This window comes from Nelumbo nucifera, chromosome 1 (genome assembly GCF_055504915.1).
Source record: "Nelumbo nucifera cultivar China Antique chromosome 1, China Antique-T2T, whole genome shotgun sequence".
In the NCBI taxonomy this organism is placed as follows: Eukaryota; Viridiplantae; Streptophyta; class Magnoliopsida; order Proteales; family Nelumbonaceae; genus Nelumbo; species Nelumbo nucifera.
In genome coordinates, this window is record NC_142649.1 from 40,468,558 (window position 1) to 40,540,646 (window position 72,089).

Here is a 72,089-nt window from a genome sequence, read left to right on the forward strand (position 1 = left end):
ACTTAAACATCGGAGTTCCCTCCCCGGGTAAAAGCTACTTGGGCACTCTCACATTCTTCTCTTTTTATAGCTCGCTTCAGTTCGGATACCCAGCTCGTAGCTTGTCCACACAACTCAGCCCAGCCAGATTGCTGCCAGTTGGAGTCTGAGTCATAGCACATGAGGGAGCATCCAAATTGTGCATCATCTATTGGTGGGCCTATTTTCGGCTTCATCAAAAACCAACAGCTCCCTCAATACGTACGATTTTAGTGAACCTGCTAAAACTTCGAACATGGAAGAGAACTCTCTAGGAAGAAGAAAGCCACATAAAATGCTATTTTTTGTTTGACGTGTATAAGAGCATTTCCGCTTTTTGGAGAACGATTTCAATAAATTCTTCTTCTATTTTGCGTTCAGGAGTATAATGGGAAAACGAACCCCTTTTTTGCTGACATGTCAAGTGGGGTGGAGTTAGATATAAATATGGATTTGTTAAATGGGGGCGACGGAGATTTCGAATGCGATACCAAACTGCTCGGCATTTCGATTTCTGAGGTGGACCTGCCCGTAAAAACCCTTTTTTTTTAATGTTCATATTCATGATGATGATAATGATGATATGTGATTCATTTTCTACAATGAAAAAAAAGGTAAACCCTTGAACTCCATATATAAATAGCCTAAACTCGTATAAATTTAAAAAGCAAACCACAAACACTATTAAGGGTCTGTTTGGTTCATAGTCAAAATCGGAATTAGAATCACAATTCTTTAGAATCGAAATTGAAATCAGAATGGTCTATTCCCATAATCTATTTGGTTCAAAGGATTTGGAATAATGAAAATTGGAATATACTGGAATAGGATTTCATACCCAAGGAAGGGGGAGAAAATGGCCATTCCCTCAAATTGGGGAATGTCATTCCACCAGGAATGAGTATGGAATTCCGATTCCACCCAACCAAACAGTTGGAACCGAAATTGCCCATTCTAATTCCAATCCTAGAACTGAATGGATCAGCACTAGCTATAACTGGAACCAACCCGACATGAAATGTTGATGACCCAAAACCAAATTGATCGGTTCTCAAGACAATCAGGTCTGACCCTACAGACCCGTTTATAATAAATAATATATACGTTTAATATATATTAAATATTATGTATAATATATATTATACATTAAGTATATATATAATATATATATATAGCTTTTGTCGGGTCTGAATCGGTTTGGGATTGGGTGGAACCAGGTCCAAACTAATAATACTTGAGACACTATATCAGGACCCAGAACTGACCTGCGGTTCCAGTTCCTGTAACCAGAACTGGCTCAATCGGTTCAGCTCCATCGGGTCAGACCCGACCCATTGACAGCACTACCGATTCCAAACCCCTATTCCCGTTAACCAAAGGGGCCGTAAGATTTCACCTCTCCCCTAACAAAGGCAAAAACCAACCACCCTCAGCCACTACCAACAAAACGTGTTCAACAGGCCCTACAATGTCTCCCCCTACGGCTATTGCCCTTACATTCTATAGCGGCTTAATGCTAAAACAAGTCGGTGATAAAAGAAACAAATCATCTGAACAAGTCATTCTATCCAGAATAATGAAGGATATCTTCTAAAGATTCGACCAGCATTATAAAAAGTGCTATGTACTAATTGATGGAGCGTACTAAACAAGTTGCAAACGTTCTGTACTGTAACAACTCATAGCAACTGAAGACTCATTTAAGTAGTAGTTCGTATATATCCAGTAATGAAAGGGAATATGGCCAGAATATCATAATATGGTACATCTCTCAGATTTCCTGCGTAGTTCCTCAGTCTCCCTCTGGGCTCTCTCCAAACTTTCCCTAAGCTGACGAATTTCATCATTTGATTTCAATTGTGCGGCTTGTGCAATCTGTTCTGCCTTCAATCGTGCAGCTTGCTCTTCTGCTAATTTTTTTTCAAGCCTCTGAGTTGTCTCCCTGAGCTTCAGCTCAACCTGCGTAGTACCATGAAGAAGTGGCATTCCCATTAAAAAAATGATCTGATAAATTATATTTTACATCATACAGCCGGCATTCATATAAAAAATAAAGTTGAAAAGAAGCATATAATCCCATTAAACTTCTGCTTTACTCGAATAGAAATAGAAAACTAATCAAATATGAGACATAATCCAAATGTGAATGCCGGCTGTTATGTGTTTTTAAAAATTTTCTCGTTTCCCCGTAAATGCTCCATGGCTGTTAGGTCTCATTTATGGACCTTCTATGAAATCTCAGTGTAATTATTTTTGGGCTAATTTAAAATCCTGGTTACAGCATGTTGTTTTGCTTTTTGTTTTAAAGGGTGATTTCAACCAATCTGGTTCGATTGATCTTGATGATCCTGGTCCTTCTACCTCCAATCTTCGTGTAGGATTTTGTAGACAGTTTAAGAATACGGTGTTGGACCTCAACCTTCTGGAAATTGGAGTTAGAGGAGGTGGCTTTACTTGGTTTAATAAACAACAAGGTTCTAGGTTGGTCAGTCGAACTTTAGAGAGAGAACTTTAGCCTCTCCTGATTGGATATACTTGGTCTAATAAATGACAAGGTTCTAGTCTGCCTAACCCTTTAGATTCTTTTGAGATATGGCCGCATCATGATACTTGTAAGAACATTATTAAGAAAGGGTGGGACTGTTAGATTCAAAGTTGTGCAGCCTATCGCCTTACTCTAAAATTGGATCGAATTAAGAAGGAACTAATTCTGTGGAATAAGCATGATTTTGGAGAAATTAGAGTTCAGTAAAAGAATTTGGAAGAGCAATTTTTTTCAAACTTTGGCTTTCTCACGGTGATCAAAATACTCATCATTTCCATAGGAGTGCCATGTAATAAGAAAATTTCTATTGATTGGACCAAGAATGATCAGGGTGGGTGTTTGGGTGTCAGAACATGCTGATATATAGCTAAGGTTTTTGTTTCCTATTTTTAGGAGTTGCTTACTTCCAATGATTTGCCCAGTGCTTCTTTCAATCAATAGTTACCCATATCATTACTTTGGAGGATAATTATAATGCTCACTATTGTTCCCTTAGAAGAAGTCAAACATGCCCTCTGAGGTTGAAGTCTCCAGGACCTGATGTCTTTAGTCAATCCAGAGTTTTGCGATCTTATGGGTACTAAATACAGTTTGCTCAGGATGTCTTTAGTAATTAGAAATTCCTATGTAGACTGAATCATACTTTTATCTACCTAATTCACAATAAGGCTGACTGTGCTAGAGTTCAGAACTTTAGACCTATAAGTCTAATGTAATGTTTTGTATAAAGTCCCAAGTTGTAAGCCTTTAGGCTCCATATCTTTCTTGCTAAATGTATTGTCCCCACTTAAGCGGCTTCTGTGCCAGGTCAGTACATGTTTGACAATGTAATTATAACTCATGAGATGTGTCATTATTTGAAAACTAGGAAGAAAGGTGTGGGATACCTAGCCATGAAAATTGATATGGGAAAAGCGTATAACCATCTGGATTGGAACTATCTTCTGGCAGTACTTGGGGCTTTTAGGTTCTCCCAGGATTTCTGTGATCTTATTGAAAAGTGCATCTCCACAGTTTCTTTCCCTATTCTAATTAATGGTTATCCAGTAGATCATTTCCATTCCTCTCGAGATCTATGTCAAGGAGACCCTCTCTCTCCCTATAAGGTTTTTCAAGGATGTTACTAAAAGTGGAACAAGAGGGACTAATTAAAGGTATCCAAATTTCAAGGCATGCTCCCTCAATATCTCATATTCGCTTTTCTGATGACATCATGGTTTTCTTGAGGGCTCATAGGAATGAAGTTGACAACCTTAAAAACACCCTTCAGCAGTTTCAGGAGGTCTCTGGTCACTGATGTTCTCTAAAAATATTCATCCCCGGCACCAGAGAATGCTCAGAAGACAACTTCATATGGGTTTAGTCCCTCCCAAAGTTAAGTATCTTGGAGTTCCATTGCCTCTTTGGAGTTCATTTTGGATAATCTTAAAACCTAATTATTCATTGGAAATCCTCAGCTCTTTCTCAAGCAGGAAGGCAGGTCCTTGTCCAACCGGTTCTGCAGTCTACACCTCTCCACTATGTGAATGTAATGCAATTCCCCGTTAAGTCAATTTCTCAAATTGATAAAGCCATCAGAGACTTTTAATGGAATTCCTCTCCTATCAATCCTAAGTATCGAATCTGTGCTTAGGAGCATCTGTGTCAGACTAAAGCAATTGAAGAACTAGGTTTCCAAGTGACTAAAGCAGTAAATAGGGCTCTTGTCAAGAAGTTAGCTTGGCGTTTCTTGAATGAGCAAAATAACCTTTGAGCCTAGATTTGGCATTATAAATATCTTGAGCATCATGAATACATCCTTTTCAAATTAAAACCTTAGCATCTCCCTTCTGGAAAGATTTCTGTCCCATTTTATGTGATTTTCACAAGTGGGTTATTTGGTAATTCTTGATTCTCAGGAAAGCATTGCTGTTGTTCCTTGGATTAGACACCCAAATTCCATCTTAATGCTCCCTAATCCAACCCAGCATGTGTTATCCACTTGGACAATTTCAAACCTGATCAATCAAGATCAGCCATGGCACTCAGATTTAGTTACTCAAGTTTTTCACACAGATCTAGGGAACTTAATTATTCAAACCCCAATCCTTCTGAATGACACTTCCTCCTTAAGATGGATCTAACTCCATCACAAATTGGGGAAATTTTCCTCGAAACAAGCTGTTAGAGACACAAACAGACAGAAGCTACAGGTATATTCTAGAAGGAGAAGAAGAAGGCCATGTCAGCCTAGTGAATCAGTTCAAAGACAGTTGAAGTTAACTGAACAAGTTGTCAAGTTGTAACTCTGTTGCAAGTCAGTTACCATAGGACCTAGACCAATATAAGATAGGATTGTACCTACAATGAAGTGTGTAAATGAAGTTTTTCCTCATCTTCTTTCCCTTGTCTTCTTCTACAATAATTCAGGAGGCCATCCATCCTCAAAGAGGATCTGAGTTGGGCAGCTTCCCAACATCTTGGTATCAGAGCTTGCGATAGAAGGCCTCATGCCAGGCACACAATTGGAAACCATGGAAGAGCGAATGGATCAAATGGAGATTCACCTGCATAAGACGCCTAGTGATTTGCAAGAAATCAAATACACTCTGGAAACATTGATGACTCAGTTGGAGAAAAAGTCTATGGGAAGAAGCCATCAGGCGATCACGAAGGGAACAACAGAGATTAGGAAGGAAGAAATCGTGGATAGGCAGTGAGCAGATCAGCCAAACTGGACTTCCCGAAATATTCAAGTCAGGATCCCATACCTTTGATATTTAGGGCAGAAAGATATTTTCAATACCATGATACACCCAGCCACTAAAGGGTTCCCATCACTTCATTCCATCTGGAAGGAGAATCAATTTTGTAGTTCCAATGGTTTTGTTGTGCCCACCCGCAAGTCTCTTGGGTGAATTTCATAGAAGCTTTGTGTATCCATTTGGGGCTAACAGGGTTTGATGGTTTTGATGAAGCCCTGTCTAAACACAGGCAAACAGGGTCTATGAAATTGGGTTTGAAAGATTATCGACTTGGGTTCAAAATTGGCATGAAAAAGCATTTTTCCACTGCTACATAGGCAGCCTAAAGGATGAAATAAGAATAGAAGTAAAACCCTTCAGCCCACTTTGGTGCTTGTAGCAGTTGGTCTGGCATGACTACAAAAGAAGAAAGACTCAGTCACCTTAAAAGGGTGAATCGATCGAGTCAGTTCAGCCTTAGCCAAATCAGCATGGCATTACTCCCTAGACCACTGATCCAACTGGGTAGTCCATCACCCCTGGGGTCTGGCCAGGCACCCATAAGAAACCAGTCCAACGTGTAGACAAAAGGCCCAGTCTAAGACCAATGCAATCATTCCAGCCCCAGTACCATTAAGAAAACTGTCATGGGCCGAGATGCAAGCCCGAAGAGGCTGTGCTATCTGGCTATAATTGCGACAAAAAATTCGGTCCCGAGAATAAATGCAAGAACCAACAAGTATTATTGCTACAAGAGGAGGAATTGGATTCCAATGGTGAGGCCCAATATGCACCAGATGACATAAAAGTTTAGGGAGAACATGAACCTGAATATGGGCTAGATCAATCCAAAATCTCTTTACATGCATTAACAGCATTAACATCCACCCAGACAATGAGTAGCTGGACCGCTATTGGACTGGGCTATTTCAATCTCGATTGATAGTGGGTCATAATTAAACTTTGTGACCCAAGTGGCTGCTGAACAGTTGGACCTAACCATTGAATGAGTGGCACACTGGCACCATTTAAAGTTCATGTGGCTGATAGTAACAATATCAGCTAACAATGGAATTTTCTCTTAATCGCAAGAATTGTCATTTGGACAGATTGGCCATGGTTTCACCAAAACCTGAGGGGCTAAGAGACATCATCAAAACCTTACAGTGAGAGGCAACTTATCCTATTACATACTGGGTTGGACCCCAGCTTAGTTTTGACAATCCCAGATGAGGCACCCATTTCAGTAGAAGACCAATAAGGCCTCCAGCAGCTGCTCCACAACTATTCGATATTTTCCAGGAGCCCAAGAAGCTGCCGCCCATCCAGACCCATGGATATCCTGGGTGTAGCCCCATCAAATGCCAGCCTAATTCAAGCCCATATTCAGCACCAATCCTCTTGGTCAAGAAAAAGGATGGGACTTGAAGATTTTGTGGTGATTATCGGGCTTGAAATCAAATTACAGTAAAAGACCAGTTCCCTATTCCACTTATTGATGAGCTACTAGGGCATCGTTCCTACCTGTTTAGAGAAATTCCTATTCTGGAACAGGAATCCTATTTCTTATTCCTAAAAAATAACTGACTTGTTTGGCAAATTGTTCCTAAAGAACATATTTTTGTTCTATAGAGATAGAAATGACGTTTGGATAGCCATATTACTTCTTATGATTAATTGTTCATATTAATACACACACAAAAAATCATAATAGTAGTTATTAATCTATTAGGCACTTCTCTTTTTAAGTTCAACAAATTTAAACTGGATGGTGCAATTGCTCAATAAACATAGAGCTGAAACACTTGTTATAAAAGAGTAACATCCAATGAACAATAGAATGACAAAACTTGGAACTCTTCCTAGGATCTTAAATTCTGTGATGTAGGAAAACTAAAACAGTCAATTCTAAGATTCATTTGTAGAAAATATGGATATTATCTACCAAATAGGGGAGGGGGAGGACTAATGCTAATCCCTATTCCAAATAGGAAAACTAAAACATTCAATTCTAAGATTCAATTGTAGAAAACATGGATATTATCTTCCAAATAGGGGAGGGGGAGGACTAACACTAATCCCTAATCCAAAATCATGAAAGGATCCAGTATTTCTAGGGAACCAATTGATTATATAAAACACATACAGATTCGCCAAAATCAACATCCAACTACTGACAGAGATAGAGTCAAGCAAGGTGGTGGCAGTGACTAAGCCGATCAACATCAAATGATAAAAGCATAAACAATAAACTTAACAAATATCATTGTTGCTTCTCTTTTCCTTTTTTTAATTTATTAAAAAATTGAATGAATCTCAGAAAAGTCATAAGCATCCAGATGCAACCAGTGAGGGGAAAAAACTAAAATGAAAATTTCTCTTTGGATCAGGAATGGATGTGAACTAAAATGAAAATTTGCAATATATTCGGGTCATTAGATTTTCATTTCAGGCAACAAATAACCAGAAAACAAAGCAAGATTTATCTTTTGGAAAGGGGTTTGGCTAAGAGAGTCGAACAAAGGAGGAGATCGACTTAATCTGCAAAAAAATAAAAGTGAACGTTAGAGAGAAGGGGAGAAAACAGAAACAAGGAGGCTGAACTCTGGTTCAAACTCTTCAGATGGCAATGATTCAAGTAAGTGCATCAACAAGTAAAGAAGAAGAAAAGTCTGGCTTTTTTCCCAACGACTCTTTTTTGGTCGATGGTCTGTGTGGCAGTGGGATGAGGAAGAAAAGAGATAAGGGCTTTTTGTGCCCAATGTTTCTCTTATTTGACCAAAATTACATTAACACCCCTATTTACACATGAGAAACACCCACATGTGTTCGTTTTTTTAAGTTAACATTGTGGGAACACACGATTCTGCGGGACGTGTTCTTTTGGAGTGACAGTTCCATCACTTCAAAAAAGCACACTCCTGGCAGCTTGTTCTCATTCTAGAACATGATGCTTCTCGTGATAAAATGCATCCAAACGTATTTCTGCTCCGTGAGAGTGTTTGGAACACGAGAAACGTTCCCACGGAATGATACCAAACAGGGCCTAAATGACTGACATGCAACCACTATATTCTCTAAGCACAACCTACGATCAGCTTACCACCAAATACGGATGCACCCGAATGATGTACCAAAAACTGCATTTCATACGCATGACAGCCATTATGAATTCCTCGTCATGCCATTTGGATTGACAAATGCACCAACAACGTTTCAAGCCATCATGAATAAGGTATTCTGTCCCTATTTGCATCGATTTATTTTAGTCTTCTTTGATGATATTTTTGTATATAGTGTTGATTGTGGGCTTCCCACCTACACCATTTAACCATTGCCTTGGATCTTCTAAGATGACACCATTTATATGCAAAGGCCTCCAAGTGTGTTTTTGGAGAAACACAAGTCCAATACCTAGGCCATGTGGCTAAAGGAAGGAAGTCCATGGCCGACCCCGACAAAATTGCTTGCATTCAAGGATGGACCCCACCCACATCAGTTGGTGATGTAGTATCATGACTCCCAGAATTGGCCCAACTTACGGTCTCCAGGCCCAATTATCCACTATTTGGAGCTGCTCAAATACGAGGCCCTACATGATGCAAATCTGGCCCAAGGCTCAAATGGACCCAGAACGAGTATCTACTCCTAGTTATTCAGTTTGTGATTCCACAGTCTACTACAAGGCTCGATTCGTCATTCCGGCCACTTCAACCCATTTAGCTAAATTCAGTGTTTTAAAAGCCGTGGGAGGCGTACGCCTGGAGGCGCACCTTTAGGTGAGGCGCCCCCAAAATACCCTGAGGTGTATGCTATAGGCGCTAACACCTTTAAGGCGTATGCCTCATATGTTTTTTTTCATGAGGCATGATACAGGCGTACAACACCTTAGGCACCTCATGCACACCTCATGTAAAAAGACATAAGAAAAGAAAAAAGAAGGAAAGGAAAAGAAAAAGAAAGAAGAGAAGAAAAAAAGAGGGAAAGAACAGAAAAGGGAAGGGAAGAAAAATGATTTTTATTAAAAAAGGAAAAATGAGATCCTCCTTCCTCTTTTTCCTCATCCCCCTCCTCTTAAGGAGGCTTATGCCTCTTATGTTTTGAACTACGCCTTGCGCCATGCCTCCACATTTTAAAACATTGGCTGAATTACTGCAGCTTTTTCACAGTTCAACCATGGAAGGCATTCAGGCATCTTGAAAACATATAAGCGGTTGGCAACCCACTATTACTGGGTTGGAATGAAGAAGACAATAAGGGACTATATCACTTCTTGCAATGTCTGTCAATGGCAGAAATATGAAGCCCAGCAACCAGCAGGCCTCCTACAACCCTTGCGCATCCCAGACCAAGTATGGGATGAGATCTCGATGGACTTCATTGTGGGGTTACCAGTCTCAAAGGGGAAATCAGTTTTATTTGTTATGGTGGACTACCTCTCAAAGTACAGTCATTTTATACCTCTAGCACATCCCTACACAACTGCCATGGTGATGGAAACATGAATTGGCCTGTGGAGTTTCAGGAAGGTGAGTTTGTTTACCTCAAGCTCAAGCCATATAGACATACCTCAATGGCTTCCCATGCCTGCAATAACCTTGCCCCTAGATTCTACGGTCCTTTCAAAGTTATCCAATGCATAGGACCACTAGCGTACAAGCTAGAACTACCAATGACCTCCAAACTTCACCCAGTTTTTCATCACTCCCCGAGAAGGCTATCAATCCAAATATACCATGGTATGCTCAACAATACCAGACTTCACAGAAGAAGGATGGCTATATGTATGTATGTATGTGTATTTCATTAAAAAAAGGGTTTCCCGGACCAAAAGATATGATACCACATTGATATTTTGAACATTGATTACAGCCCAAGGACATCTTGAACTAAGATGGGTAAAACACGAACAGGTTTTTACTCGGGCACTAATATGCGGGGAAGGCCTACTAGCTAAAGGAATGGAGGGGAGTGGTTGGAGTTGAATGCAGTGGGTTTTGCAGGAGTTTGGTTATCTTGTGGGATCCGGGGGTTTTCAGGAAAGTAGGGGAGTGGATTGTAAATCATTCTATTTCAGTGTGCTTGCAAGAGATTAATGGGGAGTGGTCTTGGGGTGTGACAAACGTGTGTGGGCCAAATGTGGAGGAGAGGGCGGTTTTTTGGGAGGAGCTAAGGTGGGTAAGGCAGTTTTGGGAGGGACCGTGGTGTTTGGGAGGGGATTTCAACATTGTCAGAAGGAGTGAGATGAAAGGGGAAGGGAAAGGAGAGTCGATGTGGGGATGAGGAGATTTGAGGCTTTCATCAGCGAGCAAGAACTGTTGGATCTCCCCTTGAATGGGGGAAATTCACCTGGTCAAATAACCAATATCCAGCTATCCTTAGATGGCCGGACAGGATTTTGCTTTCTAGAAAATGGCATGATCAGCTCGGAGTTCTGGTTCAAGAACCATTTCAGATTTTACTATCGGACCAAAAACCCATTATTTTAAGAGAATTTGCAGAAGTTTCAGGTCCAAAACCCTTCAGATTTGAGAATGTTTGGCTCAACATAACTTTGTGGCTTGGGTAGAAGAGAAGTGGAGAGATTTTCAGGTAGAGGGATCAGCTGGGTTGAGGGTGATGAGGAAGTTACAACTGCTCAAAGAGGAGATGAAAGAAAGAAGGCAGAGAAAGTTAGGGAATGAGGAAAGTAGAAAGAAAGAGGTGTTGGAGAAGCTGGCCAGGCTGGAGGAGGAGAAAGAAATCTACCCAAGAGAGGTTAGAATGGAGGAGGGGCTGGAAAGAGAGTTAGAGAGACTGTTGTTGAGGGAAGAGGTGAGTTGGAGGCAGAAATGAAGAGAAATATGGTTAAAAGAGGGAGATAGAAATACAGCCTTCTTCCATGCTTATGCATGTGGGAGAAGAAGAAGAAATTTAATTACAAGGGTAGAGGTGGGGGAGGAAATGGCTGAGGATTGGGAAAATATTCAAAGACTATTAGTGGACTTTTACAAAAAGTTGTATTCAGGTAGGCAATGGTGTTTGGGTATCTTTGAGAGAGATTGATTCAAAAGTTTTGAGTGAGACAGTAGCTGGATGGTTAGAGAGGGAGATAGAGGCAGGAGAAGGGGGGCCTTAAAGAAAATAAATGGAGACAAAGCTCTGGGTCCCAACAGTTTCAATTTTAACTTCATAAAACAGTGCTGGCACTTTTTGGAGGATGACTTTCTGCAGATGATTAAGGAGTTCTGTGAGATCAAATTGGTAGAAGGAAATCCAAAGCAACCTTCGTTACACTAATACAGAAGAAACCTGGGGCTATGAACATAAAGGACTTTAGGCAAATAAGCTTAATTTGCAGTCCCTATAAACTCTTGGCCAAAGTGTTATCAAATAGGCTGAGAAAAGTGCTCCAAGACGTAGTAGGGGAAACTCAAATGGCCTTCATGGAGGGAAGATAGATTCTAGATGGGGTGATGGTGACAAGTGAGTACATAGACTCAAGATTGAGAAGTGGAAGACCTGGTCTAGTGTGAAAATTAGACACAGAGAAGGCTTATGATCATGTGGAGTGGGGATTCTTGGAAGAAATTCAAAGGCTGATGGGATTTGGAGAGAAATGGAGGAGTTAGATATCTGGGTGCATCTCTTCTGTATCACTTTCGGTGATCCTTAATGGGGTATCCTCGGAGTTCTTTCAAACCTCTAGGGGGCTGAGACAAGGGGACCCTCTATCCTCTTTTCTGTTTGTGTTGGTAATGAAAATTCTAAATCTGTTGCTAAGGAGAGGAGTTCAGCAGGGCTGGTTAGAAGGTTTTAGTGTTGGGTCAGAGGGGCCAAACATTTCCCATTTACAATTTGTAGATGATACTCTCATTTTCCTAAATGCAGAGGAGGATCAAGTTCTAAATTTAAGAGCAATACTAGCCAATTTTGAGCTGCTATCAGGCATGAAGGTGAATTTGGAGAAGAGTACTCTATATGGAGTTAGAGAGATTAGTCAGGAAGAGATGTCTCTATTTGCAGCAGCCCTAGATTGTAGGATAGGGGAGCTCCCCTTCTCCTACTTAGGCTTCCCAGTTGGGGCCAAATATGTGTCAGCAAGTACATGGAAACCTCTTATAGAGAGGGTGGAGATGAGGCTGGAGAGATGGAAAGCAAGATATCTCTCTTTTGGGGGCAGAATCACCCTCATTAAAAGTGTGCTCTCAAGTCTGCCCGCTTACTACCTTACACTGCTAAAAATTCCAACTACTGTTTCCAACAAGATAGAAAAAATTCAAAGGGATTTTCTTTGGGAAGGGGCAAAGGGATCAAGGAAATTTCATCTAGTTAAGTGGGAGAAGGTGTGCAGGCTGAAAGCACTAGGAGGCTTGGGGTTCAGAAGAATAAGGACTTTTAACAAAGCACTAATGGGAAATGATTATGGAGGTTCGGGTTAGAAAAAGAAAGGGAGTCATTATGGAGAAGGGTGGCAGTAGGGAAGTGTGGGGTGGTGAGATTTGGGTGAGAGCCAACGGAGGTATCAAATTCCTATGGGGTGAGTGTTTGGAAGGGCATAATGAACATTAATCAGGATTTCAGAGGCTTGGTAAGTTTTAAAGTGGGTGCTGCTTCTAGAGTGAGGTTTTGGGAGAATGATTGGAGTGGGGTGGGGAAGTTGTGTGAAATCTATCCAAAACTGTACAGATTGGCTGATCATCAAGTCTCAGTATCCCAATGCTATGAAGTCAAAGATGACAAGGTGACTTGGAGTCTTAGGTTCAGAAGGCCACTTCTTGATCAAGAGGTGGAGGAATGCATCCTTCTATTGGACAAGATAGAACAGTCCAATATCTCTATAACTTCTGAAGATGGACTGTGGTCGAAGGAGTGCAGAAATGGGATTTTCACAATGAAGTCTTTCTACATGGCTCTCATCAAGGATGATGCATCTACTGACCAGCTTGGTGGGATTTGGGGATATCCAATTCCTCCGAGAGTAGAAACATTTGCTTGGCTGGCTGCACTGGACAGTGTTCTCACAACAGATCACCTGAAAAGCAGAGGTTTTAGTCTGGCCAGCTACTGTTACCTGTGCAAATCTGAAGAGGAAACCACTTTCCACCTGTTTGTCTCTTGTCAACTAGCAAACTTTATTTGGAGATTTTATTTCTTCCTGTTTGGGGCACCCATCTTCCAACTTTCCTTAGTATCTGAAATCTTCTCAGGCTGTCCAAAGTTAAGAGGAAGCAAGAGAGCAAAAATTAGTTGGAGCTGTATCCCCTTTGCAGTGTGCTGGTCTCTGTGGGGGGAGAAGAACAGGAGCCTATTTGAAGGAAAAGAAAGAAACACCAAAGTGCTTGTGGCTTCAGTCAGAAAACTTATTACTAATTGGGATCTTCCCCTTCTAGAGTTTGAGCATTTCAGCTATTCAGATTTTGCAGAGAATTTTTGGGACAGTCTTGAGATTCAAGCTTGTAATGTGCACCAGTTCAGTCTTGTCTGAAGTGTTTTTTGTTGTTTGTTTGTATTGGGGTGTTTATGGATGCTTGCTTGTAATGGGGTGTCATCTTGACACCCAAACAGTTTGTACCCGTTTTTATTTTAATAATTTTTTTCTTATTTACCTTTCAAAAAAAAAAAAAAAAAAGATTTACCAGCTGAAGATGCTACTTGGGAGCCTTGCATTGAGTTAGCACAACAACTCCCAGATGTTGGCCTTGAGGACGAGGGCCATTTTGAGGAAGGGGGAGATGTTAGAGACACAAACGGACAGAAGGCAGGGGTATATTCTAGAAGAAGAATAAGAAGGCCACATCAGCCTAATGAATCGGTTTCAAAGGCAGTTGAAGTTAACTGAACAAGTTGTCTAAGTTGTTGTGTTACGATAGGAGCTAGACCAATATAAGATAGCATTGTACCTACAATAAAGTGTGTGAATGAAGTTTTTCCTCATTTTCTTTCCCTTGTCTTCTTCTGCAATTATTCAGGAGGTCATCCTCCATAGAGGATCTGAGTTGGGCAGCTTCCCAACACAAGCCTACCTGCAAATCCAGTAGTCATTATTCTCTGCTCTTACTGGCACTCAGAAACAGTGTTTTAAATGGATCTAGAAACTAAGGATACCTCCTCGCTTTAAATTATTGTTGTGGAAAATCATTAATGGTTTTGTTCCTACTAAACATAAACAAAATTTAGAGCATTCAGATTCTCTTTGTGTTTTCAGTCAACAGGAAGCTGAAACCATTGAGTATCTGTTCTGTTTTTTCCCTTTCTCAAAAGCTGTTCTGTTTGCTTCAATGTGGAATCTAAATCTCACTACCATTTTCCAGAATTCTTGGTATCACTGTTTTTTCAAATCTTGTTTCTGCTATAAATTCCTGGACTGAAAGCATGGAATATCTGGTATACTAGAAATTAGCAGATTTTTAATAATCATATGATATCTGTGCACCAGGTCATTTATTGTATTCAATTCCTTTTTTCTTCCCTCTTCTCTTCTTGACCCAACATCTGTTGCAACTGATTCAATTTCTCGAACTTGCCCATCGATTATCCTAACCCCAAATATCTCACATATATTGTTTTCAGATGGGGGAATTCTAGATATTCAACTAGCACCTATTGAGGCATTTGGTTTTCTAATTCCTTATCCTTTGCAGGTGCCAACTCAGGAAGGTTTCAAAGTTCTAATTTACCGGAAGAAGCTGAACTGATGGGCTGATGGCGGTGTATAAAGGTCTTCTTGAATCTGTGCAGAAAGGGTGGCATGGGGTCCTTTTTTGTTTGGATTATCAGTCTGTTATTAAAGCTTTCAGAAGGAAGCACCAGTTCCTTGGCAATCCCTTCATCAGTTTTTAAAATCCAAGAAACCCCTAAACAAGTTCAGCCTTTTTCTTTTTGTTTTTGATCTGCTAATATTATAGCCCATCATCTGGTCTAGAATGCTAAAACATGAGTCAGAGACTCAGAATCATGTTGATTTTGATGAGATGCCAGCTGATATGCCCGATGTAAATGAACTTGTACTCTTTCGTTCAGTTAAGTTTGTTTTTTTATATGAAAAAATGGAGCAACAAACCACCACATAGAATTATACAATAGGAAAATGCAATTGTTATTACATTTCCATTAAAACCTGAGCTGATAAATAGAACCCTACTAAAACCGACGTTCATAGAGTAAAAAATATGTTTACTAATGTTATTTAATCCTTTCAACTCCACACCTACTCGACTCAAATTGAAATAGAAAACCAATCAATGTATGAGATACAATACAAATATGAATTACAAGCTGAAAATAGATGAAGCCACAGAAAACACACACACACACAACATTGTAAAAGGGAGAGATGCATCACTTATCATATTCCCATTAAAACCTGAGCTGATAAATTATACCTCATCAAAGGAGATATCCATATGAAAAATGAAAGCTGATTAGTATTACGTAATATTGTAATCCTGTCAACTCCAGTTTCCACTCTACTGAATAGAGATGGAAAACTAATCGATGTAAAAGATTCAATACAAACGTGAATACAAGACAAAGGCAGAGAATGGAATTACTTGAAGTGGAATTTACAGTCACAAACAAAGCAGCAAATGAAACCACCAGATGGGCTTTAAGCCCATGCATTAAGACCTTTGATCCAATAACTGCTTTAGAAGGCTGACATCATCTCTGGCATTTCTGCTTGTTTGACACTTGCTGCTTCTTTTCAATATCCAATTACTGGTTCACATCTAGTTTTTAGTTTCATTTAGGGTATGTAGAAAATAGATCAAACATTAACAGCCCAGTTTTAAACAGAGTATTGGTCTTAGAAAATAGGTCAAACTGGTTCTTAATTTACTTTTTTTATGCATTGGGGAGTATGAAAACCCTGGTTCAGGTATGGAGAGATTCAGCAGCTCAGTTTTAAACAGAGTATATGGTCTTATTTTGGGGCACAGAAAAGCATTATTTGTGATGCTGAATCATTTACTTTGGAAAGGCAGAGATATTATGAAGTTTCAAGTGCCCATTGAGCACTTGAAATTTTCACTGTATCGCATGTTTGCTTTCAACTTAACTCACAGCACTTCGGCCTTAATTCCAGCCATTGAGGATGAGCTAAATGAATCTTATTATGTCATTATGCTTCATCAAGAGCCATGTTTACTAAGCATTTTATGTCCACTTCACTAAGCATTCCAAGCCACTGTTGTAAAAATAAGGGCATCCCAGTGCACAAGGTTCCCACCAATGCAGGGTCTGGGGAAGGATAGATGCATGCAGCCCTGACCTTGTCCATACAGAGAGACTGTTTCCAAGATTTGAACCCTGGTCACCCAATTGGAGCAACTCAACGTTTGTGCCAAGGCCCACCCTCATTGCAAGCCATTGTTGTGCTACCCAAAAATTTTCTAAGGATCACTTGAAAGTTTCACTTGTTAAATCTTTACAATTATTTCTTCATTCAAGTATTGTTCAATATTTTAATAATAAAATAATCAAGTGTTTACACATTCCATCATCAACAAAAGCAAAGGGATTATAATATACCATCTCTGTTATTCGTCTGAGCTGATCCTCATATGACCTGTAAATCTGCTCCTTCAACCCCAATATCTCCTGTTTTGTATAACCCTTTAAAGATTCAACTTCTTCTCGTTTATTACGCAATTTCATAGCTCCTTGCTGTCAATTAAACGTTGTCATCATCATTAAATCTCTGATGCAAAATATTGACATTTCCCATCAACTACAAAAGAATCCTCACCTTCAACTCAGCCAAAAATTCATCGGAGTATGGCTGTCCACCATTTTCTGCCACGACCATGTCCACAAGGGAGAGCAGTTGATGTACCTGCTCAACCTGTTTCTTTTCATCCTTAGTTTTGTTATCAAAAAGCACTACACGGTTTTTACACAGGTGGAGAATTTCCTGTATCAATATCACAAACAATGCAGAAAGTATTAGTGCTCTTTAAAGTTAGAACTTTTTAATCATAAGAAAGGTGTTGCTAAAAGATACAAGAATAATGCCAAGCCACAGGCTGTAGCTATGGAGCCCACTAAATCAGAAATGGGCAAATTACAAAAATGGAGTATTTTGTGCAAATGCAATATAGGATTTCCTATTGTTGTTCTATAGTTAGTTGTTTTCTTAACTACTGATGACTTCTTACTTATTTTTCAAAATGAAATGTCTAAAAAGAATCTTTCCATAAAAACCTCTCAAAGATTAGAATTTCTATTAAAGATCTTTCTTTCTCAGAGTAAAGAACAAAAGGATTAGATGGTGGATGCATTAATCAAGAAGATGGTCTACAGAATGGAAAGGTTCGGACAGTGGGTACCGATTATGTTGGACAACTGCACTTAGGGTTTAGGTTAGGATTCTCTTGATGCCTTGCTGAATTCCCAAACCCAAGCCAGAAGTACATGTGTAGAACTTCTTTCAAAATAAAGCTCTAAACCTTGGTTTACTAGTTAGAGTTTCATTTTGTATTCAATAGGACTAATGATGAAGAAAAGGGAAAGCATCCCACAAGGATGAATGTGGTGGGAAGAAGAGAGAAGGTAAGGATCTGAATTTTAGGAAAGACTTTTTTGGGTAAATTACAGATTACAACCTTGTACCTTAAGGGTAGTGACACTTAGCCCCCTGAACTTTCATTTGCGACGACCCCCCTGAACTTCCACGTTCCAACATTTTGCCCCCTCCCCATTAACTAGATTGATGGAAGAAGTTAATTTACTAAAATGCTCTTTCAAGATTTGTGAGCATGTTTCAAAATGACAAAAATGGGCAGGGTAAAGCACATTATCTCTTTCCTGGCCATTTTGCTTCTAAACCTTAATCAAACAAAGCCCTCACTGTGAGAAAGAAGAAGAAAGAAACATAAGGGGTTTATACAAATATGCAAGAGAAAGGGCAAAATGGTCCCACAATTCTTATAGATAACAATAAGAACTTTATTAATTATGGTGGAAACAATGAATAGGGGGTCATTACTTGGTGAGTTGGTGTAATGGTAAAATCTCAGCCTAGCAAGTGTGAATGTGGATTTGAGTCTGAGAGTGTCCACTTTGTGTAAGAAAATGCCAAAGGTTAGGACCATATCCAGTCTACCCTTCTCAAAACCCTAGATAATCGGGACCAACATTAGCAATGGCCTTTTTATAGTGGAAAGAATATGTATATATGTTGTTTCAAAACCAAAACGCAAAGCTTGGCTTAGACAGGCACCTAGATATTGCCTAGATGATAGAACTTTACCAAAACAACAACAACAACAACAACAATAATAATAATAATAATAATAATAATAAAATATACTAAGTTAGTTCCCTATTTTTACATAACAATCAACATTCTATAAAGTTGGACAAAAAATAGAAACATTCTTTGATAATAACATTAATTCTTCTCTCAAAACATAGAAAATCATCATATCTACAACACAATTGCATTTTAAATCAATTAATATTAATATTTCAACATAATAAGTGTTTTATAGAACCATTGAATGTTATAAAACTATTAGCAATTAAAGAATGTTATAATTTTATAACATTAAATGCTTTGAGATAGACTTGAAGGACCCACCCCCACTTGGGTCCTTTCCTATGAAAGTTTGGATAAAAAATAGAAACATCCTTCGATAATAACATTAATTCTTCTCTCAAAACATAGAAAATCATCATATATACGACACAATTGCATTTTAAATCAATTAATATTAATATTTCAACATAATAAGTGTTTAATAGAACCATTGAATGTCATACAACTATTAGCAATTAAAGAACGCTATAATTTTATAACATTAAATGCTTTGAGATAGACTTAAAGGACCCACCCCCACTTCGGTCCTTTCCTATGAAGGTTTGATGTACTCCTATACCTCCCAAAAGCAATGTCTTTTGTAGGGAAGTTTTCCATAAAGGTATCACCACTATTGACATGATGCAAAAAAAAGAGACCAGTTGGTCCTTATCTCCTAACTGGTGTATCATGTGCAAATTGAATGGTGAGACGGCATACCAGCTACAAATCTCCTACCCATTGGCTTGTTCTATTTGGAATCGGCTTCTGGCTCTTTTTGGTTGCAAGTGGGATCCTCCTGTCAGCTTGAATAGGTTGTTTGGTGCTTCGATGGTACAATGTCCAAAGAAAAGAGGTAAAAGTCATGTGGAAATGGACAAGAACAGCAATGTTATGAACATTGTGGAAGGAAAGGAATGCAAGGATTTTTGAAGAAAGACCAAGAAGGAGGCTCTGGTTGAAACTATCCCACAAAAGGTGGGGACATCGGATTTGTTTTCTGACTACACCAACAACGATATACTTAGACAATGGGAGGCAATTGCAGTTTCATCCTCTATAAGGAAAAAAGTTATAAAGGAGTGGGCACCCTAGGTAGGGGTGGTGGAAGCTGAACTTTGATGGGAGTAGCATGGCTAATCCCGGGTGGTCCGGTATCGAAGGTTAAATAAGGGATGAGAAAGAAAATATCCTAGCATTGTATTTGGATCCCATAGGAAAAGGAGATTTAGTAATGTCAGATATGTTGGAAGTAAGTTTTGAAGTACAGAAAGCTAAGGAGATGAGTATTGAAAGATTAATCACTGAAGGAAATTCTAAGGTGATCATTAGCTGGCTATCGAAGGAGCCAAAGGCAGCATGGTACTTCAAGAATGAAATCAAACAGTTCAAATATTCTTTAAAGGAAGTGCAGACAAAAATCCAATGGGCACAAAGGTCAGCTAACTTGGCTAAGTATTGGCAAAACAGGGAGTTAATAGACAACAACTTCTGTGGCTTTGATGTAACTTGTATGGGTAAGGCTATAAAGTTATTTCCTCGATTGTATCCACAACCTCTTGTTGTGGATAAACTAGTATAGCATTGCAAAAGCAACCACATAGGAGTTGATAGACACTTTATTAGGAAAAAAGTTGCAAGTGGTGAAATCTGACGATCATCGAGCTAATTGTTTAACCAAGGGTGTGCTTTACGTTAAAATTGAAGATAGATAACCTTGGCATGTGTAACATTTACACCTAACTTGACGAGGATTGTTGTTTTCTAATGTTTATGGGCCTATTATACTTTATGTTAGCTCATTGAGGTGTTAGCCTTAACTTTTACTAATTGAGGATATTGTTATAATTTTTTGGTATTTATCGTTGTTCATACCCTAATGAGAACGCCGTGGCAAATACTTCTTGAAGCCTCTTAAATTTTCTCTTTCCTACTCTTTCTCTCATTTTCTTCATTATTTTTTCTTTATTTTTTGTCAAAGACTATTCCAACTATATCTGATGACACCAAATTCATGCAAAACAAACAAGTCTTTACCCTAAAAATAGATAAAAGGTAAATGTCGCAATTGCATCTTTAACTTTTCAAAATTTCAAATTACTTTATAATGAGACTCTATAAACTAAATTAACGCTTTAAAAGGACTACCCCTATTCCTAAAACAGCAAAAAACTAAAGATAAATCTAAAATACTCAAAAAATACCAAAACTTGAATGACCCATTAAGGTGCACATTTGCCATTGATTCAAGAATATGAAAAATCTTGGTTTCTTCTTCCATATCAACTAGCAATATTACTAGTCACAAGAATTTTTTATTTATTTATAGCATTGTATCGCAAACCAAACCTGACTAAAACAGACTAAACTATAGTTGTGCTTAGATTGGGGAATTAACACCTTGGGTCGGGTTCATGTTAGGTCTGCTTAGATATGATGGGACTTGAGTTGGCACTCAAGTACTTGGGGTTGAGCTTGGGTTGACTGCAAACCTGACTATAAATTGCACATATATTAGGAGTAAGGATCAGGCTTAGATAATAACATTGGTATTCAGGAACAAGGATGGTTTTTAGATTGGGAAGTGGAGAATTAGATCAACAAGCAAAGACATCATAGGAAAAGGGGGAAAAACATATTCATATAATGTACTTCAATGTGTAAAGTGATTTTACCCCACTTTAATCCATATCTACCATATATGTCCTCAATACAACAACATCTACTGACTGTAAACTAGAAGTGAAAAAATCATACGAAGTTTGACAAGAACCTCTGAAAGAAAAGAAAAGGAAACAAAAGAACATCAAAATAGATACCTAGGTCCCAATTGATTTGATTTGAATCAAATGATATGTATAAATCATCAGATTAATGAATTAAATCATAAGATTCAAACAGTAATCATAATTTTTTTTTTTTGCAGAAAATGGTTCAGACACAAGATCAAATCTAAACCATAGGCTCAGTTTGGAAAGAGTACAAATACAAATATTTACAGTGCAAATACAAAGTACAAGGTTTTGCACTCTGCATATTTTTTTGTACTCTTTCCAAACTGAGCCTTAGGGATTCATAATTTATACCATGAATTGTATAACAATTTGTAACATTTTGACAAAAAATATTTACCCCATCCATAAATTTTCAAGGAAGTTGAAAACTAAACACCGTATTCCCTTGAAGCTCCTTTCCAATTACTGGTAAAAATGGATCAAGTTCAAGTTTTTTTCCATTTTAAACAAAACATGAATATTATTTTTATGGTAAAAAGAGCGACATGATAGAAACCACAGATGAGGTAGAAAATTACAGGAGTGAACCACAACCAACAAATAAATAATAAATATAGAGATCTATCCCCTTTGATACCTACAAACAAGATCTAGATAACATCCATAAATAGGTATCACCAAATGCAAGCAAATAGACAGCATTCCTTGCCATATGTAATTAAACAGAGAATACAAGTAAAGAAAACATGTTTTATCTTGGTATTTTGGACTCCTTAAAGAACCTACAAATTTGACCAAATACGATAATTCACTGAATTAGCAGTGGATTATGTAACGACGATGTGAACATTACAAAACAGAAGAATTGATTCTAGCTGTAAAACATAATCTTTAGTAGGAACGCAAACCAGCCTAGGTTAGGTAAAATCTAGATCAAGCCCTACCACCCCAAGCTGCTAAATTCTCAACCCTAACCCTAACTCGTCCCAATTGCACCAGGCTGGATTGGGCTCGGATTTCACTTCTTTTTTTCTTTAAAAAGAAAAGTTCTCACTTCTTAGATTTAGGATTTGTCTTAGCCAATTAGGGTTAACTAGCTTTTGCATTAGTAACTATGTAGGAACAAAGTTATGGTGATTTAGGGGTAGTTTATTTATTTTTGATAAATGATTGAATTTTATTCAATAAAATCAATAAGATATTACAATACAGCCTTCCCAAAGGAGGGGCATGAGCTGGTACCTCTCCACAATAGCAACAATGTACTACCTCAGACTAGTAACAAAAAATTTACAAAGCTGCCCAGAATAACTGTTCCCTTGATACCCCTTGTTTAGCTAACCCATCCGCTATGGTGTTAGCTGTTCTACCCACCCACTGAAAAATCACATTCATGTTCCTTGAGAACCATTTAGCTTTCTTCATAATACCCCTGTAGCACCAGATCACTGAATCTGGATTTTTTAGCCAACCCACAACTTTGGAGCCTCCTTCAATAATCAAATTTTGAACTCCTAACTGATCCACAACCCGAATGCCTTGTACTGCTGCTAGGAGCTCAGCTCTGATTTAGGGGTAGTTTATTTATGTCACACTAAAACTTTTTTGATAAATAAAATAAGATTTCAATAATAGAAGAATAATGCAGTTACAAGCTTCCCATGGAGATACGTCACACTAAAACTTTAAACTAAAAATTATTTACACAAATATGAATAGACATGTTAAGTTTAGGTTGGATCGAGTTGCCCAACTCCTCAACCCTAACCAAACAGAAAGTTAAGACAGTTAATATTTTTCAACCCAACCCAATTTTTTTAAGTTGGGTTTGGGTTAACCCTGCCCAAGTTGCACCCCTAATCTTTAGAGGCTGAAAGACATAAAGCATATATGGGAAAAAACGAACGATATAAGACCAGGAGAGAAGATCATAGATGTGAAACATAACCTTTAAAGGCTCAGGGCACTCACGGCCCAAATAATCTTGCAATGTCTCATCATTATCTTCTAGATCATCCCCACCAGTAAAAATAACTACCATGTAATCACTAATTTTCTCTCCAAAAAATGTCTGCAGGCTCTGAATTGCAGCCTCCTCTTCCTTTGAAAAACGGGTCCTGACAGAGAAAACCACAAGAACTGCATGGATCCCATCCTTCGCTAGGTCCATACACTTCACAATCTCTTTTCCAATAAAGTCAGATCCAGCTGAAAAATCAAATAGTCCTGCAAAAAATTGTACCGTTAGTGTGTTTATGTTTAATATCCGTACAAGAATCTGTAGAAGCACAAAATAAATGAAATGTTAAAGAAGTTACTTAAATAACATGTTGAAGGAAAGGCACAACTTTACTGCAGAAAGTTGCCTAAGAAAGAGGAAGATAGTTTTTAGAGATCATGGAGAAACCAGTTGATGATTTTGTGGGTACTATTAAGAACAGGGTTGAAGAAAATGTCAACACTTAGCATAAATTAAGGCTAAGTAAAAAAGGAAAGGATTTTCTCATTATTGCCATCCTCTTAGAATTAAATGAAGGCACAAGATTATCCAGCCAAAGCAAACCTACCAGGCGTGTCAATAACATTCACAACTTGGCCATCTTTTAATACAGTCCTCTGCATTTCACAAGTACTTGTAACTCCGGAAGAACTTGTTTTTGATTTGAAAGCCTTCCTACGAAGAATGCTATTACCAGTTGCACTTTTGCCATTCCCCGTACGCCCTACTAAAACCACAGTCCGGACCTCACTGGATGAGGAGGCTAATTCCCAATCATCATCTATCATACTTCCACCCATTGTAATTAAATAATTTATCTGCAATAATAATAAATACTGACAAAATGCAAAAAAAAAAAGATAATAAGAGAACTTATAAAAAGATAAAACACTCAAAATCATCTCTTTCGTTTATCAATTTAAGAAACTTGACTGCACAAGAATAGAGATATAGTTTCCATCATGTGTTTTGAACTTACAAAAATTACCTAGTCCACAATTCAATTGGGCTATGGTATCCTACCCTCCCATTCAACTTCAGCAAGTTAGGTATAAAACACTAAATATCATTAATTGTATCAAGCAAATGGGTAATATAATTGAACAATTAGAATCAATCAATCAATTCCAATGCACTGACAAAAATAATATACAGAAAGTCCCCCTACTGGGTAATCAAAATTCCCTAAATCAGCACCATCTACGCCATGTGCATGACCAAGACCCCTTTCCATGTACAGTAACATAAAGAAGTGAGAAGACAATCCCCATCCACTCCCCTCAGATTATCTAAAGTTCGAGCAACAGATTAAAGCTAAGAAAAATCCCAAGAAAAGTAATTATCAACACGAAAGTAAATTCATCAGATAGCCGTATACCAGAATTCTTGAAAACTAAGAAAAATCGTTAGAACTATTGGTTACTTCAATCCCAAGAAAAGAGAAGCAAATTCGCTTACTGTTACTCTGTGGACAATATCTGCATAGACTTTCAGTAGCGCCTGTGATAACCTACTTCCAGAGACGAAACGAGATCGCTTCTTGTACTTGAAGAGACTTGAAACTTGGTAGTGAAGGAGGAGTTCGCGGAAACTCACACAACCAGAGAGAGACGAATTTGTGAGGGGACCAATCATTTATCTCTTATTCTCTTCGGAAAGGAATAGGAACCGACTAGCCGACATTGTTCATCCGCAGGCAATGTGTAAGCATGGTCCATCGGCAGTACGCTACCGTTTGATTAGCATATCTTGATTTTATGGGATCATTCTACCGGAATGGATTATCCAGCATGACATTCATATTTTGTAACCATGTCAACTGACTTTGTTTCTATGGGTAAAGAGGTCAATCTGGCATTCATATCATCTACCATTCAATTCAAGAAGAGCCAACAAGGGTAAATTTTTGCCCTTAATATTAATAAAAATAGCAATTTTCATAAAACTAGTAAAAGTGTACTTGCTTTGTATGTGATAATATCAAATGATGATGATGATAATATTTAGCAACTAAATGACCTTATTAGTTGAGCCATTAACCTATTTAACCAGAAAATAGATTATGATTAAGACATTAATTTATTTTTTTCTTTATATTTTACCTATTTTTATTTTTACTAACAATAATTCTTATTTTTCAAACATATTTTTGTTTAATATGAAGAATATATAATATTAATGCATGTTCAAAGTTTTCTACAACATTTATAAAAAAATCTATATTTTTATTTTTTATTATTTAATTTATGAGATAATAAAAATTACTTATTTACCAAGAGGAAATGCAATTCCAATATATTGTTTAAATATTGGTTTTTAATATTATGGTCAAATCAATTATTTATATATATTTATATATAATAGTATGTTATTTATTATTTATTTATAAATATGTTATCTATATTGCATTTTTGTAAACTTCGTAAATGATGAAAATATTTGAAAAAATACTTATATTTTTTGTTTTTCTTTATTTCAACTATTATATTTTTCTTTTTCTTTTAATAGTTTATTACTTAAAAAAAATAAATCGGATCGTATCAGATTTGAATATCTAACATCTTGATCGGATTTGGATTTGAATCAATATTTATGAGATCTGGTCAAATCTTTGGATTAGATCAAATTTGAATATACCCTAATTCAAATTTAATCTGATTTGTTTGCATCTCTACCTAACCATTTGCCTATGATGACCTAGCTAATTAAATTATTGAACCATTTGACATGGTTAGTTGGGTAATGTGTTAGACATTAATGCTATTTATTTTTTGTCCTAATTTTTATCCCATTTCTATCATTAATGAAAATAATTCTCATTAATCACACTTTTTATATGATGAATATATAATATTATAGAATGTACCCAAAATTATCGACAAATTTCTAAATTTTCTAAAATTTTATGTATTTTATTATTTAATAATAACATCCATTTGACATGGATAGTTTAACCATTAACCTACCACTTTGATGGAAAAACCATTTTGCTTTTTCGATTGATTTTAAATCATGTATTCCACTTTTATCATTGATAAAATAATTCTTATTTTCACATTTATTTTTATTTAATATGGTGGTTTATATTTTTCTTTGAGTTTATATGCATGCATGCATGTATGTATGTATGTATGTATTTAATATTCGTTACTTAGTTATGACATCATAGATTGACCCATTTGACCCAGAATGTTAGATCATTAACCTACCTACCATCTAGATATGGAACTAGTTTCATTTTTAAATTGGTTTTAAATTTTGCATTTCATTTATACCATTGATAAAATAATTATTATTTATCATACTTATTTTTGTTTATATTATTAGTATATAATATTATAAATGTGCCCAAAATTGTTTCATATTTTTTGTACTATTCAATTTTAAAAAAATTATTTTTAATTATACATCATGGTTTAACCTATTTGACCTAAAATATTGAACCACTAACCCACCCCCTGGATAGGAAGATGATTTAATTTCCAATCGGTTTTAAGTTGTATATTTGATGTCCATCATTAATAAAATTATGTCTATTTTATCATAGTTATTTTTTAATATGACAAATATATAATAATAGAAATATGTATTTTTTTTTCAAAATTTCATTATTTCTATATATATATATATTATTTTTTATATTTCTAAATTTGTATTATTTATTTATGACATCATGAAATTATCCATTTGACACAAAAGATTGAAATACTTACCCATGATCTAAATGGAAAATATGATTTCATTCTAGGTTTATTTTAAAAATATGAAATTTCATTCTATTAATAATTATTGTGTATGGATTTATTAGTGGATTTTAATGATGATAAACAAAATTATTTTTTATATTTCTAATTGAGTATTATTTATTTATGACATCATGAAATTATCCATTTGACCCAAATGGTTGAACTACTTACCCACCGCCTAGATGAGATATATGATTTCATTTCTATATTTATTTTAAAAATATAGCATTCTATTAATAATTATTGTGTATGGATCTATTAGTGTAATGATGATAAACAAAAGTATAAACGTTGAATTCAATGAAAGAGAATGTGATTTATTTAATAACTTAAATGTGAGACTTAATGTGAGGTAATTAAATGTACTTAATGGTATTCTTTTAATTATATTTTCTACCCTTTGAATGGAGATGAACTAAATTCAAGAGGAGGGGTATTTCAATAAAGAAAAAAAATCCAGAAGCCAATACCTCCTCATCCGCACTTTTATTTTCCATCATTAATAAAATTATGTTTATTTTGTCATAGTTATTTTTTATATGACAAATATATAATAATAAAAACGTGTCCAATGTTTTTTTTTTCAAAATTTCTTTTTTTTTCTATATTTTTTGTATTTTTTATATTTCTAAATTTATATTATTTATTTATGACATCATGAAATTATCCATTTGACCCAAATGGTTGAAATACTTACCCACGTTCTAGATGGAAAATATGATTTCATTTCTAGGTTTATTTTAAAATATAAAATTTCATTCTATTAATAATTATTGTGTATGGATTTATTAGTGGAATTTAATGACGATGAGCAAAACTATTTTTTATATTCCTAAATTTGTATTATTTATTTAGGACATCATGAAATTATCCATTTAACCTAAATGGTTGAACTACTTACCCACCACATAGATGGAAAATATGATTTCATTTCCATGTTTATTTTAAAAATATAAAATTCCATTCTATTAATAATTGTTTTGTATGGATTTATTAGTGTAATGATGATAAACAAGCATATAAATGTTGGATTTAATGAGAGAAAATGTGATTTATTTAATGACTTAAATGTGACACTTAATGAGAGGTAATTGAATGTACTTAATGGTATTCTTTAAATTACATTTTTTGCCCTTTCAATAGAGATGAACTAAATTCAAGATGAAGGGTATTTTAGTAAAGAAAAATTCTAGAAGCCAATACCTCATCATTCACACTTTTATAAGTAGTATAGATATAGATATAGATAATTAGAATAGGATAATTTTTTTTTTTAAATATCACATAAGGGTAATGGCATTGTTGCCGGAACATGGTTTCTTCATCACCACGTCCATCTAAACTACCATGGTAGGTTAAGGTTGCCGATGGCAACTATGACCAGATCCTCTGGAGAAACCATGTTAGGTAAAATCATAGGTGGCACAATGGAATGTCTTCTTTCTTCTTTAGTCAAAGTGATGTCAACAACCCCAGGATTCCAACCAACCTCAAACCCGAACTCTCTCTCTCTCTCTCTTTCTTTGTGAAACTTGTTTCCATAACTACTCTAGCTGATCCGGTGGAGATTGCAACGAAGCAAAAGGAATTCATTTATAGGTTGAAGCTTCCTGATATCTACATCCTGAACCATCTCCCTTTGCACTCATATTTCTTCAAAAACATATCACAGTTCGGCTCCCAGCCATGTCTGATAAACAGCGTCACCGGTGAGACATACACTTACACTGAAGTAGAACTCATGTCCAAAAAAGTAGCAGCTGGGCTTGACAAACTTGGCATCCAACAAGGTCAAGTGATCATACTTCTACTGCCCAACTCACCTGAGTTTGTCTTCACCTTCCTCGACGCGTCTTACCATGATGCCACTAACACAACAACGAATCCCTTCTACACCTTGGTGGATATCGCCAAACAAGCCAAAGCCTCAAATGCCAGACTTATCATAACACAAGCCTGCCATGTTGAGAAACTGAGGGAATTTTCCAAGGAGAATGACGTTAAGATCATGACTACCGACTCACCCTCCAATGGTTGTCTGCATTTCTTTGAGCTGACTCATTTTGATGAGTCTGAAATGCCCATGGTAAAGATTCACCCCGACGATGTGGTCATCCTACCTTACTCATCGAGGATAACTGGGTTGCTCAAAGGGGTGATGCTGACTCAAAGGGGTGTCATCACCAGCGTGGCGCAATAGGTTGAGGACGTATTGTTATGTGTGCTGCCTCTCTTCCACATCTACTCGCTTAACTCGGTTTTGTTTTGCAGGTTACGAGCCAGTGTGCCGATTCTGATCATGCAAAAATTTGAGGTGGTGGCAATGATGGTGCTCGTACAAAAATATAAGATAACCGTCAATCCATTTGTCCCTTCAATCGTCTTGGCACTGGCTAAGAACTCGACCATCGATAGCTACGACCTATCGTCCATCCGTTCATATAGTGACGTCCGGGTGCCACTCCGATGGGAAAGGAGCTTAAAGTGTTAGACAGTGTATGCCCTTAGCTCCAATCAGATTGATGCACATATGCATTTATTGTAAATGAATAAAGTACATAATTGATTTGTGTTATATTTGGTGTGTTTCTATGTAATTACCCTTAAACTAGATACTTACGAGACTTGTGTTAGTTTAAAATGTTCTCAGCTGTTGGATAGACTTGGGGAAGTTTATCGTGCCAAGGCTGACACTGATGTATTGCCAAGAAGGATGGGGCAGCTTGTCTCAGCTGGCAGGGTTAGACTCGAAGCACATGCAATGTATGTTTGTTCGAAACACTGAACCTGGACCATTTTCCAGTTATGCCCTAGACCTTGGAGACTAGTTGACAAAACTGGAAAGTTAGACATAACCCCTAGAATCGATTATGGTACTGCACTAGGTGTCGGATTGGGCTATCTTTGATATGCCAATCAGTGAGATCCTTTAGGGGTCAAAACCTGGGTATGTTGGGGCAGTATGAGAATTTACTCGAGTGGGTGATCATAGTGACAGGATCAGCCCCTTTGTTGGACAAAGTGAATGATTAGGACTGCACTATCTCTGATGGAAACCAAAAATGCTGGCAGTTGATTTCAAACTTGTTTGAGGTTTGTTTTGCAAAATATATTTATATGATAATATATATTATGCTTTAAAGAAAAATGTTTGCAAAAGGTTTTAATTCCTGGGACCCATCCGAGTAGAGAGTGCAACATTGCACCTTGCAGACAAGGGAGAGGTCCTTCCCTATTGGGCAGTGTTTGATCATTAAGGGCTGAGAGATTAAGTGTAAGAGACCATTTAGGGTTGTTTTACCTGATGGGATATATCTCACTTAAGTCCATTGTCCTTGGGCCTTCAAAGGATGGATGGACTCAACGATCATTTAGTATAAATGTTGGGCCCATTAAGAGCCCATATTAATGGACTCAAGGGTTCACTATGCTTGATAGTGAATTTGGCCAGTTTTTTTAATAAAAGTTGGGCCGAACCCATATGGGCATATGTGAGGTCATTGTTGGGGTTCCACGCCATACAAAGAGAACCAAATGGGCCAACAACTATTTAGGGATGTAAGACACTTTCTTAATGGGCCTAAAGCCCATGATTAATTAGATTAATCAAGTGGTCACATCACAACTTAAGCAGTCATGTGACATGGGCGAATATGGGTTTGGAACAACAATTAGGATAAGAGAATAAGTCTTATCCACTTAAAGAGTCCAAATCCAAATAAAGATTTGGATTAGGATCCCACTAATTGGATTAGGAGTGTTGATCCTTAAGGCTTATAAAAGGAGGAGGGCGAACTGCTTCAATTATCGCATCTGCTCTTAGTTCTCTCCTTTTGCTATTGCTGCCTAGAAACCCTAGTTCGATCTCCAATTCTTGAACTGATAGAGATCAGTTCTGATTTCTGATTTTTGCAAGAAAATATCAAATTCAATTCATACTCACCACCCTTGCTCGATCCAAGTTGTTGGATTACAGTTTTTGCTGAAAAACTGTGTTGCTGAACCAACTTCAATTTAAACTCTGCCATCTTCAATGGAAGTTGGTTTTGGTACACTCTTTGGGCGTGAACTTCCACTTTGGGAGCTACACTTGTGGAATCCGTATAAGGTATACTTCTCCATTTTTTTTGGTTTCAGATCTGGTCCGATTCGGTGCAAGAACGACCGTTGAAAAATGCTACGATTCCCCGAAGGGTAAAAGAAAATTTTTTAAATTTTGCCCAACCATCTAGCATGGTTTGGCCATCCATATGATGGATTTCCCCTTCCTTCATGAAGATGCTCTCATATTGGCCAGGTGAGAATTAATTATTCTGATTGTGCATGGGTCTTGAGTATTTTTTTATGAGCAAAGTGCACAGTGCCCTTATTTGATATTTTTTCAAACAAGTTATCCTATTCTAGTTATTGTATGAAAATTGTTATTTTCATTGATATTAGGGGCAAAAAGTTGCCCTTATCGGCTAGAAGCCCATTCAAGAATCCAATCCAATAGCAATTCAGCCATACATTGAGAATATCTTTGTCATCGAGGAATTGTTATACAATGCACAACTTCGACTTGCATTACGCACAACACAATAGGGGCAGTGCATCCCAAACATTAGCAAAACAAATAAAGCTTAGTGGTTTTTATTGTTCAGTCCACCCCAAAAAATCTTAGCCTCACCATACAGGTGGGAAGAATCCTAACTGTGGATCAATGCCAAATCACACAGGCAGGATGCGGTTTATAGAGGGGCTATAATTTTTTATTTTTGAGGTGGAATACAGTCTACTTATCCCTAAAATTTAGGGTTTCTTCAGTCAGCTCCTCCTCAAAAATTGAAATATAAAAAAAGTTGGTATGAAAACTGAAAATCTCGTTGCCTCCATCCAATAAATATGATTTTTTTTCAACTCCTCCCTTCATGTCAGCGGAAAAGTTGTAAATTTTTTATCGTTATACCCCTAGACATAAAAAAAAAGAAGAAAACAAACGCTATTCGAAAATGATGACTTTTCTATTCGCTCTCAACCGTCTTCTTCCCCATTTTGAACGTTGGAGGATTTATCAGAGGAGGCTCCCTTCTCCAAAAGTTTCGACTGTTGGAAAAAGAAGAAAATGAAGACATATGTTGGCTCCTGACTATCTTCCTCATTTCGAACATTAAAAGATTTCTTAAACTCCCTTCTCCCAAAGTTTCGACTATTAGAAGAATTCTCAGAGCTGAAGAAGAAAACAAAGTTCCTCCCTTCCTCAAAGTTTCAACCAGAAAAGAAGAAGAAATTCATACTCTTCCTTCTCCCAAAAAAGAAGCAGACTCCCTTCTCTCAAAGTTTTGATCGTTTGAAGGATTCTCAGGGCCCCCTATGTTCACCGATCACTGGTCATCGATGGCACTCTACATTCACCATTCAAAGGAAGCTTGAGTATCAGTTTACTGTACACCAGTTGTAGGTACATGATGGTCACCTAGACCATTAGAGCACAGAAGGTGCTAAACCAATACTACACAAATGCATGAGATGAGTCCATAACCCATTGCACATCTGTGATGATCTCGGAACCCGTGTAGACATGCGGTGAGCTCATGACCCGAAATGAGTTGCGATGAGCTCAAGACCTGCACGGACTTGCGATGAGCTTAAGCCCAAGGCACAACTATGACAGGTGCAAGCTCATCGCAGGTCAGAAACAAGTAAAAGAAATGTGTGTGTCGCTACTAATGCGTGTGTCGGGATGCCTCATAGGCTTAAAGAGGACACGCGAGATAAATAGTGACGTCATTTGCGCTATGTCGGTTTAAAAGGGTCATGAAATCAAGTAGCACATTTGTATTATGAGAATCCTCAGACAAAAGGAAAGCTCATCCTTAAGATATCTCATAAGACACATAGTGAAACCCTAGCAGTGTTCCCTAACAACTAACATTGAATCCAAGATTCCCTTCCCTAATGGGAATCAAACAGTTTTGGTTCCTTCCTTTTGCGACATCAGGATCTCTCCCTATAAATAGGGGTCCAATTCATAACAAGATGATCATTCTATCACCTCATTCGCCCTAGCCTATAGCCTATCACCTGCTCCCAACTTTCTTTTGTCCTTTAAGGAGGCCCTCATATGTAGCCTTACCTCCCTACTCACATTAAAATCTTTGGAGACTGGAAAACGTCAACCTGGAGACTGGAGATTAGGTTGGCCCGGAGTCAACTGAACAAGTCGACATCGAGATACTCTCAAAACGAGTTCGAATCCCTTTTCGACTAGATGGAGCAGATGTAGAATGAAATGAGAACCACCTTAGAACTCCTCCTCTAGTGGTCGTTTGAGACCGAACAATCCCCTTTCACCCTAACCACTCCCTCGACATCTGTTCCCACCAGTCACTAGTCTACTAACTAGAACCCTGTCATCCCCGAGCAACCTACCAAACCCAGCCCTGTGCCCACACAAACCAACCTCCCCACTGTCGAATAGCCCTGAGCCACTCCATAGACCAACCCCGTAACAAAAGTGCCACTCAGCCGCGATGAACTGAAAATAATATGTTTAGGGGCTGATGGTGGAAAACCATAATAGAGCCCAGGCCTCACTTGTTCTTTAGAAAACTTATTATGACCAAGTCTTGTACAAATCGTATCCCACCAGTTACAGTCCTCCTCAGCAATGGCCACATTATGATGGGTAGAAAGGATGCCCTAAGAGCATGTGAATAAGTCCGATGATGTCCTGGGGTCGTTCGCTCTGGATGGAGATCTGAAAGTTAGGGAGTTCTCCAAGTCTTTGACCAGACCGTCCTACACCTGGTTCGTCAATTTGATCGCGGGTAGCATAGACTCGTGGGCAGAGCTAGCAAAGAGGTTCTTGTCAAAATGGTTCACACTGGAGTGGAGGTTGACAATGGTAGATTTGTGCAATATAGAACAGTGCGCAGGCGAGGACCTCTTAGCTTATGTGATGAGGTTCCAAAAGTTGACCCATTCAGTCTTCGATGAACATGTTACTGAGAAGAGTTTCATCGAATAGTGCGTGCAAGACATGTAGCTTGCCTACAGGATAAGCCTTGAAAACATAGAAGTTGAGACCCTGAGCATGCACTGTCAAGAGTACTACGTCCCAATCTACTTTGGCTTCAGCACAGTATGGAAAGAATGAGGCTTACACCATCGACAGGAAGCCTCAGAACACCAAAGGGCCTAGGCAGGGGCCCTACTATCGCGGTGGCAACTAGAACAGAAGGAAGAACATGTTGCCACCACCCTCCTCCTTTTGCTTGCACCAAAGAGGAGGTAATTATGATAATGAACAAGTTAGTAGAAGACTGTGTCATCAACCTGCCGCCACCAACAATAGGAGTCAACTTGGAGAAGGAAAGGTATGGAGGGAGGTGGTGCAATTTTCACCAATCACCGCACCATGACCTAATGGACTATTTCACACTCCGACGGTTGTTCGTGCAGAAAGTGAAGCTTAGCAAATTTGTCAAGAGGAAGCTGACCCAGGTTGAAACGAACCCCTCCCCGCACACACCTAGGGAGGAATTATTATTGTGGCCAGAGCGTCGGGACATGATCACCCAGACATGCTGATACAGAGGTTTAAGCAAAGTGTGGAGTTACAACAACTCTTTAGTAAGCAAGGGCTAGCACCTCGACAAGGAGGCTCTCCATCAGGACGCTGACATAAACGTTCAAAAGACTATTGGATCCCCATTGGTTTGATAGGTTGCACGTGGAATTCACTCAGGATAACATGCTGGCCACCAACCCCCACCACAACCGACCCTTATACATCATGACGAAGATAGGGGTTATGAGATGAGGCGATCGATGATTGACTAGGGGAGTTCTGTGAATTTGATCTCTGTTCATACCCTAATGTTGATGAATATTCAGATGGAGACCGTTAAAGGACTACCTATGGAGGTCACAAAATTTAACGACAATGCGTCTATCATAGAGGAGTCCATCGTGTTGTTGGTTGCGATGGGGCCATTCACCATCACCCAGGAGTTCCAAGTGATCTCAGGGAGAACTGCATACCACGCTCTGCTGGGGCATCCTTTGATACATGGTTTGGCCCTGGTCCCGTCAACATACCCTCAAAGCATCAAGGAAAAACATAGAGGACATGTGGTGAGGATCCCAGTGACTCGCGTCCCTTTTGACAAAATAGAGACTCATTTATAGGATGCGTTCTATTTTTTGAGCTAGCTAATGAGGGTGAGACAAGGGTGGCCAAGGTAGGTGTGTAGTTGTTGAATCCTACGAGCAAACCCCCTGCCGCGCTGGAAAATAAGAAAAGAACAAGATGCGTACGAATTACTGGTGATGCTGGAAAAAGATACTATACTATCGTGGAGGAGTAAAAGGACGATGGCGCGCCAGCCACCAAGAAAGCCACCCCTGAGGTATGACCACATGGTTAATATTTGTCAATAAATACATATATATCATCAAATACTTGTTGTAGGCTATACTTCCATCACCAATTCAACTACTATACATGCATTTTTTGCTAAAATCGAATGACTACTATGCATGAATTTACTGCTTGAACAAGAATGATCACTGTACATATGACCAAATGATTTCTCCAAGATACATGCCCTCATATAATTAATGACCTAAATACACATATTCTAAATGTTACCTCAACCGGAACTATTTTTCCGTACCATCTCCACAAATGGACATTGTGATGATCTCATCACAAAAATAATGTGAACAATCAAAACAGAGCCCACTAGAACCAAAGGTATGACATGCTAAATTGATGTATGCAATTAACAACAAAAACAAAAGATACTAAACATTACTCGAAATAATAGGGGCGAAACAAAGAAACCGTAGAATACTATGATGAGGTCCATGCGCCTTCCAAAAACATGCAGGACTCTATTGATGCCGTGGAAGAGCCATTAGAGAAAATAAACATGGCCACGGAAGGAGCAAAGAAGAGGCCATTGTATTTCTCGGCCAAGCTAGGATCTGAGGAGAAACAGAAATTACTTGACCTTTTGAAAGGTATAGAAACTTTTCCTCATGGCAAACACTAGGCATTCATTAAAACGAAACTAAACTGTGTTTTCTTTCACATAGTTCTAGGATGTCTTTGATGAGACTAAAAAGAACCCTATTTTTATCCCCTAATTTTCATATTTTTACATTACTTTAGCACTTAAATGGACTCATTACTCTTGTATTTCGATTCAGGGTAATAAAGAAGGCAATTGGAAGAAAACAGGGCAAATCGGGTGATTTTGCACAGTTTCGGCGATAGTCAGTAATCTGGGAATAACTCTCAATTCCGGACTCTGAATTGGACAATTCAAGAAGTTTTAGAAAGATGAAAGGAAGACCCACAACTTTTATGTTTTGGGTTTTGGCAGATTCTGTCTTCATCGAGTACGAAACTGGGCCCTAAGTTAGAGCAAGTTCGCAGCCAGGCCCATTTCACAGCTGAAGCCCAACTCGCAAAAGAACCTGGAAGCAGCCCAAGTTATCAGAGAAGCCCAACTCGGATGCAAGAGCCTAGTGTCCTAATTCGAATGTAACCTCCAAGGAGGGAGAGAGTCTTATTAGATCTGAATTTTGAATGTAATCCTATAAAGATAAGAAGGTTGAGGATTAGATAAGAGATAGGATAGGATTAGTTCAAAGAAGATCAGGACTCCCTGAAGATAAGATGATCTCCTAGAAGGAGTTGGAAAACAGCCCTCTCCTTTGGCTATATAAAGAGGGGGCGGACCAGCTCTAGCATCACTCACTCCAAGATCCAAGAGATCACCAAGCAACTCAAGCTACCAAGAGACCAATTCGGCCACAGAGAAGAAAAGCATGGATGGTTCAAAGATCATGAGCAGCTAAACTTCTCTTTTCTGGTTCAAGGGGGGAGGTTCGATTGAGTCATTGTGAGGTTTTGTATTTAATTTAAATTCTTGTTTTCTTATTCAAGTATTTATTGATTCTTGTGCATATTTTCATTGGATGTTAATGTTAATTAGTCTAACAAATTAATTAATGTTGATTTTCCTACTGCTATCCATAGTTCGGTGATCCGTAATTGTCATGAATAATGGTACAAGTAGCAATTAGGTCAATATCTTTCTGGGTCAATTGTTCGTGACAGCCTTTGACCAATGTATTGACATGTTTTAACCTAAAGGGAATCGATGGAACAGAATTCGATAATTGCAGCTATCTCAATTATTGTTATTTTGGTTTAACTGTTTTCACAAAGCTTAATGCTATCACTAGTTGACATGGAACGCTATTGTACCCGGTCGATTAGTGATAATTGTTGATCGAATGCTGGGTTTGGTTTGCTGATTTAGGAAAACACAAGGTTTATTATGGCTATCCTAATAAATCTAAGGTTAAATGCTTGAATTGCAAGACCACCGAAGTCTACCTATGATCGATGGCCAATTGATTAAACCGAAACCTTGAACCAGAATTCGGTAAGACTGATTTCTCTTGTTTGTTTAGTTTGCTATTACTCTCTTTTAATTTCAGTTATTTAATTTTCCCACTCAGTGATAATATTCATTCGGCTGAGAGATTACTGCCCTGTGGGATTCGACCTAATACCACTTTTACTACAAATATTTTATTGTGGGACTAATACTAATTTTGAGGGCTTCGACAATCTGTCATCTTCACTTAGTCGTACGACTAGATGCTAGGATTAGACTTGGCCCTTGTCAAACATTCATTGTGCATAGATCCAAAATTCAAACATGTCAAACAATCATAAAGGATCTTTAAACCGAAAATAGCTCTGAAAATCGAAGAGGAGGTTGAATGACTTTTGAAAGTAGGCTTCATCAAGCCCATCGCACATGTACAGTGGTTAGCCAATGTGGTTCCAGTCAAAAAGAAGAATGGACCACTATGGTTAGTATCCAAACTATAGTACACTAGTTCTCAGTTATAAAAAAAAGCACACTAACTTCTCCCACCCCTACTCTAGGTGTTGTGTTGACTTAATAGACTTGAATAGAGCCTACCCCAAGAATGAGTTCCCTCTGCCGAATATGGATATATTAATGGACTCAATGGCAGGAAACCAGTTATTCTCCTTCTTAGACGCCTACAATGAATACAATCAAATCTATATGGACCCTGTAGATGCACCACACACGACATTCATAATGTTAATTGAGAACTTCTACTACAAGATGATGCCCTTTGGCTTGAAGAATGCTGAAGCCATGTTCTAGAGGGCGATGACGAGCGTATTTCATGATATGATGCACAAGGAGATAGAATGCTATGTAGATGACATAGTGGTCAAGGCAAAGAAAAGAGAAGACCATTCTAAAGTGCTTAGAAAGGTATTTGACAGATACAAAACATTCAACCTGAGACTCAACCCATTAAAATGTGCATTTGGAGTATAGTCCGAAAAGTTTCTAGGCTACAAAGAAGATCAGATTGAGATCCACCTAGATTTGGTCAAGGTGAAAGCAATTCTAGACTTACCCCCTCCAAACACTGAGTCTCAACTAAAGACCTTCCTTGGAAAAGTCTCTTACCTTAGAAGGTTTATTCTTGGCCTAGCACATACAACAATGCCATTGATAAAATTGACCAAGAAGTCTACAAAGTACAAATGGTCAATAGAACATTAGGATGCCTTCCACCAACTGAAGCAGGCCTTAGCCAAAGCCCCAACCATGTCACCACCTAAGAGTGGCCGAGAGTTCAAGGTGTAAATTGCATCAAACTCAGAGGCCGTAAGATGCCTGTTAGCCCAGGACAATGATGAGGGCATTGAGTGTCCAATTTACTACGCCAATAGAACCCTGAAACCCGTAGAAAAGAATTACTCCCACATGGAGTAGTAGTGCTTAGCGTTAGTATTCACAACACAGAAGTTCAGACACTACATCCTAGGATAGAAGGTGAAGTTCATCGCGAGAAGCAATCCCATTAAATACTTTATAGATAACCTCCACTCTTAGGAAGACTGGTTAAGTGGATGATGTAGTTGAATGAATATAGCATCGAGTACACCTAGCCAAAGGCGATTAAATGCCAAGTGGTTACAGACCTCCTTTATGCCTTTCTTACCAATGACAGTTTCCCCATCTTCGAAGTACTCGGAGAGCTACCCATCATAGTAGTAGTAGAAGATGGAGAATAGACCCTGACCTTTGATGGAAGGAGTACTAGCACCTCTACTGGAGCCAAGGTCACATTGACCTCGCCTGCCGAAAACACCTCAGCCTACTCTTTCAAGTTGTAGTAACCTTGTTCACATAACATAGCTGAGTATGAGGCACTAGTATTGGGCCTGACAGTAGCTAGGGACTTTGGGGCAAGGAAAGTAAAAGTAAAAGGAGACTCTAAATTGGTGATTGAGTAGATGAATGGTAGCACCACAGTTAAGGAGTTGACAATCTTTCTGTATATGACACTGATCCAAAGGTTAACTAGGGACCTGGAAGTAATTTATGAACACCAGAATATTGCCAAAAATAGATACGCCAACACATTAGCCGCATTGGGATCCAAAATACAACCAAGTAAGAACCCAATGAACATTGCAACAGAAAGATTAGGACATTGGGTAGAAACAAAGGATGCCATAACAATAGAGGATTGGAGATATAGTGTCATACAAAAGCTGAGTAACCCAATAGAGGTGATGCAATACGACAAGATACTATTAAAGTTCTAACTGGTGAACGGAGTACTATACCACAAGTTAGCAGATGAAGTTAGGGCAAGATGCTTAGGGCCTAAAGAGGTAGAAGTAGTCTTGAACGAAACCCACAAAACTTACTGTGTTGATGTAACCACAACACTATACTGAAAACTACAGAGATTGGGGTACTTTTGGCTAGAGATGAAAACAGATGCAGTCAAGATTCAAAATGACTATGAGAAGTGCATCCTAGAAGTAGACGAGAACGAGTCTTACAGTTGGTGAAGTAGATTGGAGAACCATGTACATAGAATATATTGAGAACAAAGTCACACTAGTTGACCTGGTTATGAGAAGAAAATTCTTAGCAAAAGCAAAAATGTTCTACCTACACGACGGAGTGTTGTACAAGAAGTCTTACACTGAGAAACCTTTGCGATGCCTAGTCAGTGAGGAAATAGAAGAAGCATTAGATGCAGCCCACAACTTTGAATCAGCCCCACACCAGGGACAACTAGCCTTACCCAACCATATCCCGCACTTAGGCTTTCACTGGCCAACGATGTTGGAAGATACTCAAAAGCATGTTTGAAGTTGCCACAAATGCCAAATACATGCTGAAAGGATACATCGACCAACCAACGATCTCCATTCCATCATCACACAGTGGCCTTTCCACACCTGAGGGGTAGATCTGATGGGCAAAATACACCCACTTCCTGAGGACATTGTTTCATCATAGTAGCTATAGATTACTTCACAAAGTGGGCAAAGGCAATACCTCTAAGAAGAATTTGTGCAGAGAAAATTGCAAATTTCCTAAGATAGAATATAACCCACCAATTCGGGGTCCCCATGTGGATTTTGATAGACAATGGGTTATCCATAAAGAATCAGGAAGTCTAGGACCTATTGGGACAGTATGGGGCAAGACTAGGCATATCTACAACTTATTACCCACAAGGGAATGTGCAAATAGAGGCAACCAATAAGATTTTGTTGAAAATGTTGAGTAAAATGGTAGTAGAAATCCAAAAGGACTGGGTAGAGAAGTTGTCAAAAACGCATTGGGCTTATCGCACAACAATAAAAGAAAAGCACATAGACAACACCCTATTCTTTGGTATATGACCAAAAAGTTGTTCTATCGGCGAAGATACAGATAGTATCCGCCCGAGTAGCCTATGTAATGGGAAAAAACTTTCGAATAGAGGAGATGGACCAATTGGTCAACGGCAAACTAGAATGCATAGACGAGGCAAGAGATTACATCCTAGATAATCTTCATCCCGAAGTTGTTCTTAATGAGGAGAGCCCAAGGGTAGTGGGAGATGTCCCACGAGCTCCAGAAAATAACCAACCTATAAGATCTACCTGGGTTTTCAGGCCTCCAGTTCATTATGACTATGACTAAGAAAGTTATTTGGTAGAAGTCACAACCAATGAGGAGGATTTTGTGACTTATACTGAAGCTATGTTGGACATAAATTCCTTGAAGTGGGTAGATGCCATGAGAGCTGAGATGGACTCAATGGAGACCAATGGAGTCTGGACTCTGGTAGATCCACCACCTGGGGTAAAAGCAATTGGTTGCAAATGGATCTATAAGAGGAAGAAGGGCCCCAATGGTAAGGTCGAGACCTACAAGGCTTGTAGGAACCCCTCCTGACAAGAACTGAGCGCCCGTCCTTTCTACAACCCTTGAACCCCTCAAGACACCTTAGCCTTGAACCGAACAAATTCAGATCTGCAAAACAGAGAAAGGAACAAGAATTAAATCTAAAAGATTGCAGAAATAAAAATAACAAAAAAGAAAATAAAGAAAAAAAAAGAATGGTTGATGAGATCTAGTGGCGGTAGTTGCAGATTGGTTGAACAGCTTACAGGAACCCCTCTTGACAAGAACTGGGCGTCCTCCCCTTCTATAACCCTTGAACTCCTCAAGAAACCTTAGCCTTGTGAACTGGGTGAATTGACCAACCCCTTCTACAGGGCCCCTGGGGTCCTTTTTATAGAGAAGGGTGGACACAATTGGGAATAGAGAGAAAGAGGGAGGCGACAACTGGATTTTAGCAAAAATATGGGTGCCCTAGGGTTTAGAATGAAGGGTTTGGATGGTTCTACGGTGATCCTAAGGCTGAGAAGAAAAGGAGAAAGCACCCAATATTATGTAAGGCTGAGATTTAGTGGCTAAAGGATGAATGGTGAAGATTAGAAGTTAGGTGGCTCCTAGGGTTAGAATGCTAAAAAGTGAGTGCCCTAGAATGGATGGTACAGATTAGAAGGGATGAAAGGTAAGGATTTAGCAGTTAGGGGTGGCTAGGGTTTGTTAAGAGTGAAAAGAATGGGTTAAAAGGCGCCCTAGGGTGTGCTAAGGCGTGGGGAGCATGCTAATACAGTAAGAGGGGCGCCAAAATGGGTTTAACAGGTAGGAGGCTCCCTCTTGCTTTCAGTGTTTTACAAAAACACCCCCTCTCTCAGCTGGACTTCACACCAGCTTCCCAACAATGAATTTAACTAGGAAAAGGGCATACTTTGACTATTCTAAGGCCAAAAATACCCTTGAAATGATGCCCTTAAGGCATCAAAATGCAGAGTTTGGCCAACCTTCCTGTAGGGTTCGGCCATCCATATGATGGATCTCCCATCCCTTTAGGAATACCCCAAAACCAGTTTTCAAATAGTGTGATGGCAGTGACTTGATTACAACGGAATACTCGCAATTGTGATGATAAGCTAAGCTATGTACTACGCCAAAGTGGCAATCTATCAGTAGTAAAGTGACAATACTCCAAGCAACAATCTACTACGAGATAGCTTTGGCGCACAACTTACTACCACAGTTAAACAAATGATTATGGACTGGGCACAGACACCTAGCCGATGCCCTAAAGATACTACACATCGCATAATTGGTGCACACTTTACTCATCACAAAGACAAAACATCTCAGTTTCACACACAAAGTGAATTGATAGGCTCCACCGCCATTAAATGGGAGACCAAATTATCTAAAGGTACACAGGGCCTAAATAGCTTACTGGCATTGTGCTCAGCCCAATAAGCCTACTAGTGTTGTGTCCAGCCTAATAGACCAATTAACACTGCCCCTTTCACCTCATGTTTTGTGCAAAGACTAGGAGAAATACAATTACCAGAAATTCACAAAGAAACAAAGTACACATGAATAAAATAAAATTCTCTTCTATTAAAATATCACACTATTTTTACATGACACGAGGTTACATATACATTTCATTAGCATAAAGCTTGCCCCTCATACGGGTGATCTTGGCCAGACTTTGTTGTTGCGATTCGATCTCTGTAAGCTCTTTATGCTCTGCTTTATACTGGAATACCACCTTCTGTTGGCGAGCACACTCGTTAAATAGGGCATCCAACATCTCTTTTGCCTTAACAAGAGTCAACTCGATAACCTGAAGGCACTGGTAGATTTCTCTTGAAGCTTGAGAAATCAGGGGCTGGGATTCCTTGTAACCAGCTTTCCAAAATAAATGGGCCAGAAGAACTACCCTCTCCTTGATATGATCCATCCTGAAGACTAGAATAGAAAGTGATGCACATGCCCTTAGCCAACAGGCAAAGCCAGACCATGATAGCTCATCTATCAATTGGTCCATGATGCAATTCATCACCTTCGCTATAGTATTCAATGATGTCCTTATAATAATTAGAGGGATGTCGCTAGTTGGTAGCCAACCTTTCTGGATGATCAAAGCTACAATCTCCGCCATAGAACTCGAGATGAAGTATTTGTCATGCTTGTGAAGACCTTGAATGGAAACCAAATCTACGATGGAGTAACCGAGAGGCATGACCTCATGTTTTTCACAATATTCTTTGAGCTCCTGGTGCACCAATGCGAGCTCCTCGTCAAGTGACAGTCTTAGGCAGCAACAAAACCTCCACATTAATAGGATCACATTCAAGTTGGGTCTCTAGGCTTACATGTTGCACCATCGAAGCCTTGGAATGCTGGGGGGTTATTGTTGATACATCTCCACAACTTTCAGTCTCCCCATGGCGAACATGTACAAGCTCTTCTTCATGTTGAGATTTTAGCACCGTATCCCCGTGTGCCTGCTCGAGCAAAGCGTCAACAACCCTCTGCTCATGCTCTTCCTCAATAGGTTGCCCATATACAACTATGTCTGGTTCCTAGGGTCAACCAGTTGTGTCCACTAGACTCCCAGAGGGATGCTTTGGCATTGTAACTGCTATTGACCCTCTTGGCCGCCCTCAGTCTGAACCACCGTACTACTTGGGGGCTGCTCCTGTAGGCCCACACAAGTTTCTTGCTCTTGCACAGGGTCAACAGACGCAGGATCATCAACATCACCCTTTCTATCAACCCTCGCATCTCCTAAGTCAATGGGACGCTCCTCGGGTGCCTCCCGTCCTTTGATAGGGGGCTGCAAAGACTTCAAATCCTGTACCAAATGCCTAATAATAGGCGAAGCTTCCACATCAGAGAAATTGACATCGCAAATCCCCTGAGATGAAACAAACAAGATGCGATTAGTATAAGCAAATAAAGCACACTTAAGAATAAAAAAACATCTGAACCACAAATATCTCTTCACCCACAATGCCTTTCGACAGGAGTTATGGAATAGCAACCTTGGGCCGAGTCTCACTGACCTCCACCTGCTTTAATACAAAAGACTATAAAAATAACATAAGTCAGCACAGAATAACAACAGAAACAGTAATCCAAACACATTGCAAAATCGTACAAACTTATCATTCCATCACTCTTAGACTCCCTCCTATGAGGACGGGGAGCCATCTTCTTTACCCACCCACCGGCGATGGGAACAACAACTACTTTAGCAGGAGGAACTGGCACTGTAGATTGCCCTGATTCCATGTTAGCTACCTCCCTTGCCTCAAGAGTTGGGGCTAGAGGATCCTATACAACCTCCTCAAGACGTTGTTGTGGAGAACCCCTAATCGAGTGCTCCTCAGCCAGTGACGGTGCAACAACAAACCTGGTTTTACAAACCTCCCCCGACACCGATCTCCAGAAAGAACGAGGCACCCTCATCATCCTATACCTCTTAGGTGTAGGAGGTCGATTGCCTTCACCCTTCTCTATAGTAGGATGCTTACCCTTACGAAAAACACCCATAAATTTACACTCCTCCGCCAGTACCGGTGAAGAACCTAGTTAGGAAGGGGCCTCTTCCTGCCTCTGTTCCACTGCATGGCCCGGAGGGGGGGGCATAACGTGATGGGGACAAAGATTTGCAGCCATAAACATTTGCATCCTGCCGAACAACAAGAAAATATATGATAACTGCAAGGACATGCACTGCTCGATCCTCCTAATACCTGCGAGAGGGAACCACGAGACACCTAGGAACATGAGATCGTTTCGATGACTGAAGATCATAACAACTGCAAGCCCATACCATCATAACCGAATTGTCGGAGAAGTCAGTAAGGACAGTAAGTCGTCACTTATGCCTCACCAGCCGATCGAGATATGCGATGACTCCGGGCCACAGTATAAGGCACGCCACATGATCAAGAGGGTGATTGACTTCTATTGCGTATTATTGGTCGCCGTCCTCTGGAACGTCAACAATGATGTAGAATGGCATGGAATTGTGGATGACCAAAACATACGACTTCAATACAAAATCGTCTAGAGAGGACAATTTTAATTAAATCTCGACCACCCCAAACTACCTTAACCTTTTAGCTCGAGCCACCATTTCCCTCTGAACACACCTAGAGTTTGCTCCTCATGGGAGTTCCCCTCCAAAGTGGCAATGGTGACGGTCATTGGGGAGAGACGATGAGGGGTAACACTCAACTGTAGCTGTTCGCAGGCAAACATGAACAAAAAAAGGGGCAAAAACATAGCTGCTACACCGCTTGCAGCTCGGGTCCATCATCCGATGGATAGTGTTGTCTTTCTAGTCAAACAAATAACCGAAAAACATAGAAGCCAATGGTGTGTCCGGAAGCGTGTCGTTAAATACTTTGGAACACTAGTTTAAACATTTATAATTTTATTCCGATTCTCATACAACTTCTAACGCAGTAAAGTGATGAGAACGGGTCGTATCCACAGGGAAGCAAAGGGAAAATAATTACGTACTTAGATCCAGGAGAGAGAACACAAAGGGGAGTTTCAGAAATATAAAATTAATTAATTAAAAAAATGTAATTCAAAACCAAATTCGAACTGTACTGAGAATAACAAGTGTATAAAAATAAATTACATAAACAAATAAATAAAAGGAATGAAATAAAAATGTTTGAGAATCCAATCAGATGTAGCAGTCTCCGGATCTCTCCTTCAACCCTCGAACTTCTCGAGCTAGGCCTTCCGTCTTACCTGGCCGAATTTCATATATGCAGAAAAGAAATAAAACACAAATTAACTCAAATAAAAATAAATTTGCAGGAAGGAAAAATTAAACTGGAAATTAAAGAACAGAAAGTAATTCTAAAATTGAAGAAAAAATGGTTGGGATTCAAATCCAAAGGTGGCAGTAGTAGTGTTGGTGAACTACAAGTAGGAACCCCTCCTCTTTCCTGGGCGTCCTCTTCTTCCTCTACCCTTAAACTTCTCAAGATCATCCTTCCTTCTTCCTAGGTGAATTGACCAACCCCTTCTACAGGGCCCTTGAGACCCTTTTTATAGAAAAGGTGGACACAACTGGAAATAGGGAGAAAGATGGGGGCGGTAGCTGGGATTTACCATAGTTAGGGATGCCCTAGGGTTTCTAATGGATGGCTAAGATGGCTTTGGGGTGATCCTATGGCTGAAAATGGAAGGAGAGGGCACCAATATTATGTAGGGCTGAGATTTGGGCGCCCAGAAATGGAGGGTGTAGATTAGAACATCTAGGGTTAAAGGGTTAAGATTAAAAGGATTTGTGGTGCCCTAGATTGAATGGTTTGGATATAGGATGGTAGGAGTGGCTGAGATTTAATGGTGAGGATTAACAAAATAGGTGGCACCCTAGGGTTTAGAAGCTACAAAGGAGAGCCCTAAAATGGATGGCGGAGATTAGAAGGAGTGGATGATGGAGATTTTACATCTGGGGTGGTTAGGGTTAGCTAAGGAGGAAAATATTAGGTTAAAAAGGCTCCCTAGGGTTTGCTAATGAGAGGGGAGCATGGTAATGTAGTAGGATGGTGCCAACTGGGTTGAGCAAATAGGAGGCACCCTCCTACTCTTAGTTCTTTACAAAAATACCCCCTCTCTCAGTTGGACTTCACACCAGCTTCCCAAAAGTATTTCAGCCATGAAAACTCCCCAATTTTCTATATAATTTGCATAGAGACCCTCAGAGGTCACATAATTGATTTTAACTGGGAAAATGGTGCATTTTGACTATTCTAAGGCCGAAAATACCCCTGATTGATGCCTTTAAGGCATCAAAATGCAGGGTTATCACACCCCAACTTAACCATTGCTAGTCCCTTAGCAATGCAGCCTTAAAATTACACTGAGTATATAGATCTTTCCCATCTCAAGATCATCCCTAACAAAACTAATCAAGCATCCTGATTCCAGCATTCTCAAACTCTGTATAGATTAGTATTGGGCTTTAGGGGTAAAACTGTCTTATTTTGAATATTACAAAAACATGGCTTAAAAATCTTATTTACCCTTCCATTTGCTGACTATCTAGATAAAATGAGATTGATTTTAAAATCAGACATGTATTCTTCTTATTATTTCTGACAACGGATTTCTATCCCTGAACTTATTTTTATTGTTACCTTTCACCGTTTTACGTGAATCCCGACACTTGCCTTAGGTGAAGAGACCCAATTACTAAGTGTTAGGTAAGTGTCTTTGGCATTCCATTTTCTGTTTGACGTGAATCTCGACACTTGACTTAGGTGAAGTGACCCGGTTACTAAGTCTAGGGTATCCATTGACTTTTTATTCATTTTTTTTCTCTTTTTTTTTTTTATTTTGCAAACATTGTTCAGGGTAGTCCACTGTTTCTAACAATTTTGAAGAATTTTTGTCTAATTTCTCAATCTTTCTCTCCTTATCTTGGTAGGGGCAAAATTGGGAGTATTTTCCAATTTCTAAATGGTTTCGACAATATTCAAACAAGACCAATTTTGACTCCTATCACTTGCTACCAATTTCTACAAAATTCAATATTCTTTTATCAGTTTCCTCAACTTTTTCTGTTTGAGAATCTCTTTTAATGGAAAAAATTTTTAAAATTTTCAGTGAAATTTTAATTCTATATATTTGAAGGCTTAGCTTATCAATTTTGTTTTTCATTTTCTCTCTCTCTCTCTCTCTCTCTCTCTCTCTCTCTCTCTCTTTCCTTACCCCATAACTTAAATGCCATTGTCCCTAATGGCATGACTAGAATGATACAAAGAGGATTTGGGCTAAAGGGATCAATGAGTTGGGTTTTCCTGAGGGGTTCAAGGTTTGCCACCTGGTCTTGAATCAGGAAAAGAAACACAATTCTAACACTACAGACAAAATTCAACTGAAAACTACATTGGGTTGCTTCTCAACCAGCGCTAAGTTTAACGTCTTCAGCCGAACACTCTCACACACTTCTTCCATTTACACTCTCCAACTCACTTTCATCTTCATACAAACAGGACTCAGACTGGACTAACCGAGGGGCAGACAGAGCATCTAAAAGATCATCAACTACATCTGTCTTGCACTCATCTTCCCCTAGGTTTGGATGCTTAGAGGCACTAAAAGCATTTAACGAGGCTTTCTGCTTCTCAAATGAAATGTCTATTTCTCCCGATTTATAGTTGGTGCTTGTTTTGACTGCTGCTAAAAACAAACATCTTAAGATTATTGGGATATGGTTTAGTTCCTCGGTTGGGGGCATGCCTAGGATGATAAAATCCAATGGAAAGTGACAACCCTCTACCCTAACAATGATGTCCTCGATAACACTTCGAGGAGTCTTGATCGACCAATAAGCGAATTGCAGAATTATCGGAGTAGGTTTTAACTCGCTGATCATGAACCTGTCATAAATAGACAGAAGCAGATTTTTACTAGCCCCAAGATTCAATAGGGCCTGCTCGAAGGTGATTCTAGAGATGACACAGTTTATGAGAGGAGCATCCGGGTCATTCAGCTTCCGGGGATGTTGATTTAGGAGAGTTGCACTAACATTTGCCAAGAGCATCATTTTTTGTGGGGCTGGTTGTGGCTCCATCATTTGAATACACAACTCTTTCAAGAACTTGGCATAGGCCGGGACATGTTGGATCGCCTTGAAGAGAGGGATGTTAATATGGACTTCCTGGCTCTCCTCGCAGTAACTTTCTTTGTTCTTTAGCACCAACCCAATTGTAAGTGCAGTTAGAAAGGGAACTACGGGTTGGTTTACTATAGGCCTTTCTTCTAAAGCTTCCTTTCCTTTTTCTCCCCCCAACTTAGGGTCTTCCTGCTCCTTTTCATTAACTCTCTTTTTCTCACATGGGTCTTCTAAAATCCACCCACTCCTTAAGGTTGTAATTGCCTTAGTATTTTCACACTGAGGGTTCTTAGGATGTAGCTGAATTTGTTGTGGAGGAAAACCTAGTGGCTGATTTCTAAGAGTTGCAACTGGTTGACTCGATATTTTCCCTACTTCTCTCCTTGCCTTGGCTTCGGCTAGCCGTCCTATTTGTCTCTCTAATCTATCAATGGGCTGCTACTGATTTAGGATCAACTGCTGAAGCTTCATGAATTAGTCATCGACGGTACGAGTTTGAGGAGGTTGTGGGTAAGCTTGAAACGGTTGATCCGGTTGGTTCCTAAGATACACCTGCTAGAATGAACTCTATACTTGTGTCCTCTGAAAATTTTGGGCCATTGAGTTAGATGGGTGGTATTGCTATTGGGACTGTGTATAGGTTTGACATGGTTGAGCTGTTTGAGTCCCAGGGTAATTATTGTACTCCCAATCTATCAATGGATTGCTGTTGATTTAGGATCAGCTGCTGAAGTTTCATGAATTGGTCATCAACGGTACGAGTTTGAGGAGGTTGTGGGTAAGCCTAATACGAGTGATCCGGTTGGTTCCTAGGATACACCTGCTAGAATGAACTTTGTACTTGTGTCCTCTGAAAATTTTGGGCCATTGAGTTAGATGGTGGTATTGCTGTTGGGACTGTGTATAGGTTTGACATGGTTGAGCTGTTTGAGTCCCAAGGTAATCATTGTACTCCCAACGAGTCTGGGCTTCAGACCATTGAGAGTGTATATCTGGCAGGGGTTTTTTTTGGACTTGGGCCCTATAATTGAAGTTGGGCTGATTTTCCCACCTAGGGTTATATGAACTAGAGAATCGGTTAGCATTGGGTTGGAAAAAACTATTGGTCGCTTGGTTTGGAATAACTGGTTGACATGGGCCCACCGTAGGGCACTGGCTGACATGAAGGGCCAGGTTTGCATAGATGGTACATGATGGATAGGATGACAAGGTTGGGTATGGGCCACTTTGTTGACGACGTGCAAGGACTTCGTCAAGTCTTTGGGCCATACCATTAATCTTGTCCAGTTGTTGAGACACGTGGTTCCAATTAATTTGTGGCTCAGGTTGGAAGTAGTTTCTCATTTCACAAACTCCGGCCATTGAATTCATTTTATTTTAAGCCCCTTTTTCTTTTTTTTTTTCTTTTGGAATTTGGAATTTAAATTTTGAATTTTAATTTCAAATTTAGATCTTGAAATTTAAACTTAAATTTGATTTTTTAAATTTTTTTGAAATTTAAATTCAAATTCAGATTTAGAAATTTAAATTCCTAAAATCAAAATTCAAGTTGGAATTTTTATTTTTTTTCTTTTTTTCTGTTTTTTTTAAAGGTAAACAAATCAACCACACGACCTAGGGGTTGACCTAGGGTTTCCTAAACTAGTGGTTCAACCAATGTGAATCCGTTTAGGTTCACTTGGAATTACACCACTTCCTTTGGTTAGCCAGGTAAGAGGTGGGGATGTGGGAGGCTCCCCTTGCTCTCGCAAGGATCTAATTAAGTAACCACAAAACCCGCTTAGGCTTAGCCGTTTAACCTCTTTCCTTAGACACCAACCGTCGGTTATGGAAAATAATTTCAAGCTCTCCTAAAATTAAACACACCTTTGAACCAAATGAGAGGCTTCCCTAAAGGATCTTTTTATCCAAATTTTAAATTAGGGTTAGGGTGAACCACACGTGAATGATGGTGATTTTTGGGCCAAGGAAGGGTGATGAAATCCCCACCTTATCTTATTTAAATTGGGTGCCCTTAAATGGATTAACGAAATAAAAACAATCAAACAAAATGAATGCAACTAATTACAATGCATGAACAATTATTTCTAAAATGCAATTCAGCAATATAACATAAAAGAACAAAATAAACTAAGCAAGAGAAGCAATTAAAATAATAAGAATCTTAGTACATTCACAACTAACAAAATAATTTTAGCAATTAAATAAACCTATATGATGCATGCTCTAAAATATCAAACCCTAAATAATGGAATGAAAATGCAAGAGAAATATTCTTTTTTTTTAATTCAAAATTTAAACTTTTGGGAGTTTAAATTCAAATTCAGATTTTGAGAATTAAATTTAATTTTTTTAAAATTTTAACTTATTTATTTATTTATTTTCAAATTTTTAAATTCGAAAATTTAAGATTTAAATTTAGAAATTTGAAATTCAAATTCAAATTCAGATTCGAATTCAAATTTAAATATAAATTTAAATTCAGGTTTGTAATTTAAACTCAAATTCGAAAATTTCAATAATTTCCTATTTAGCAATTATTTATTCAATTAAACAACTAAAAGAAAAGAAATTAAATAAAGAAACAAATAATAATTGCAAACAGAAAATAAAACAGCAATTAATTGTGCTAAACCGAATTAACAACTACCAAAAATAAATTCTAACAAACTAATTGCTAATCTAAAAATTAAACTAAAAATAAAATGATCAAAAGAACATTATGCAAGAAAAAGATAAAATAAAAGAAAAAGAATACAAATCTAAAAAAAAGAAAACCGAAAATAAAATAAACAAGAGAAAAAGAAATGCTGAAATTTTTTTTATTTATATTTTATTTTCGTTTTTTTAATAAAAGAAAAACACAAATCTAAAAATTAATATGAAAAGAAAAATATGCTGCAAAAAATAAATAAAATAAAATAAACGAAAACTTTTTGATTTATTTATTTCTTTTTTTATTGTTTTTTATCTGAAATAAAAGAAAAAAATGAATCTAAGATTTTAACTGAAAATAAAATAAAATAAACAAAAGAAAATTATGCTGCAAGAAATAAAATAAAATAAACATTTTTTTTTGTTTTTTTAATCTGAAATAAAAGAAAAACACAAACCTAATAAAGAAAAAAAATCGAACAATAAATTAAAATAAACAAAGAAGAATAGATCTGGAAACAAAAGGGAAGCAAAATAATACTAGAAAAAAATAAACCGGATCTAAAAAAAGTAATTAAAAATTCAAAAATCAATATTCAACTAAATAAAAGAGTTCGAAAGTAAAAAAAAATTAAAAGTAAAATGGAACGACTACACCTAAAATGCAATCCAATTTCTCTTCTCTTCTCTTCCGTCCTACAGTCCCGGAACGCTCCAGTACCCCACCTTTCGCTATTCCGTCCTATAGAATCAAAGAGAAACAAGAATTAAACTGAGATAATAGATCAAGTAATAAAATGAAAGAAAAAAATAATGAAATAGATCCAAAAAAAGTAAATAAAATTTTTTTCTCCGTGCTTCCCCGACAACGACGCCAAAAACTTGGTGTGTTCGGAAGTGCGTCGTTAAACACTTCGGAACACCAGTTTAAACATTTATAATTTTATTCTGATTCTCAAACAACTTCTAATGCAATAAACTGATGAGAACGGGTCGTATCCACAGGGAAGCAAAGGAAAAATAATTACGTACTTCGATCCGGGAGACATAACACAAAGGGGAGTTGCAGAAATATAAAATTAATTAATTAAAAAAATGGAATTCATTAAAATCAAATTCGAACAGTACTAGGAATAACAAGTGTATAAAAATAAATAACAGAAACAAATAAATAAAAGGAATGAAATAAAAATGTCTGAGAATCCGATCAAAGGTAGTAGTCTCCGGATCTCTCTTTCGACCCTCGAACTTCTCGAGCTAGGCCTTCCGTCTTACCTGGCCAAATTTCAGATCTGTAGAAAAGAAATAGAACACAAATTAACTCTAATAAAAATAAATTTGTAGGAAGGAAAAATTAAATTGGAAATTAAAGAATAGAAAGTAATTCTAAAACTGAAGAAAAAATGGTTGGATTCAAATCTAGAGGTGGCAGTAGTGGTGTTGGCGAACTGCAAGTAGGAACCCCTCCTCTTGCCTGGGTGTCCTCCTTTTCCTCTACCTTTGAACTTCTCAAGATCAACCTCCCTTCTTACCTGGGTGAATTGACCAACCCCTTCTACAGGGCCCCTGGGACCCTTTTTATAGAGAAGGGTGGACACAACTGGAAATAGGGAGAAAGATGGGGGCGGCAACTAGGATTTACCAAAGTTAGACACCCTAGGGTTTCTAATGGATGGCTAAGATGGATTTGGGATGATCCTATGGCTGAAAATGGAAGGAGAGGGCACCCAATATTATATAGGGCTGAGATTTGAGTGCCCAAAAATGAAGGGTGTAGATTAGAACATCTAGGGTTAAAGGGTTAAGATTAAAAGAATATGTGGTGGCCTAGATTGAATGGTTGGGATATAGGATGGTGGGAGTGGCTGAGATTTAATGGTGAAGAGTTGGATGGTGAGGATTAGCAGATTAGGTGGCACCCTAGGGTTTAGAAGCTACACAGGAGAGCCCTAAAATGGATGGTGGACATTAGAAGGAGTGCATGATGGAGATTTCACATATGGGGTGGGTAGAGTTAGCTAAGGAGGAAAATATTAGTTTAAAAAGGCTCCCTAGGGTTTGCTAATGAGAGGGGAGCATGGTAATACAGTAGGATGGGCGCCAACTGGGTTTAACAAATAGGAGGCGCCCTCCTGTTCTTAGTTATTTACAAAAACACCCCTCTCTCAGCTGGACTTCACACCAGCTTCCCAAAAGCTTCATTTCTGCCATGAAAACTTTTCAGTTTTCTATATAATTTGCAAAGAGACCCTTAGAGGTCACATAATTGATTTTAACTAGAAAAGGGTACATTTTGACTATTCTAAGGCCGAAAATACCCCTGATTTGCTGCCCTTAAGGCATCAAAATGCAGGGTTATCAGTCAATAGCAAATGATGACCGTTAGCAGCAACAACAACAAGGGGAACTAGCACTATGTGTTAGCCGTAATCCGGGGTACCTGGGAAGGGAAATAGGGATGTGACATAGAGAATGAAAGCTGTAAGATGACACTGGCTATCTCCTCTATGGACCATAATGTCACCCTTACTGTTGATCTCAAACTAGTAAGCTACCACGCTAGGGGTGGATTCGAGTCGAGCGGAGCCGAATACTACTAGGCTTGAGCTCGACTCGAGTAAAAAATTCGTAAGCTCAAGCTTGGCTTGGTACGAGCTATATTTTGAGAAAAAATATTTTATAAAAATAAAAAATTATATATAAAAAAAATTTATTTGATATTTAAGAAATTAAGAATTATAATATTTTTATTATATATATATATTATTTTCTATAATTTTATTATAAATATATATTAAATATGAAATATATATATCTAGTAGGCTCGAGCTCAACTCATTTAATAATCAAGCCAGTGAATTAGGCTCGAGCTCGGTTGAAACTGAGTCGAGCCGAGCTTTTCACAAGCCGAGCTCAAGCAGCTCATGAAAAGCTCGGCCTGTTGCCACCCCTAACCCACGCCTCCAACGACATCTTCCCATGGGCGGTTGATTCATTCACTTGAGACTTGAATGCATGGATTTCCTCCATCAGGTCTGTACAAAGATCAGACAAATTTTTTGGGATAGACTCAATGAATTGCGAATGATGGGCAGACACTGCCCCACCAACCAGGAGAGCCAAGAGCATGGCAACATCCTAAATGGCGATGCCAAGCTCACCAAAAGCACCCAAGAAGGTGTGAGTATGACAACATCAGTGCTCTAGAGGGGGTTTCATATAGCTGACCCCCTTCTTGCCAGGGAGGTCCATGAAGCGGTCTACAAAGCGTAGAAGACCATAGTTCATTGGTGACTTTTAACCGTCAGTCCTAGGCTCATGGCACCAGAATGAAACAGAGCGGTCTAGGCGATCGTACAAGCACATCAATTCCCTACCCTCCACATCATCAAATACCCTGTCCTTACCCGGGGAAACTGACACAAGAGGTCAGAAATCCTTCCCACCATCGGCCATCTTGGCTACTTCACACTCTGAAAGCATCTCCACCGTATCCATAATCCTAACAAAATCGATGAAGGGACATTTCAACTTCTTCTATGAGCAGGGAGCTATTACTAAGAATAGATGACAAAAAGGAAATGTAAGGAGAATCGAACTCAGAAAGAGAAATGTAGATGAAAAGAGAACACAGTCGACTCAAAGGAAGAAGGGAAACAAAAAGCACAAACAGTTCCCGGACATCACCCTTTCATAGAATCTTCGCACGAATTCGGAATTTCAAACGGCGCCTTGGAAGATGAAAGAAAATGATTACAACTCCCCCACTGTCACTCAGCCGAAAAGAGTGTCACGGTAAATTACAAACATACCCTCAGATAAGAAGGGACAATCGACACATTAATTTCAAAGGACCGCCGAGCCACACAAACGTCTACATCGCATTAATGGGAGGCGACACTTATGCGAGAGACATGATGAATACCACATCACCCAGGCATAACTGTCTGTCTCATTGATTCACCTGACAAACAAATATGAGAAGACACCTCATCCCACAACGAATCGCCATATAAACCAGATTGCAGCACACTGTGCATACCCTCCAACACAAATGGAGGCCGAGAAGAAACCACACACAGATAACCGATTCAACCAATGTATTTTACAACAGACAATGCTCTGCCAAAGATAGGGGGCTGAGAATCAAAGCCATAGTTTCAACTGTCTTTGGCAAAGTATTCCCCTATCGCGAAACAGGGGGGATAAAATCAAAATTGACAGACTTCCCTTAATCAAGGGGGGCTAGAAACTCATATCGTGATCTAGCAGTTATCTTTTAACAAGTCACTTTCTGTCGAGAGGCATGGGGGCTGAGAACTTCACCAATCAATTCAGCATAGAGCTGCCCTTCGAGAAAAAGCAACCTATCAAAAGATAGGGGGACTGAATCATGGAGAGAGCAAAAAGTTAACCCAAAACAAATGCTCCCGATTCTCATCCAAATAACATCACTAAATTGAATGCAAGAATGCTTATTGATAAGTTCACAATTACCAATAAGCAGGGGGGCTAATAACCAACCCAAATTAAAAATTCTCTACGCACAAAGTCCGCAGTGCATTCCATCAAGAACATGAACGATCACTAGACCCAACATTTCGAATGCAAAGAATGGAGGTTCCACGACACCAACAATTCTCCATTCCAATCATTCTATCACAAATCTCCAAAGCGAACCCAATGACAGAAATGCTTATTGATAAGCTCACACTTACCAATAAGCAGGGGGGCAAATGTAGGGACATGATGGTCACCTAGACCATCAGAGCAAAGAAGGTGCTAAACCAATACTACACAAATGCCTGCGATGGCTGAGATGAGTTCATAACCCTTTGCACATCTACGATGAGCTCGAAACTCGTGTAGACATGCGATGAGCTCAAGACCCGCATGGACTTGTGATGAGCTTAAGCCTAACACACAACCACGATAGGTTCAAGCTCATCGTAGGTCAGAAACAAGTAAAAGAAACACGTGCATCGCTAATAATGTGCGTGACGGGATGCCTTGTAGGATTAAAGAGGACACGTGAGATAAATAGTGATTTCATCTGCGCCATGTCGGTTTAAAAGGCTCATGAAAGCAAGTAGCACACGTGTATTATGAGAATCCTTAGACAAAAGGAAAGCCCGTCCTTGAGATTGGGCCTTCCTTGGTGGACCAGGGAATATGTCATCGCACCTAGGGTTGCCAGGGCCTTCCTGGGTGGACCAAGGAATCGTTAGTAACATAGATAATAAACACAATTGTGAAAGAGAACATTGAACAATTTATTCAAGATTGATGAAATGTGCAAAAGTAACATAACATGCTTCATTCAAATACAAAAGTTCACATTCAAATCTGGTAGAGTTTACATCATTACTCATTATACAACTTTAACTAGTGACCATTCACTATTTCATCTTGTTCATCTGTGGCTACATATTTTAGTACATAATATCCTATTGGGTGAGTTTCTTGGATGATGTAAGGTCCAACCCAGTTAGGTGCAAACTTGCTGGCTGATTTACCTTGTTTGACGTGGAGTGTTGTTTTTAATACCTTGTCTCCCGTTTTGAATTTTCAGAGCTTTACTAGTTTATTGAAGTTGGAAGCCATGAGCTGTTTGTACTTGATTTGTTTCTGTAATGATTTTTCTTTGGCTTCCCCTATGCATTCTAGTTTATTGCTAAGCAATTGGCCCATCTCTTCTGTTTGGAAGTATTTTTCCCATTACATAGGCTGTGAATGTTCCTAGTCTTGCCCCGTATTGTCCCAAAAGGTCCCAGACTTCTTGGTTTTTTATTGATATCCCATTATCCATCAGAATCCTCATTGAAACCCCAAACTGATGGATTATATGCTGCCTTAGAAAGTTTGCAATGTTCTATGCATAGATTCTCCTTAGTGGTATGGCCTCTGCCCATTTTGTGAAATAGTCTATGACTACTATGATGAAGCAACATCCCTTGGAAGGTGGGTGTATTTTGCCTATCAAATCTACCCCCTAGGTATAGAACAACCATGGTGTGATGATGGGGTGGAGGTCATTGGCTAGTCGATGTATTTGTTCGCCATGTACTTAGCATTTATGGCCCCTTCATACATGCTTTTGGGTGTCTTCTAGCATTGTGGGCCAATAGAAGCCTAAGTGCAGGATATGGTTGTGTAAGGCCATTTGTCCCTTGGTGTAGGGTTAGTTCAGAGCTATGGGTTGCATCCAATACTTCTTCTATTTCCTCACCAGCCTAGCACTGCGGAGGTTTCCCTGTGTAAGACTTTCTATACAATACTCTGTCATGCAGATAGAACCTTTTGTCTTTTTCTATGAGTTTCCTCTGCATAACTGGGTCGGCTGGTGTGGTGTTGTTTTTAATATTGTCTATGTACATGTTTCTCCAATCTGCATCACCTACTATGAGGAACTCATTCTTGTCTGCCTCTATTATACATTTTTCACAGTTGTTTTGAGCTTTAGCCGCCTCTATTTTCATCTCTATCCAGATACCCCAACCTCTGTAATTTCCTTTAGAGTGTGTGAGTAGGGTGGTAAGGCGACGTACGAGGGTCTCCTTGAAGGACAAAGGAAAGCCGGGAGCAGAGAGTAGGCTGAAGCATAAGAGGGATAGAATGATATTCTCATTATGAGTTAGGCCTCTATTTATAGGGAGAGATCTCGAGGTCCCGAAAGGAAGGAGCTTAAAGTGTTTGATTCCCACTTGGGAAGGAAATCTTTGATTCGATGTCAGTTGTCAGGGAACACTGCTAGGGTTTCGCCATGTGTCTTATGAGATATCTCAAGGATGAGGTTTCCTTTTGTCTTAGGATTCTCATAATATACGTGTGCTACTTTCTTTTGCGAGTCTCTTAGACTGATGTTGCGCGGGTAACGTCAATACTTATTTCACGTATCTCTTCTAATCCTACTAGGCATTCTATTATGCACGTCGTTAATGAAGCACGTGTTTCTTTACTCATTTATGACCTATGATGAACTTGAACTCATCACACATTTGTGAAGGCTTTGAGTTCATTGCAATCTCACAAGTGGCTCATGCTCATTGCATATGTGCGATGAATCTAAGCTCATTGTAACCTCATGGCTTTATTCTTATCACAAGTTCATTTTAGGTTTTGAGTTGATCACAAGCTTGTGCAGACTCAGAGTTCATTGTGGGTTTATGCCAAGTCCTAAACTCTTCATGGGTACCTTTATGGCATTGGTTTAATACCCTTAGAGTTACTACAGTGATGGTGATAAACATGTACCTACAATTAGCCCCTTGCTTATTGGTAAGTGGGAGCTTACCAATAAGCATTTGCGTTGTCAGGATTTGTTTCAGAAGTCTGTGATAGAGTGATGGGTGTGGAGAGTTGTGGGTGTCATTGTGCCTTGTTTCTAGGATTCTTCGTGGCTTATAGTGCACATGCCCCCTGGCTTGTGGTGTGTGTTTGTTGTGTTGGGTCTAGTGATCATTCCTATTCTTGGTTGGGATGTATGGCTGACTATGTGCATTAAAAGTTTTAATTTGGGTAGGTTATTAGCCCCCCTTCTCATCGTTAAGTGGGAGTTTATTAATAAACATTTCTATTTTGCTATATCTTGTTGTTATATGGGCGACAAGCAGGGTGGTTACTTTCAGTTCATCTCCTGTTTTCCTTGTAACCTGGCATTGGTTATTTGGTCATTTGGATTAGTTGCATTGATATTCTCAGCCCCCTATCTTTTGACAAGGTGCTTTCTATCAAGAGCCAGTTCGATATTAGACCGTTTGGCAAAGTTTTCAACCCCCTGCATCTTGATAGAAAGTAGCTTGTTAAAAGACATCTTGTAGGTATATGATGGTCACGTAGACCATTAGAGCACAAAAGGTGCTAAACCAATACTAAACAAATGCCTATGATGAGCTCGGAACTCATGTAGACATGCGATGAGCTAATGACTCGGAATGAGATACGATGAGCTTAGGACCTACGTGGACTTGTGATGAGCTTAAGCCCAACGCACAACCGCGACAGGTGCAAGCTCATTACAGGTCAAAAACAAGTAAAAGAAACACGTGCGTCGCTAATAATGCGTGTGATGGGATGCCTCATAGGCTCAAAGAGGACACATGAGATAAATAGTGATGTCATCTGTGCCACATCGATTTAAAAGGGTTACAAAAGCAAGTAGCACACGTGTATTATGAGAATCCTCAAACAAAAGAAAAGCTCATCCTTTAGATATCTCTTAAGACACATGGCAAAACCCTAGCAGTGTTCCTTGACAACTGACACCGAATCCAAGATTCCCTTCCCTTGTGGGAATCAAACACTTTTGGCTCCTTCCTTTCAGGACCTCGGGATCTCTACCTATAAATAGGGGTCCAACTTTCCTTTGTCTTTCAAGGAGACCCCCGTACATAGCCTTACCTCCCTACTCACATTAGAATCTCTAGTTATTCTTTGATCACAAAGGATAGCTGCCCGTAGGATTAACCTTTCTCCCATTCCTAAGGAGTAGATCAATGAGCAGGAAAATGCCAACCTGGAGACTAGAGATCAAGTTGTCCCAGAGTCGATTGAACAAGTCAACATCGAGATACTCTCGAATAAATTTTACGAGTTCGAATCCCATTTTGACTGGATGATGTAGATGCAGAATGAAATGAGAACCACCTTACAACTCCTCCTCCAGTGGTCGTTCGGGACAGAACGATCCCCTTTCACCCCAGCCACTCCCTCGGCATCCATTCCTACCAGCCACCAGCCTGCTAACCAGAATCTTGTCATCCCCGAGTATCCTACTAGAGCCAACCCTATGCCCTTACAAACCAACCTCCCCACTATCAAACAACCCTAAGCCACTCCACAGACCAACCCGGTAATAGAACCGCCACTCAGCCGCGATGAACTGAAAGAATATGTTCAGGGGCTGATGGTGGAAAACCAAAATAGAGCCTAGGCCTCACTTGTTCTTCAGAAACCTTATTCCTACTGAATCTTGTACAAATGGTATCCCACTAGTTATATCCCTCCTCTGCAATGGCCACGGTATGATGGGTAAAAAGGAAGCCCACAAGAGCATGTGAATAAGTTTGAGGATGTCCTGGGGTCATTCGCTCTGGATGGAGATCTGAAAGTCAAGGAGTTCCCTAAGTCTTTGACTGGACTAGCCTACACCTGGTTCGTTAATTTGACTGTGACTAGCATAGACTCGTGGGCAGAGCTAGCGAAGAGGTTCTTGTCAAAATAGTTCACACTAGAGCGGAGGCTGACGATGGCAGATTTGCGCAATATAGAACAACGCGCAGAGGAGGACCTCTTAGCCTATTTGATGAGGTTCCAAAAGTTGACCCATTTAGTCTTCCATGAACATGTTATTGAGAAGAGTTTCGTTGAACAGTGCGTGTAAGGCATGCAGCCTGCCTACAGAATGGGCATTGAAAACATAGAAGTCGAGACCTTCAGTCAACTATGGAAGTGTGAATGAGTTACAGAAAACAGGCATGGAAATGCACATTAGCTTGTTCAAAGACGTGTTTGGTCCATATGTCATGGATAGAGATTTAAAGATGAGAGTTTTTAGAGAGGCTCACTAGGATGGCTTACACTTCATTTGTCAATCTTGCACCAAAAAGCATTCAGTCTTGGAGGGAGTTGGTGAAAAATTCCTTGTCAAGTGGTTTGTCATGGAAAATGTGAGGAGTGTCAGATAGGGAAAGAACAAAAAGTTGATAGAATACATGCAATGGTCTAAGACAACCACATACTGTATGCATGATTGGGTGAAGGAGGTGGACCTAGTAAAAGAGTGCATTGGGAACATGGCCCCTTGCAATAACGCCAATAAGGAGAATTTGAAGCTATAAAACTTTGCTAGATTGTGGTAGTGCATGTACTGGACTCAGAAGTTCGTAAAGAGATTGTGAAAGGGCAATCATAATTGAGAACAATGGTTAGAAAAAGAGCAGGTGTGGGAGATTCCCATCTTGTAGAAGAGGAAGATTAGATTCCCCAAGCCTAGACCCTCCGTTGTTGTTCCCATGGGAGAAGAGAGATGTTATAATGATCATCAACAAGCTACTAGAGGATAGCAAGATCCAATGACCATACATGGCCATGCCACCTACCTAGGGGAAAAGTAAAGTAAATACTTTTGTGAGTTCCATTTGGTGGTTGTGGCTACCCATACCGGAGGGGGGGGGGGCAGTTTGGATATGGAATTTGGATGGAGTCGCCACCTAAATTTTTGGAATTAAGAATTTAGGAAAACCCGAGTTTTTCAAAAAACCCAGTTGAACCAGGTCCAGGGACCAAGGGGACCAAGGTACGGTGTGGGAAGGTGTTAGGCACCCCACATGCGCCCGGTTGAACCGGCCTCTACTTCACCAATTTCCAAGGAAGATTTTAACAATTTTGGGCTTGTAAAAGTAATAAATATCACACTAATAAATCAACAAAAGAAGTCTAACTATCAATTAATGGAACAATAGAACACTAAACAAATGGATAAAAGTTGATCAATTAACTAGAAAATATAAAATATAGCTATCAAAATTGATGAGTAAATGATTAAAGAAAAAGGCTAAGACCTAGCTTAAAGAAAAAAAAAACAAGAATTAAAGGAGCTCCCAATTACATGCGTGCAACCTAAGATGCAATTTCATAGACAATGACCTAAAGGCGTTAAGATAAAAAGATGAATATTGTGAATGGGTATGGGATTCTTAACTTAATCTGATGCTAATATGAGGCATGCGAAGTTCCTTTTTTTCTTTTCTTTTGCTACAAATTAGTGCCACCTAAGACAATAAAGGATGTGAAAATGAAATGGGTTGTTAATAAAAAAATGGTGGAGTTTCAAAGGGGACATGAGATGTGGAAACAATGAAGTGTCGTGGTACAAATGCATGATGCTATTTTGAAAATGGAAAATTAAACAAGAAAAGAAACTGAAGTTGCATTGAAATTTAAAAGAAAAGAAAAAAAGGTGTAGGTTATGATCGACTGGAGTGACTGAATGCCTATTATATCAATGTAGGCATTGATAAAAAAAGTTTTCAAACTACTGACCTATCAAAATAGTAAAAAAATCTATGACTAATTAACTAATAGATGATTGAAAACTAAATGACTCATGTTTTAATGTAGGGAAGACAATGTCATGATGCAAGCAAGTGTTGGACAGTTTTGTATGCCCTTAGCTTCAATCAGAATGATGTACATTATGAGTTTAATGTAAATGAACAAAGTACATATTTGATTCATGTTCCTTTGGTGTGTTTCTGTGTAATACCTTAAACTGGACACTTAATGAGACTCGTGTTAGATTAGAATATTCACAGCTAGTGGGTTGGTCTGGGGAGACCTATCCTGATAAGGCTGACACTGATGTGCCACCAAGTCGGTTGGGGTGGCCTGTCTCAGCCGCTAGGGTGAGACCCAAGGCACATACAGTGTAGGATTAATTGAATCTTTGAACCGGACTAGATTTCCAGTATTGCCCTGGACCTTGGAGATTAATGGGCAAAACTAGAAAGTTACACCCGACCCCTATACTCGATTATGATACTGCACTAGGTGTCGGATTGGGTTGTCTTTTCTGTACCAATCAGTGAGATCCTTAGTGGGGGTCAAAACCTGGGTATGTTGGGACAGTCTGAGAATTCATCTGAGTGGGTGATCATAGTGACAGGATCAGCCCCTTTGTTGGACAAAGGTAATGATCGGGGATGCACTCTCTCTGATGGAAACCAAGACTGCCGGCAGCCGATTTCAATTGTTGAGATTTGTCTTGCAAAATATATTTTATATGAGATATAAAAATATATATACATTATAGTTTCTAAAATGTTTGCAAAAGGTTTTAATTCTTGGGATCCATATAAGCATAGAGTGCAGCACTGTTCCTTGTAGCCGAGGGGGAGGTCCTCTCCTATCCGGCAGTGTTTGATCATTATGGGCTGAGAGGTTGAGTGTAAGACCATAGAGGGTAATGCTTGATGGGCTAATCTTGCATCTGCCCACAGTACCTAGGTGTTACAAGGTGGCTTGGCCCAGGGACCACTTAGGGTAAGTATTGGGCCCATAGAGCCCATGTGATGGGTTTTCAGGAGTGCACTGTCCATAAGAGTGTATTCGGCCAGGCCTTGTAACAAAGGCTGGGCTGAACCCATGTGGCTGATGTGTAGATCAATGCTTGGGTCCCACGCCATACAAGGAAGCCCAACTGGGCAACAGTTAGGAAGGCTAAGTGAGCACATAACTTTATTGGGCCTAAAGCCCATTTCGAATTGGGCTGTTTTAATTAGTTAAATATGAGGCGAATTCTGGGATGGATTAGCAGATAGGATAGGGTCTTAACCCTATCCACTCAAAGAGTCCAGATCTAAATGTGATTTAGATGTGGAAACCTCCTAATGAGATTAGGAGAAGGCTGATCTAATCTGCAGATAAGATAAGGGTTTATCCTTATCACCTAAAGGGATGTTTGATCCAAAAATGATTTGGATCTGCAACTCCTAATGGGATTAGGAGCTGATCCTTTAAGGTTACAAAAGAAGGAAGGGGCGACAGCCTTTAGAAAATCACAAGATCATCAGATCACTACAAGTCTTTAGAGTTGAAATCTCAAAAGAGAGAATTGAGCATACCTGCGAAAATACTTTCTTACTGCCTCCTTCCTGCCGCCGCCTCACCTGCCAGATCAACCTCCTCTTCAGTGGGAGAAATCAAGATTCGATCTTGATATCAGTTCCTTGTGAAGGGATTGATAGAAAGCTGTGCTCACGTGCCATCCTGCTATTTCTTGCAAAGGACTAGGTTCTTGGAGAAAAACACTACTGATTCTGCTCCATCCTACACTGCGCCATCTTCAGTGGGAGCAGTCTTTGGATCCTTCCTTGGGTGTGAACACCTCCATTGGGAGATATTACTTCTCCGTATCAGGTATAAACCTCTCCTACTGCTTTTGTTCAGATCTGGTTTAGTTTATGGTTCAAGATTGATCCTTGAAAATATGATTTTCTAAATAGGGAATGCGATTCCTAGTTGAAAGGGAGAGAAATTTTTTTGAAATTCGCCCACCTTATTCTGCAAGATTTGGGCGTCCATATGATGGATCTCTCATCCGTTCAGTGGTATCAGAGCCATGGTTCAAATCTTGAACCAATTTGTTTCAGATCTAAACCTGTGCAAATGGGCAGAAGGCGTTCTACCCGATTTGCGTAGATAAAGGGTTTTGGGAAATTGTCCCAAAATTATGGGTGAATAATCTGAAATTAAATTTTTTTTATAAATCTAATTATTGTTTATATTTGTTCTTTATGATTTTCTTGATTTATGGGCTGTTCGTACAAGAGGAGATCGAAATCTTGATTGGCACAGGGAACCTGCGATTTTGCAGTTTATGGATTATTTTATTACATTTGGTCTGTAAAATATATATCTTTTATTTTTAGACTAAATGTATAGATATTCGATCTGATGTAATTATTAATAAAAATTAGGATTTCTATTTATTTTATTTTGGATCGAAGATGGTGGCACAGAGAAGGAGATTTCGTAGATGGGAGAATCGCAATCTACGATTTGCAGTTTGTGAAACTGCAAACTGTGATCTAACCTCTGTTCTGCAGGATGGATTGTCCGAACAGCTCTGTTTGACTGATTCTTGTTTATCTTTTATCAGTATTTAATTTCAGATTATTTTTCTTGAATTAAAGATCAAACCTTAGACCCATTCGAACCAAGATTGGTTCAAATTGTTTGAACCGAATCTAGGGTTCGATCAAGGCTGAATGTCAGCCCTAATTTTTCCCAAAATGGGCATGAGGATTGATGATTAATTAAATGCTTAATTCGGCCCAACCTGTAAAGCCCCAGTTTTAAGTTGTTAAAATTGCTAAAAGCCCACTCTGCAGATAAAGCTATTTGGGCCGAACCCATTAACCCTAATTTAGCCCATATACCTAGATAATATTAATGGTTAATATTATGGATTAAAATGGGCTTCAGATGGGCTTTACAAATATTTAATTGATTGGATCAATTTATCCTTGCATGTGATGTATGGATGTGTGATGTGCTACTTACATGGGCCATAAATGCTTGGCCCATGCTCAATCGATAGTGGCTCTTGCGCACACCATGGTTGAATGCACATCATTGCCATGGTGTCCCTTTTGGTCATTGGATGACCTCCCTCAGTGGTGGGCCCCACACCTCATTGAGAGGTTACGTGCGGAACCCTAGCCGATTTGGGCCCACCAAAATCTGGCTTTATGAAAGTCAGTGGGAGCCACTTTGGTTTTACCTAGATCAAACTAGGGCGTAATTTACTGTTCCCTCCAACTAATATGAGTGCATGTGATAGGGAGATTCATATGATGAACTCTCTAAAGAACTTCTATCATTAGCATGAGGATGAGTCCTTCAGTAATGAGGAAATGCACCAGAAAATGGACTATCCATTTGCTGTTGGGTTTGTCTGAGTGTTTCATAAGATGATAGGGGCGTCATAGACCGATGTGGGAGGGGCTTCACCAGAAAGTGAGAACTCTCTCATGGTACCTTGGCGTTCACGAATATGATGGGTAAGCACTCACTGGACAGAAAGGTTTACCTGAAAATGACTCTGAACCTTGTCTGACAGAGGCCAAAGGGAAAACTCATATGATGAGTGGATATGATCCTTCACAAAAAGGTGGTGGGGTTATGTAGCTGAAACAGTTGGCTCCATGCACCCTATGTGATTTCCCACATTTCCAGAGACAACCCGTAGTCTCCGTCACTGAGAAAGGAGGGAAATCTCAGAGATGAATAAATGGGAATGGAACATAGATTAAAATCCATATCTATGTAATGAACATGAATCAAATTAGGTTGTGGACTGATGTTTGCTCTTTTATCAGAAAATGGCAAACGGACAATTTGCAAAATTGATTGATGACAACAAGCTGAAGGGCCCAAACTATGCCGACTGGTACAAGAACCTTATGCTGGTCTTAACCTCTGAAAAATTGGATAAGGAAGCCAAGAATCCTGCCCCGGATCGTCTGGGAGATAGGGCTTCTGAGGCCCGGAGAAGAGAATACCAAGAATGGGAGGAAAAAGACTCCCTTGCCCACTGCTATATCATTGCCTCCTTAGACAACCCAATACAGAGGCAGTTCGATTAGATCGAACTTGCCAATGACATATTGGACAGTCTCAAGACAATGTACGAAGAGCAGAATCGTTCTACTCGGCAGAAGGTCTTGAAACAGTTCATGACCGCGCAGATGTCCAAGGGCCGACAAGTTCACGACAATTGTCTTCTGATGATGGGTTATATCAATGAACTGGAGGCTCTTGGATCCGGGCTAGATCTGGTAACACAGATCGATGCTATTCTCAAGTCTTTGCCTCCACCCTTTAATCCATTCATCATGAATTACAACATGAACAAGCTGAACATCAGCCTTTGCCTCCACCCTAGATCTGAATGTTTCATAAGATGATAGGGGCGTCATAGACCGATGTGGGAGGGGCTTCACCAGAAAAATGGGAACTCTCTCACGGTACCTTGGTGTTCACAAATATGAGGGGTAAGCACTCACTAGACAGAAAGGTTTACCTAAAAACGGCTCTAAGCCTTGTCTGACAGAGGCCAAAGGGAAAGCACATATGATGAGTGGATATGATCATTCGCAGAAAGGTGGTGGGGTTTTGTAGCTGAAACAGTTGGCTCCATACACCCTATGTGATTTCTCACATTTCCAGAGACAACTCGCAGTCTCCGTCACTGAGAAAGGAGGGAAATCTCAGAGATGAATAAATGGGAATGGAACGTAGATTAAAATCCATATCTATGTAATGAACATGAATCAAATTAGGTTGTGGACTGATGTTTGTTCTTTTATCAGAAAATGGCAAACGGACAATTTGCAAAGCTGCTTGATGACAACAAGCTGAAGGGCCCAAACTATGCTGACTGGTACAGGAACCTTATGTTGGTCTTAACCTCTGAGAAATAGGACAACGTAGCCAAGAATCCTTCCCCGGATCGTCCGGGAGATTGGGTTTCTGAGGCCCGGAGAAGAGAATACCAAGAATGGGAGGAGAAAAACTCCCTTGCCCGCTGCTATATCATTGCCTCTTTGGACAATCCAATTCAGAGGCAGTTCGATCAGATCGAACTTGCTAAGGACGTATTGGACAGTCTCAAGACAATGTATGAAGAGCATAATCGTTCTACTCGGCAGAAGGTCTTGAAACAATTCCTAACCGCGCAGATGTCCAAGGGCCAACAAGTTCATGACCATTGTCTCTGGATGATGGGTTATATCAACGAACTAGAGGCTCTTGGATCCGGGTTGGATTTGGTAACACTGATCGATGCTATTCTCAACTCTCTGCCTCCATCCTTCAATCCATTTATCATGAACTACAACATGAACAAGCTGAACGTCAGCTTGCAGGAACTCAGCAATATGTTGTAGAGGGCCGAAGAATTGATTAAAAAGGATGAGCCCATTGCCATGCTTATTGAAACTGGCAAATCGGGCAAGAAAAGGAAGGCAAAGAGAAAGCCTCAGAAAAAAGGCTCCCAAACCCAAGAAGCAGAGGAAGGACAAGGCATCGGATGCCTGTCACTTCTGCAAGAAAACCGGCCACTGGAAAAAGGAATTGTCTTGCCTACCTGGAATCCAAGAAAGGTAATCTTGAAACTTGTGTTGTAGAAACCAACTTGTTGGTAGCTTCTGCGTCCTGATGTATTGACTCCGGGGCTTCAACTCATGTGTGTAACTCACTGCAGGGGTTCAAGGTAAGCAAAATGCTAAGTGAAGGAGAAGTCACACTCTACTTGGGGACTACTGCAACTATTGCAGCCATGGCCATAGGAACCGAGGAGGTACTTTTTAGAGAAGGAACTATTGTACTGAAAGATTGCTTTTATGTACAAAATTTAAGAAGAAATTTGATTTCTGTCTCAAAACTGTGTGCATATGGTTATTCTGTCTTCTTTAGTAATACGATTACTATTAAAAGAAATAACAGATTCATTGCCATAATAAGGTTGCCAAACCCAAGAAGCAGAAGAAAGACAAAACATCGGATGCCTGTCACATCTATAAGAAGACCGACCACTGGAAAAGGAACTGTCCTGCCTACCTGGAATCCAAGAAAGGTAATTCCGAATCTTGTGTTATAGAAACCAATTTATTGGTAGCTTCTGCGTCCTGGTGTATTGACTCCGGGGCTTCAACTCATGTGTGCAACTCACTGCAGGGGTTCAAGGTAAGCAGAAGGCTGAGTGAAGGAGAAGTTACGCTCTACTTGGGAACTTTTGCAACTGTTGCAGCCGCGGCCATAGGAACCATGGAGTTAATTTTTAGAGAAGGAATCATTGTACTGAAAGATTGTCTTTATGTACAAAGTTTAAGAAGAAATTTCATTTCTGTCTCAAAACTGTGTGAAAATGGTTATTCTGTCTTTTTTAGTAATACGATTACTATTAAATGAAATAACAGATTCATCGCATAGGGGAACTAGAGAACGGTCTCTATGTTCTGCATCATTCTCTAGAAACTAACATTACCGAAACTACATCGGCTAAAATCCCCAAGAAAAGAGTCCGTGATACAGTTAATCCCACGTGCCTGTGGCATTACCGTCTTGGCCACATTGGTGTTGACCGAATCACAAGGTTGGTAAAGGATGGTCCTTTGGATTTTCTAACTATAGAAGATCTTCCCACTTGTGAGCCTTGCCTACAAGGTAAGATGACCAAACGACCATTTAATGGTAACCCTGAAAGATGTACAGGCACACTTGACCTTATATAAACAGATGTATGTGGTCCCCTGAGTGTTAGGACACGCAATCAACACGTGTATTTCATCACCTTTACAGATGATTTTTCACGATATGGTTATATGTACCTAATGAGACACAAGTCTGAATATTTTGAAAAGTTCAAGGAGTTCAAACAAGAGGTCGAGAAACAGTTAGGGAGAGAAATTAAAGCCCTTCGATCAGATCGAGGTGGCGAGTATCTCTCTGACGAATTCAGGGACTACTTAAAGGACAATGGGATAGTATCACAATTGGCTCCTCCTGCTACACCACAACTTAACAGTGTTTCAGAGAGGAGGAATAGGACCTTATTGGATATGGTCCGGTCACTTCTCATACACTCAGAGTTACCCACATCCTTTTGGGGCTATGCATTAGAGACTGTGATTTATGTGTTGAATTGGGTTCCAACCAAATCGGTTCCGAACACTCCATATGAACTTTGGACCGGAAAGAAACCAAGTGTCAGACACTTGAAGATTTGGGGTTGTCCAACACACGTTAAAAGAACAAGTGCAGACAAGTTGGAATCCAAGACCAGCCGTTGCCTATTTGTAGGCTACCCAAAAGGTTCTGTGGGTTACTTATTCTATGACCCAAGTGAGTAGAAGGTGTTCTGCAGGCGAAATGCACAATTCTTGGAAACCGATTACATCATGGACACCCATCGTCAGGAAGTAGTTCTTGATGAGGAGAGCTCAGGAGTAGTGGGAGATGTCCCACAAGTTCCAGGTAGTGACCAACCTAGAAGATCCACTTGGGTATCTAGGCCACCAGTCCATTATGGTTATGACCAGGATAGTTACCTGGTGGAAACCTTGACTAGTGAGGAGGATCCCGTGACTTATGCGAAAGCTATGTTGGACATAGATTCCCAGAAGTGGGTGGAGGCCATGAGAGCTGAGATGGACTCAATGACGATCAATGGAGTCTGGACTCTAGTAGATCCGCCCTCTGGGATAAAAGCAATTGGTTGCAAATGGATTTACAAGAGGAAGAAGGGCCCTGATGGTGGAGTTGAGACCTTCAAATCTCGTCTGGTGGCGAAAGGGTACACTCAGAAAGAGGGCACCAATTATGAGGAAACCTTTTTGCCTGTGACCATGCTTAAATCCATTAGGATCCTGCTAGTTGTAGCAGCATACCATGATTATGAGATTTGGTAAGTGGATGTCAAAACTGCATTCCTGAATGGAGCTCTTACTGAAGATATCTACATGCAGCAGCGGCAAGGCTTGATTGCTGTAGGTCAGGAACACATGGTATGTAAACTTAATAGATCCATTTATGGACTTAAGCAAGCTTCTAGAAGTTGGAACATCCGTTTTGACTCTGCTGTCAAATTGTTTGACTTCAAGCAGAATCCGAATGAACCCTGTGTCTACAGGAAGTACAGTGGGGATAAGGTTACCTTCTTGGTTCTGTATGTAGATGACATTCTACTCATTGGGAATGATGTAGGAATGTTGACTATGGTGAAAGTATGGCTTTAACAGCAATTCTCCATGAAAGATCTTGGAGAAGCCTCCTATATACTGAGTCTTCGACTCTATAGAGATAGATTGAAGTGGATAATAGGATTATCCCAATCTGCTTACATTGACAAAATAGTCAATAGATACAGCATGGAGAACTCCAAGAAAGGAAATGTTCCTTTCAGGCACAGAGTCATTCTCTCCAAGAAGATGTGTCCCAAGACCACTGAGGAGATTTAGGGCATGAAAGACGTTCCCTATGCCTCTGCTGTAGGGAGCATCATGTATGCCATGCTGTGCACTCGACCCGACATTGCTCAGGCAGTGAGTGTGGTAAGCAGATTCCAGGCCAACCCAGGGCAGGAGCACTGGACTGCTGTAAAAAATATACTTAAGTACCTTCGAAGGACAAAAGAGTTTTGTCTGGTATTCGATGGTAGCTCAATGCAGATCCAAGGGTATGCTGATGCCGATTTCCAGTCGGATCCAGATGATAGAAAGTCTACATCTGGATATGTTTTCATGATAGGATCGTGTGGTGTTTGCTAGAAAAGCAGCAAACAGGGGTCCACTGCAGACTCCACGGCCGAGGCTGAGTACATTGCCGCAAGTGAGGCTGCCAAAGAAGCCATGTGGATGAAGAAATTCGTTCACGAGTTGGGAATAGTTTCGTCCAGCACATCACCCTTCCCATTGTTGTGTGACAACAATGGAGCCATTGCTCAGGCTAAGGAGCCACGAGCTCACTCGAAGTCAAAGCACATCGAGAGGAAGTACCACGTACTGCGGGAGATTGTTGGTAGAGGGGACGTCCTGATTCAGAAGGTAGCGCCAGCGAAAAATGTGGCAGACCCATTGACGAAGCCATTATCACAGAAAGTGTTTGAGAAACACGTAGAAAGAATGAGACTTCGGCTTGTACCTGATTGGACCTAAGTGCAAGTGGGAGTTGTTGGACAGTTTTGTATGCCCTTAGCTTCAATCAGAATGATGTACATTGTGAGTTTATTGTAAATGAATAAAGTACATATTTGATTCATGTTCCTTTGGTGTGTTTCTGTGTAATACCCTTAAACTGGACACTTAATGAGACTCGTGTTAGTTTAGAATGTTCACAGCCAGTGGGCCGGTCTGGGGAGATCTATCCTGATAAGGCTGACACTGATGTGCCACCAAGTCGGTTGGGGTGGCCTGCCTCAGCCGACAGGGTGAGACCTTTAA

The 72,089-nt window shown here is 39.4% G+C and overlaps 2 protein-coding genes and 1 pseudogene across 3 annotated transcripts; 1 reads left to right on the forward strand and 2 right to left on the reverse strand.

Annotated features, from left to right (window-relative positions):
* Positions 1-1,626: 1,626 nt before the first annotated feature.
* Positions 1,627-24,949, reverse strand: LOC104588970 (P-loop containing nucleoside triphosphate hydrolases superfamily protein). Of its 2 annotated transcripts, none has more exons than XM_010247120.3 (6): positions 24,758-24,949; positions 23,868-24,135; positions 23,249-23,526; positions 17,015-17,179; positions 16,798-16,932; positions 1,627-1,977 (listed from the first exon to the last, which is right to left on the reverse strand). In XM_010247120.3, the coding sequence occupies exons 1-6, from the start codon at positions 24,932-24,934 to the stop codon at positions 1,771-1,773; spliced, it is 1,230 nt and encodes a 409-aa protein (XP_010245422.1). In that variant the 5' UTR covers positions 24,935-24,949; the 3' UTR covers positions 1,627-1,770. The 2 variants fall into 2 exon arrangements, with proteins under 2 accessions (XP_010245422.1, XP_010245423.2); XM_010247121.3 differs by having other exon boundaries at positions 23,868-24,117; positions 24,758-24,917.
* Positions 24,950-28,477: 3,528 nt separating this feature from the next.
* LOC104588976 (4-coumarate--CoA ligase 1 pseudogene) lies at positions 28,478-29,553 on the forward strand (annotated as a pseudogene).
* An 18,699-nt stretch (positions 29,554-48,252) lies between these two features.
* LOC148803166 (uncharacterized) lies at positions 48,253-48,861 on the reverse strand. The gene has a single exon (XM_088894265.1). The coding sequence runs from the start codon at positions 48,859-48,861 to the stop codon at positions 48,253-48,255; it is 609 nt and encodes a 202-aa protein (XP_088750391.1).
* Positions 48,862-72,089: the final 23,228 nt, after the last annotated feature.

Excerpts from the sequence above, each read along its gene's own strand:
- LOC104588970 (XM_010247120.3), bottom strand. The coding sequence starts at position 24,934 with ATGATTGGTCCCCTCACAAATTCGTCTCTCTCTGGTTGTGTGAGTTTC. Across the intron at positions 17,180-23,248 it reads AGTGCCCTGAGCCTTTAAAG|GAAATTCTCCACCTGTGTAA; the intron begins GTTATGTTTCAC and ends ATATTGATACAG. Across the intron at positions 1,978-16,797 it reads TCAGACGAATAACAGAGATG|GTTGAGCTGAAGCTCAGGGA; the intron begins GTATATTATAAT and ends GGTACTACGCAG.
- LOC148803166 (XM_088894265.1), bottom strand. The coding sequence starts at position 48,861 with ATGATGCTCTTGGCAAATGTTAGTGCAACTCTCCTAAATCAACATCCC.